This window comes from Phaseolus vulgaris, chromosome 1 (genome assembly GCF_000499845.2).
Source record: "Phaseolus vulgaris cultivar G19833 chromosome 1, P. vulgaris v2.0, whole genome shotgun sequence".
Taxonomy (NCBI): Eukaryota; Viridiplantae; Streptophyta; class Magnoliopsida; order Fabales; family Fabaceae; genus Phaseolus; species Phaseolus vulgaris.
In genome coordinates this window covers 19,909,640-19,981,728 of record NC_023759.2, presented here as the reverse complement: position 1 = coordinate 19,981,728, position 72,089 = coordinate 19,909,640, and the positions used below count along the sequence as shown (strand labels likewise).

Below are 72,089 nucleotides of genomic sequence, written 5' to 3'. Positions count from 1 at the left end.
ACTGGAGCGCGTTGTCCTCATTTTTTCAGCAAAAACTCAGCAAAGACTTTGAGAAACTCTAGAAACTTTGGTGTGGATGGAACCTCTATTCAAACGGGCCCCACGGTGGGCGCCAAATGATCCTGCCGACAACTCGAGCGTGGAGGAATTGCCTTGTCGCTTGCTTGACCCGCCTCTGGCAACTATGCTATCTGCAGGAACACTCTTAGAACCTTCTCCTTGGGAACTCCGAATGGAACCTGCAAACACACAGACGGCGCCTCTAGCGGCCGTTTGCACTCCGACGCTCAAGTTAGATCCCAAAATCACTAGAAAAATAATGTGTGTAAAAAACAGTGTGTGTGTATTTCTCTCTGATCCTCTTTTTATCCCCCTCTGTGTCTGTGCCTAACAGAATTCTGCTACGCTGTCCTCTGCGCGTGTCAGAATTCTGTTATGCTTTTGTACGAAAATGTACCACAGTCAGGGTCGTGGGTGTCTCGGTTTTCTGTCTGTACCTTTCACGACATGGAGTGCACCTTTATCTGGGCCGCGCCCCTCTCAGACAGTGACACGTGGAGGCATGCAACTCGCATCTAACCGTTCACGTGCCTCCACCTGAAGGGCTCTAGCGCATCTCTTGTGCACCTAAGTTATTCCCTTGCGGAGTAACTTAGTGTGTTTTTTCCATCTGGGTGAAATCGCACATTCCCAGGAGAACGCCAGGTGTGGCTGGACTAGGCACACTCACCAAGCATTGGTCTCTGTATACACGATTTCCCCTTCACGATGCCATGCATGTAATGGGTTGAGAGAGTAACCAATCACTGACCGGTTTGCTGACTCCCTCAGGCCACTCTCGTGCACGACTATACCGACGAGGAGCTCTTCTTTCTCCGAGGTATGATCATGCGAGGTCCATGCGTAACGATCTCGCTGGGAATATCAGTCCCAATTTAACTGCGTGTAACACGAAACCCCGATGACCATGCACCCGATGACTGATCGATACTCTATTGCTTCTCGCGTTCTCCCCCGGGTGTTTATCTTGGAACTGATCTGTCGGTGGCCACTCGGTTACTGACCACCGATAACCATACCGGGTGATCTCCTCCCTGATTTCTCTGCCACCTGATCCACGTGTCACCCTGCGAGTGGTCCACGTGGTTATCTGCTGCTGACGTCATCGACTACCGATGACCGACCGGATCAGATGCCATAACGAGATATTTATCCTTTGAACTCGAGAAATGCATTGATTTAACCACCACCATTACTCCACTATTTTGCATGGTGATTTTTCCTTCTTCAAATTTTGTATAAAATGAATAATTGTTTCTATCATACCCACTCCAACATATGACATCAAATTAGGGCTTAGATGCTAGCTAGTTTAATATATTAGAAATTGTATTCTCCTTTTGAACTTGTTGTTTGAACCACTTCAAGAAGCTTTTGTGGTTCTCATTAATCACCCACTTATTAGGCATTCATGGATTATTTCTCTTTACAATGTCTTTGTGAGTATTTTAGTAAGGAATGACTTCTTTAGTGTTATTTTATATATATAAATATGTTCGAAGAACTTCATCATCTGTCAATGTCATAAAATTTGTACTTTGAGTACTTTTACTAACACTTCTTTCATGGTAACGAAACCTAGGTACCCTTATAGCTTCAACTTATTATAAATATTCTTTACAAAACTCAATAACTACCTCTGTAATATATTTTTCAACAATTCATGCTTCAGGATTGATGTGAGTTGAATTAAGCATAGACACTTTTCAGCATATGAACACAACAATATATGTGAAGAAAGACAACAATTAAGAGTTGAAAACAAGGACAAACAATTAGGAACAAGTGGAGGAACTTAAGGAATCATCATTGAAGTACAAAGCCACCTAATAGATGAACCAAACTCAAGATTGAGTGCCATTCCACATTGAACCGAAAACATCACAAGGAATTTAAAACACAAATTCAGAACCAAAGAAAGCTACAAGTGCAGAATTGAAAGGAGAACACAAGAGTAATAAAAACAAACGATGGAAATTAAGAACAACACCTAAAAAGAGAAACTACCGATTGGAATTGCTAGAAACATGGAAATGCAGACAGAAGGAAGAAGGAACTTAATTGATGAAGACTTGAAGGAGATGGACACGTCACTTGGATGGTGAAAGCTCCAAGATGAGTGCTAGTTGCCGCCACTTGAAGCCCTCAAAAGCTCACAAGATAAGACATAGTGAAGGAGAATAAATCTCTCACAATTCTCTCTCAATTTGAGTAGAGTTTCCTTTCTTCATTTTCTCAATTCTGAATTTACAAGAGCATGGCCTCTCTATTTATAGTACAAGAGGGATGAAAATGAAAAGGCACAATTCAAAAACTAGACTATTCAAAATTGGAGCCAAAACAAGTCACATGAGAAGTGTGACTTGTTTTCCTACTTTGGCACCTCCTAAAACTATATCTACACCTACTCTTTTATGTCACATGGAAGGTGTGACTTTGTTTTGTACATTAGCACCCCTTATTTAATATCTACACCTCCCTTTTAAAGTTCTACTAAAAAATACACAAAAGAAATTACAAATAGAGACATCCAATGATGTTCATTTATTTAATGCTTGTGCCCTTGCTCTTATTATCTTCTGAGGCATGATGGATGATCATGTGTTGGATTCGGTGATATGAGTTGGATTGACACTAAACAAGATACACAACATTTAAGGAGGCTTAAGGAAAATTCAATGGAGGATAAAGCCATCCAAATGAAAAGCCCAAACTCATATGAACAATGAGTTCTTAACACAAACATATGGCAGAATTGAAAGGAAAGCAAGAACGACTTCAAGAACATGAATAGAAACACAATTGAATATATGTAATTGCTTAAAACTGAACAAAATTGAAAATAGAATTCATTCTACCGATTGAAATTAGCCAAGGAACACAATGAACCGATTGAAAGCTTAAGAACAACACATAAACGACAAAAATTGAAGAACACAACACAAGAGACTAAACTACCGATTGAAAACGAAAATGGAGATGAAAGGAAGGAAACTTAGATGGATGAAGACTGGTTGGAATGGAGTTGGAGATGAACACGCCACTTGGGGATGGAAGTTCCAAGATGAGTGTATGGAAGCCGCCACTTGTAGCCCTCCAAAAGCACACAAGATGAGACTAGGAAAGAGGAGATCAAATCTCACAAAGTTCTCTCTCAGATTGAGTAGAGTTTCTTTTCACCAATTATCAAATTCTGAATTTACAAAGAGAAAGCACCTTTATTTATAGCTATAGAGTGCTGAAATGAAAATGAAAGAAATTCAGATTTCCCTTCTAATCTAATTTAAATTTGGAGCCAATTTTGACTCACATGGGAGGTGTGACCTTTTTCTACTTTGGCACTTACTAAAAACTATACCTACACCTACTCTCTAAGTCACATGGACAACGTGACTTTATTTTGTACACTCAGACTCCATTATTTAATATCTACACCTCCCTTTTAAAGTTCTACTAAAAACTACATAATAAAAATTATAACTAGAGGCATCCTATGATGCTCATTTATTTAATGCTTGGCCTTGCCCCTCATGGGATGGACTTCGGCTTCTTGGGCTTGGACTTTGGGCTTGGGCCTCCATATTAAGAATACTAATAAGAAGAACTTCAAGTATTTTGGTCATTGACCATTCCTCCTATTAATAGCATCTTTTTTATTCTCATCATTGGGCCTCAGTGTGGGCTTGGGCTTGGGCCTCCATATTAAGAACACTAATAGGAAGAACTTCAAATATTGTGGTCATTGACCATTCTTCCTATTAATGGCTTCTTTATTTGCTTGTTGAGATGACCCTTCAAGTATAGCATCCTTGGTCATCTTTATGTATTTTTTTTATTCTCATCAAGGATGATATTGGTTATTTACATACCCTTTTAATATCTACATGTATTGCTCAATAGGATACATCCCACGTAAGAATATTGGACCACAAATTCTAATTTCTTTAATTAAATAAATAATCAAGTGAACCATAATATTAAAACATGATGTCGGACAATACATCTCCTATTGGCACAATATTACTACAACATCATTTTCTAACTAATCCAACTTCTTAGAGGCTAGAACTTCACTACATATTGCATAATCCTGTTACGACATATCTCACATTTTGATGGAGCTTACTCCATTCTTGACTCGATTTTCACCAAAGAATGGAAGTAAGAATGGCAAAAAAAGTATTTTTATGAAGGAGGAAGTATTTACAAGGTGCAAATGAAGAGTAGTTTCTTTTTCTCGGCACCCTAGGCAAGCTATTAACTCTAGCAAGGATTAGAATGAGACTAAGGAGAGTATTTGATTCTACAATTTGACAGAGATTCATTACTCAATATAAGTGTTCCGTCCGGTTGACTGGGACGTCTTCGTGCGCGACCTCAACCGTCAGCTAGGGACTCCTTCCCACTGGTTACCTGTGGATTCCTGCAAAAAGGAGGACAAAGAGGCGCCCTAGCGGCCGTTTGCACTCCGACGCTCAAGTCAGCCAGCAAGAAACACCAAAACTGTGCACCTCCGTCTCTGAGTACCGCGTATGGCACTCTGAAGGTGGTAAAAAGAACTGTCTTGTGTGTGTGTTTTCTCCCTCTGGCAAAGATCTTTCCCCAGTCCCTTGTACGTAACCTCAGGGCTCGAGCAAGCAACTAGAGAATTTTTGGTAAATTTGCCAAAAGTTTGAACCCCGTTCCCAACATTCTCAGTGCTATTTAAACTACCCAAGCATTTAAAGCGCCTTAAAGCGCCTTTAATCACAAATGTAACGCACTCAATCAGCGTGCATAATTAGAAACGTAGCACATTTAAGACGTTGAAACGCTTGGGAGCCATTATAGTACCTGAACGCTCGAAACGGAAACTGTATTGAATGACTTTAATTACCTAGCACCTGACTAAAGGGTGTTTCTATTCTGACCTGGCTGTCGTACACGTGGAGGGCCTCACGACGCCTTGACCCCATCTGGGGGCGTTTCTGCCCATCTGGGGATGTTTCTACGTGTGAGTCCTCCTGCCTGGGAGTGCTACTGCGCTAGGGGTGACTTTTTGGGTGCCAACTCATGCCCCCAATCATCTAGTCACTCACTTTGAGAGCGTATCTGCCTTCCTCTTGTACCCTGCACCCGGCTACCCTGGGCGTGACCTTCCTCTTGAGTCATATCTGTCCCAAAGGCGTCTCTGGGGCGGCAGGGGTACTTCACGAGTCAGGCTGCCCTACACTGGTGTTGTTACTATGGCCTTGAAGCCACCTTTCTCTCCTCTTTATTACTTGTTCCGTGGTCATCCAGGGTTTGGGGCCTTCCCACGGCGTCGCCCCCTCCATGGTCTTTCCTACCCATGGGTATTGGGGAGCAGCGCTGTGGTCACCTTGCCCTTGTGCCACTCCATCTTGGCGACACCCAGTTGGGCGACGCCCTATCTCGGTGATGCCCTGCTAGGCGACGCCTTACCTTGGCGACGCTTTACATTGACTTTGACCTTTACGTTGACATTGACCTTGACTTCGTCAACACCCGGGTACGGGACGGTACAATAAGTATGCATTTACGATTAGTGAAGGGCTTTATTTACAGCCATGGAGGAGGAGTGGAATGTGTAGGATAGCTTCCTTAACCCTATCTTTCATGAAAAGTTATTGTTCATGCCTTCTCAACCCTAGGTTTAGGGTTTGATTTCTACTTTACTGTTGACCCAAATTACAAGGTCAAAAAGGAAATTCCCTTTTTCAATATTATTTACATTTTCCAGGAGTAAATGAATATATTATGCAAGCAATATGAGTCTTTTGTGGTGGATCTTCACTTTGTATTCTTCTAGCCATTGCTCTTGTCAAGGGCCCCACACGTGTCTTGAAGGATAGTTGATGTGATTCCAATAGCCACATAGAACAAGATTCTTGACACTTTGAGGAATCACCTTGAGCTGGAAAATAAAGAGGCACTTTCTTAGAAGTTGGATCATGGTTCTAAGTCAAGAACTCACCAAAACAAGTACCAATTCCCAAACTCATTTGGATGAACCAAATATTGTCAAATTGAATCAACAAAGGAATTATAAAAGAGAAGACCGAACAGAATTAAAACACAAACAAATGTACCGAACAGAATTTAGAAAACCAAAACATAGGTGCTGGAAAATTAAGGACAGCCGAACCAAAAAATGCTCAAGAACACAAGACAACAAGAGTAATTGAAAGAGAAGAAAGGAAGGAGAAGAGAATGCTCATGAAGATGGAAGATAGGTTGGATGATCACGCCACTAGAAGTATGGATGCTCCTAGATGAGTGTGGAAGCCGCCACTTGAGGAAACCATGGTCCTTCAAGATAAGACTAGAGTAGAAGCTCAAAAGCTCTCCAAATGCTCACTCCAATTTTGAGTATAGTTTCTTTAGATGAATTCAAATCTGAATTTTACAAAGGAAGCACCTCTATTTATAGCCTAAGGTGCTGAAAAATAGGTGGGAAATTTCAAATAAACTCATTTGAAATTCCCACCAAAAACAAGTCACATGGGAGGTGTGACCTTTTTCTACTATGACACCTCCCAAAAACTACACCTACACCACTCTCCTAAGTCACATGGACAATGTGACTTTATTTTACATTTTCACACACCTTTATTTAATAACCAAACCTCCTAAAACTATACAAGAGTATTTCAAAGCTTGGCCTTGCCCCTCATGGGATGGACTTGGGCTCTTTGGGCTTTGGCCTTCTTGGGCTTGGGCTTGGGCTTTGGGCTTGGGCCTCATCTTTATTTTATTTCTTCTTTTAATTTTGAGAAGACTAGAAGGAAGAACTTCAAATGTGAGGGTGGATGTCCTCTTCCTCCATTAATAAAAGCCTCCTTTATTTGATTCTCATCATACTCCTCGAGTTGGAGAGAATTCGTCCACGAATTCTGAATCCCTGCATATAACAAAGTCAGTTTAGTTTTACAATTAAAAGTGGAAGAAAAATGTAAACATGACTTATCTTTTGTAAACAATGGGATTTCAGAAAAGGAGGTTCTATAAATCGACCAAGTTGGAAAAATTTGTTTGGGATTGATGATATCTTTTGGGAAAAGGCATCTTAAATGGTGAAAACCATTAGGAGGTATGAAATCATCCCTAACACTTTTTAACCAAGATGGTGTTGAAATAGAAACCTTGGGTAATGAAAAAGATAAGGAAGGAAAACACCTTGGAGGTGAAAGGAGAAGACTCATGTCAACTTGTTCTTCTTTGTCTTTTTTATTTTGACTTGTGGGAAGTGGGTGAGTTAGGTCTTGTGTTACCTTGTTTATCTTTAAGATTTGCTTTTGTGGACAATGAAGAGCTATGTGCCCAAAACCTAAACATTTAAAACATTTGATATTTGAAGTTTTGGTAGGTGACTTAGGAGTAGAAAGATTTGTAGTAGAAACTTTGTTTGGAAACATGGTTTGTTTGGAAAAATTGGAAGGACAATTTTGAGTAGACATTTTGTTGGCATCCTTCCTAGAAGAGTTGTAGAAATTATAATCATGAGTATTTTTGAAAGTTGTTTTCAAAAGATAGGATTCTACCTTGATGGCTTGGCGAAACACTTTCTTTAAAGAAGAGTACTCATTTAATTCTACAATTTCTCTAATATCTCTTCTCAAACCACGTACAAACCATTTTAGCTTTGACTCTTCATTAGCATGCATATTCATTTTAGTCAAAGTTGTTTCAAAATCTTTAATGTATTCTTCTACCATCCTATGTCCTTGAGGAAGCCTTTGGAACTTCAACAAGTGTTCCTTCCTAGAAGGAGGAACAAACCTCGCGCGCATACACTCTTTCAAAGCATTCCAAGAAACCACGGGAGGTTTCTTGCGATATATAATGTCCATTACAATTTTATGCCACCATTCTTTGGCATAGCCCAAAAAGGATAAAGAAACTATTCTAAGTTTTTGGTCATCTTGGACCTTATACACATGAAAATAATGATCAACCTTAGTCTCCCATTCTAAATACACATTAGGATCACTATCACCATTAAAACTAGGGACTTTTTTACAAGCAATGTTGAACACTTGGTGATATCTTTGGTCACGGTTATAGCTCTCTTCATGAGAATGATGGGGATGCCTCCTTCTTCTATGTTCTTCTTCACCAAGGACTGAAGCTTTGGAAGGAGAATGCTGTTTGTAAGATGCACCACTTGAATAGCCAGCCATTTTGCAAATAAAAAACAGCAAACACACAAAAACAGCAAACAAGTTAAGAAACAAAATTAGCAAAAACAGTGAGCTTGGCAATGAAACTGCCGAAGTGAAATGAGGCTGAAAAAAGAGATCACTCTCAAAGAAATAATGTTCTTGCACCAATCTGATCTTGAGGCCTTGGAATCCTCAAATGAAATATGTCAAAGCAAGCACACCAATCTTAAGAGCAAACCACCACAAAACCAAAGAAACAATAAAGACAAACAAGAAAAGGTATAAGCAAGGAAAGGTAATTGCAAAAGGAATACTATATGTAAGACAAACTCAAAGAATAAGAATGAAAGACAATCAAGAAAATAAAGAACTCAATGAGAAAAGTAGGCACACAAAAGAATACCTAAGGAAAAGCACTAGAGTAGATGAAGAAAACAAAAATATTAGCTACTGGAAAAAAAAAAATTTTATGCAAACTGTGTTTGATATTCACTGATTTAACTGGAACGTTGTAGAGCGAACTGGATTATGAAATTTATACCACAGAAACTTCAAGATGTTAACTCAATAATGGCACTGGAATCAATTAAAAACAGTAAGCCAATTGAGAGAAATAAATTTTTTAAAATCACTGCCAGATTACCGTATTTTTTTCGGCAGGAATGTACACTTTTTTTATTTTATTTATCATTTTTTGTGTACTTCATATTTTTGAATGATTCTTTTTTCTATTCTTTTCTAACACTTTGAATATCTCAAATCCAGAATTTCAGAATTTTACAGTACGTAAATCAGTTGCAATAAGGAAAAACAGTAAGCACTCTTTTCAGAAACAGAGGAAACCTAATAGGAATAAAAAAAACAGAATGATGAACTAGCAAAGACATAATAGAAAATGATGTATTGGAACTTGTATAGGTCTAGAATACAAGTATGAACTCAATTCTAAAAAGAAAATGCACAAAGGATCAACATCAATTCAGAAAATTATATGACACTAAAGCAAGAAACAATCAAAACAATAAAAGTACTACTAGAAGTAATGACATATATGGAATAACATGACGACAAAACTTGACATGATTCAAAAATTAAAAGACACAACACAAATTGTAACAAGTGAAAGGAAGCTTAAGGTAAACTCTAGGAAGGATAATGCCATTCCAAAAGAGCAACCTTACTCATAAGAATTATGAGTGCCATAAACCTTTCCACAAACACTTGGAGCAAAAGAAAAACAGCAAGAAAACTTAATTAAAATTCTAAAACAGAAACTTAAATTGCAAGAAATTAAAAAGAGCTCTTGAAATAAAGTGCACACAACTCAACAATTAAACAAGAATGAACCTAAGACTCATGATACCACATGATGTGATTCCAATAGCCACATAGAACAAGATTCTTGACACTTTGAGGAATCACCTTGAGCTGGAAAATAAAGAGGCACTTTCTTAGAAGTTGGATCATGGTTCTAAGTCAAGAACTCACCAAAACAAGTACCAATTCCCAAACTCATTTGGATGAACCAAATATTGTCAAATTGAATCAACAAAGGAATTATAAAAGAGAAGACCGAACAGAATTAAAACACAAACAAATGTACCGAACAGAATTTAGAAAACCAAAACATAGGTGCTGGAAAATTAAGGACAGCCGAACCAAAAAATGCTCAAGAACACAAGACAACAAGAGTAATTGAAAGAGAAGAAAGGAAGGAGAAGAGAATGCTCATGAAGATGGAAGATAGGTTGGATGATCACGCCACTAGAAGTATGGATGCTCCTAGATGAGTGTGGAAGCCGCCACTTGAGGAAACCATGGTCCTTCAAGATAAGACTAGAGTAGAAGCTCAAAAGCTCTCCAAATGCTCACTCCAATTTTGAGTATAGTTTCTTTAGATGAATTCAAATCTGAATTTTACAAAGGAAGCACCTCTATTTATAGCCTAAGGTGCTGAAAAATAGGTGGGAAATTTCAAATAAACTCATTTGAAATTCCCACCAAAAACAAGTCACATGGGAGGTGTGACCTTTTTCTACTATGACACCTCCCAAAAACTACACCTACACCACTCTCCTAAGTCACATGGACAATGTGACTTTATTTTACATTTTCACACACCTTTATTTAATAACCAAACCTCCTAAAACTATACAAGAGTATTTCAAAGCTTGGCCTTGCCCCTCATGGGATGGACTTGGGCTCTTTGGGCTTTGGCCTTCTTGGGCTTGGGCTTGGGCTTTGGGCTTGGGCCTCATCTTTATTTTATTTCTTCTTTTAATTTTGAGAAGACTAGAAGGAAGAACTTCAAATGTGAGGGTGGATGTCCTCTTCCTCCATTAATAAAAGCCTCCTTTATTTGATTCTCATCAATAGTCCTCCATCACATTCTTAAGCAGTATATCTCGAATACTGATAGTTGTCATTTTGCGATCAAATTAAAATGATTCTAGCGTAGATCATCAAACCAATGTTAGACCAACAAACGTCAAAGACATGATACTATAATTATGGTTAGATCACCCCAAGTCTTCTCCCAACGAATCCAATAGTGAAATCAGTAAATCATTATTTAGAATCTATCTGCAAGAAAAAATAGTTAGTAATAACAAAAAAAGATAAAGTAAAGATTATAAAACAATGAAAGGAAGTAGGTTGACTCTCAAGCTTTTCCACCAATGAATTCTCTATTAATTGATAAATATATCATTCATTCAACCATCTAAACAAAATGGAATTGACCAAACATGTGTCAGCCAAATACAATTAAATCTCATTAATGAAACATGCGTCCACTAATTTATTTAGTACCTTACTCGTCTTCATGCGTCTACTCATAAGGTATTTAATCTTGTACCTCTTGAATCATGCGCCCAAGAGATTGGTTAGAAAACTAAACAAGATTTTAATTAAAGAAAAAATTAATTATCAACATGCCTGCAAAAACAATTCCAAAAATAGTAATTAAACTCAGAAAAAGACCAGATATTTATCACAATAAGATAATGAAGAATGAAAATTTAATGCGAAATTAAAAGAGAATCAACCCAATGGAGTTTAGTCATTCAAGTGAGGCAAAATGAAAGAATTACAAAGAAGAAAAGAAACTAAGAAACACTTAATGCTCTGTTTTTTAATGCACTATGTCAAGCTCTAAAGTTTGATTCTTTTCTCCTTAAGACTTGTGTCCGTTTATAGGTTTTTCTACTCCAAGGATTTTGTGAAAATATTCTAATTCAAATTTTGTTAACGATTTCTCAGTTTTCATCTTTCCAAAAATTTTGGATTCTGTTTTCACGTTAACCACATCTTTGTTCTTCGTATCTATGCAGATTTGCATATTATTTGCTTCTAAATTTGTTTTTGAGATAATATATCTTTGTAGCAGATCGTCTACTCTGAAAACACATAAATAATAGTTAAAGGCCCGAGTAAACCCATTTAGATGAATCTTATTTTAAATAATTGATTTATTCATCATTGCTATCCAACTACAGGTAATAGTTGTTGCATCAAAATATGACAATCATAAGACTTTAAGCCAATTAATTTCATATCTTTCACGAATACAAGTCTCTTAAAATTAGAAGAGTAACCTAGTGGAACCTTCACACCTTGTAAAAACTCATAGAAACCTCTTTTCTCTTGTTTAAACAATGTATGACATGCTGGAGGCAAGTTTCTGCACTTACCATGAGACTATGAAGCTAATTGTTCTTTTATACCCATTACAACCATGTCAAAACAAGCATTGCCACCATCTTTTGTCTTTCCTTTAATATTAAGGAGTGTTCTGATAATAATATTAAACTAATTTTTCTTTACATGCATGACATTTATACAATGTATCACATCAAGCACCCTCCAATATGGAAGATCAAAGAAGATTGACATTTTCTTCCATATATTGCTTCATGTGGCTTTTTTTTCACTACAACAATTTTTACTCTAGGCAACACTAAAATAGACCACGAGTATAAAAATGTTATCTAAACATAGTAAAAGCCACAACTTTATTGGTGTGGCTTAAAGACTATAAGAAACCATGATTATAAAAGCGTTGATACTTTAAGCCACGACTATAAAAGCGTTTATACTTTAAACTAAGACTATAAAAACATTGATAATTTACGCCATAAGTATCTAGGTGTGGCCTTTTGGGTTAAAAAGACTGGAATAAAATATAAACAAAAATCAATTTCGCGAGAAAAGTGTTTCTTCTTCCCTCTCGTGACTAAAAACATTTGCACCTTTTCACCTCACATTATTCCTCATTTATCACATGGAAAACACTAGACATTCTCACTCACTTCAGGTACATTTTTGTCTATCCCTCATCTATCTAGCTCGCTAGCTCTTTCATCTATGTAATTTAGGGTTTTTTTTTGTGGTTCAATTTGATTGAATTTTGTATTGGTTAGGTTAGTTTTAATTTTTTATTATTTGTTTTGTTTCACTACTTTCATTTCATCTTTCAAGTTCATGTGTAGTCAATTTTGCATTGATTTGTATTATATCCTTACATAGTGAGTAACTTCCTTGAGTTTAATTTGAGGATGTAGGTTTCCTTTCATGGACTATAACTTGGGGATGAAGTTTTCCTTTCATGGTCCACATGATTTGGAGGAGAGAGTTCTCTTTATAGATATTTTAGGCAATCAAATCGATTCTTGTCACTGGAAACATAAGAGTGTGATCGCATGAACCTGAGTTAGGTTAAATGCAAGATATGATTAGAGTGTTAGAATGTATGGCTTTAAACTAGAGGGGGGGTGAATGGTTTAAAGATGTTTTTCGAAAACTTTTAAGCCTTGAATGAAATTGCTTTGAGAATATATTGATAAAGAATTCAGTTTTTCAAAACACAAAGCAAAAAGCACAGCACCAGAAAAACAATCGGTTGTTTATATCAACAGCAAAAAATTAAAACTGTTCTCGCCGGTTGACCGGATGCATCTTTGTGCATGGCTTGTCCTCGCGAGCTAGGGCACCTTCGTTCTGCTCCGTCTGTGAGTACCTGAAAAGAAGTGGACAAAGGGGCGCCCTCGCTGCCGTTTGCACTCCGACGATCAAGTCAGCTAGCGAGAAACATCAAAGGGACGCACCTCCGTATCGAAACACCGTGACTGGATGTTCTGAAGGTGGTCCAAAAACTGGGTAACTGAACAACTAGTGTTTTCTGCCCTAACTGCCTGTGCGTACAGTGGATGCGCCAACCAGACAACTAGGGTTTCTCTGTGTAAAACTGCGAGAATTAGGTCAAAACTCGGATCCTTGTCTCGAACGTCTAAAGCCCCTTTTAAACACCTCCAGCATTTAAAGCGTCTTAAAGCGCATTTAAAGCGTATAAAAACGTTCAACGCGTTTAAAACGTTTAAAGCATTTAAAGTGCTTTAAAGCGTTCAAAACGTAAACTAAATTAATGCGTACCTTAGCAAACTTTCAGGGAAATTGATATACCTTGATGTTTCAATGCTCTCTGCTATGTGTTCTTCTGACTTGATCGCTAATCTTCATGGAGGGCCTTACAGCATCGTAACCCAACTTAGGGATAATCCATCGTGTAAGTCCTCCTTCTTGGAGTGCATCTGCGCAAGGGGTGACTTTCTGGGTGCCAACTCATGCGCCCCAACCTCTAGTCACTCGCCCTGGGAGTGTATCTACCTTTCTCTCGCACCATGCATGATGGAGGAGGGCCAAGCTCACCACACCATGGAAGACAAGATCCAAGCCTAGACCATCTAGAGCCATGTGGGGAGCGTCTAGACTCAAGTATGGAGCGTCTAGCACAAGATGAGGGGCGGCTACAAAAGGAGCGTCTAGGAGGAAGCCTAGACCGTCTAGGACCTATCACTAGGTCCATGGCCACACATCTCCACGCACAATTGGGTCAAGCAACGGATGGGAGGGAGAAGAACTTGTATATGCTACATGGAGGCCCATTAGGGGTGGCTTAGTAGTTAGTGTAGTGTTAGAAAGCATAAACTTGTCTCCTTTTGTTTTTAACCTAGCTAGCTCACGTTTTCTAGAAGATTCTCCACTAGGAACGACCATGTGCTCCATGTGCCATGTGCCTCCACATTTCCATTTCATTTTGCTTGCATTTCATCTTCACTTAGCTTAGCATTTACGGCCTCCTTAGCCTATAAAAGGAGAAGCCCATAACTTGTATTTTCAAGATTAATGAGAGTAATGTTATGTTGCCCATATTGTGCCATACATTGCCTTTGCCTAGTTTCTAGGACCTAATCTTCTCTTCACCATCTACCAAGGGGGCTGGCCGAACCTCCCTCTTTCCATACAATACATGCACCTTCAAGGACACCACAACTCCTAGGAGGTCCTTGCCACTTTCACCATTAGCTTCCGCACCATATTCATCAACATCCAAGAAGAGCTCCATGAGAATGCCATCAATGCACGTGGTTCTCCCCTGGGCGTGGCCCTCTCATGGGTCGTATCTGATCCTGCCTGTTGACCGGAGCGCTGGAGAATGCCTCGTCAAAGGATCGACGTGCGCACCGCTTATCACCTTCGTTCCTCCTCTGGATCTACTTCAAGAACCTGCAAAGAAACGACACGGCGCCGCTGCGGCCGATCGCACTCCGACGCTCAAGTCAGTGACGGTATCACCAAATACTAAGAGCTAGAACCGTGCAAAAACTCTCTCTCACAACAGCTCTGTCTCTCGCAAGCGTAAAGTGTATGAACTGAACGTGCGTACCTCAGAAAGTCCGTTAAGAGCTCTTATATACCTGGTGATTTTCTCTCTCCTGGCAGTTACAGATTTGGACATGTGGCTCGTATCCAACTGCACACGTGCCATCATCTGGAGGCTCCCTGACTTGGCGCTGCTTCTACTCTCATTTTGACTAAGTTACGTATGCATGGTACTGCCCAGTGCATAGCAAACTTAAGAGTGCAATCTTTACTGAAACTGGCGAGTTAGGGCCTTCATACACCTTCCCTGTGGTCTCGCCGGCCGCCTTCATAATCTGCTTCTCCTTCATCTTCGGCGATGTGCTGGTTCTGGCGATCTCCGACTGCTTGGTCGCCTGAGTCTGCATCTGGCGACTTCATCCTCAGCCTGGCGATCGCCTATTCTGATAAGCTGGAGATCGAAACACGCCCACTTAACAATCGGCGACTACACGTGCCTCCCGACTTCCTTCCTAACTGCCAACCTGGCGCCTTGTCAACACGCCTATACTGTAGCAGGGTGCCACGTCATCATACCCGACCACCAGGGTGGTACACAAGCCCCCCAGTCTTTAAGCGAAGACTTGTCTAGCGAAAAGACTGAAAAAGCCTTCGTTAACACCGGTCTACGTGGCATTAACGCAGAATTCCAAGCGATAGTACTTTCTGCTGCTCTGACGCTCCACCAAACCCTTCGCGCATCGTTCGACACGTGGCTTTCATCAACGGCTATCTTCATCTGCCGTTAGCGCTTCCCAAAAACATTTCGAAAACCCTTAAACCCATTACGTTCCACTGTTCCATCACTCTCTTCTTGCTTGCAAAACGCTCTAACTTCCATCTGCGAAACTCTCGACGCTCTTCAAAGTTCCAGATCACCATCTTCCTTCCTCGTCTTCCTGATCACCGAAAGGTAATTACTTTCCTTCATCTGCTGGGTTTTCTTGCATTTTCACCGATTTGCATCATCCTGTAACTGCCTGGTGCATACGCTGTGGGTCGTTTCTCCATTTCTCTTCTGCGTAACTTAGGGCTTTGTTGATCGTCGCAACGAACTCACATTCGTTCGTCGTTTCACCTTCCTTCCATGACCGAGTCAGCCTCTGTAACCCCCTGATTGTTTTTCCTTTCTTCTACCTTTGCAATTGCTATCATGACTCGCACAAAGATCACCCCGAACCCCCCTCCATCAGCATGAAACCCTTCTTCACAAGCGCACGACCCAACCCAAGTTCGTGGCGCTTCCTCTTCGCAGGCTGAGAGGCCTGCATCTTCCCAAACTGCTCTGGCCCAGGCGACTCGACCAAACGCTGGAGGAGCCCCCGTGCCTCTGCCAGACTTCAAGCTACTATATCCTTGGGCCACCCCAACCCTTCTAAAGTAGACCTCGTCGGTGAACACTGCGGGAGCAGTTCTGCGGTTGACAAAGGGGGACGAGGCCTATCAATCGTTTCACAAGGAGCACGACGAGAGGATGATGGTGCTGCCTTGCCCCGCCGCTTTGCCAGTGTGCGCTGATGACAAAGTGAGTGCCGACGGGCCCTTTTGCTTCGTTTACACAACTTTCTTCAAGAAAGTCAAACTCAGATTTCCCCTCACCCGATTCGAGAGGGAACTCTTGACCGAGCTCAACATTGCTGCCGCCCAGCTTCACCCCAACAGCTGGGCGTTTGTTCGAGCCTCTCAAATAACGTGCGACCACCTGGGGCTGCCTGCGTCGGTGGACGTATTTCTGTTTCTTTTTGAGGCCAAGCACCCAGGAGACCGCCTGTGGGTCAGCCTGAATGCCATTGCTGGGAGATCCATTTTTACCATCTTCCAGCAATCATACAAAGATTGGAAGGGGAAGTTCATCCAGGTTCGCGCAAACGATGAAGACACTTCCCTCCTCGACGGTTTCCCCTTGTACTGGGTGGACAAGGGGAAAAAGGAGTCCAAGAGCTGCTTCAGGAGGCCCAGAAGTCCTGACAGCATGGGAGATTTGGACCGAGACCTCTGCTTATTCTGGAAGAGGGTGTCGGATGCCAACATAACATTCCTGACCCCCACCCTGATCTCCTTTGAATTCTTCGAGGACCAGCTAGAATTCCAAATAGGTTAGGGCGCTACACTCTTGTTTTGATATTGCTTCTGACACTGTTTCTGGGCGTCTTGTGCGATACGCGCAAGACTTTGGTTTTGCCTTTTCTGCATATACCTGTTTTGCTGTTTCATTGCCTCATGCACTTATCTTTTTCTTCTCTGAGCTAACCCATGCATTTTCGTTTCATGCAGATAATATGCTGGGTAAAAACATGCTCGCCGACTTGAAGGCGCTCGCCCGAAACCACGGGTTGGCGACCGGTTCTCAGACGGTTCCCAACTCGGCGGTCGAGAAGGCTATCGTTCATGGGCGATCACCGCCCAAGGAACCCACCCAGCGAAAGAAACTGGTCCTTAAGAGGCCAAAACGAAAAGCCCCCCAAGTCGTCCAAGAGGAGGAGGAAGAGGACGACAAGGTCACTGAGGATGGCCTCGTTACAAAGAGGAAAAGGGTGGCACCACCTTCACCACCTGCCCCACCCCCTCTTCCAGCTTCAACACCACCATCAACACCTGCTCCTCCTCCCTCATCGCCAACACCACCAGCCCCTTCACCACCAGTCCAAGCAACTCCGCTGGCCACTGCGCCACCAGCAGCTGAGGCTCAAGAGCCAAACTTTCTGGAGGACCCCCCAAGTGCCTCTACGCCTCACATCTCAGCTGGAGGGGGCCCCCCTTCAAACGCTTCCGCTGCAGAGAACGTTCCAACCGGGGATGAGGTTGCTCACACCTCTCCAATTCTAATTACCGAATCCCCGGTTGCGTCGCCACGCCAGGAAGCAAACATTGAAAATCCTGCTAAGGAAGGTGGCGGCGAGAACCCTCAACAAGCCCCCTTGGAGCCTCTCCAAGCTTCAAACCTTTCCCTTGAAGTTACAAGGATGTGGGAACCTCTGACTGCCAAACTCAAAACCATAGCAGAGGATATCCCATCAATCATAACAAGGGCTGTGGAGAGCTCCACCAGGAGGCTTCAAGACGACCTCTACCACCTCAAGACTGAACATAGCACTATGAAGGTTGAGGTGGAGAAGGTGTCATTCAGCCTAACGCTCGCGGAAATGGAACACTCCCGAGTAGAGGATGCCCTAAGTACCGAGCTTAGGCTGGCGCGCAAGGAAGCTGCCGACCTTCGCCGCAAAGTCCACGAACTTGCCCAAGAGAAAGTTGAACTAGAAAGCAAGATCGTGCCTCTGCGCACCAAGGCGAGCGACCTGGAGGCTCACATTCAAGCTGACGCCGCCAGGGTGCAAAAGCTGGAGCAGAGGTCGTTGACCGCGAGAAGCTACTTGGGCAAGTTGAAAAAGCGAGGGACGACGCCATGGCTGATCTCGCCGAGGCAAACAAGGAGAAAGGGAAGATGGCTGCCGAGTTGGCCCAAGCTCAAACAGAATCCAAGAAGGTTACTGACGACCTTCTTCATGCTCAAGAGACCAACAAACAACTCCAAAAACAGGTTGAAGAGCAGGGGCAGCAGAACAAGGAGCTCAAGGAACAGGTTGAGGGACTTCAAGGGCAGTTTGAAGAACTTAAGCTAAATTCTGCTCAGATTCTGACTGCTGGATTCGAAGCCGCTCGGGAGCAATTCGCATGCCTATTCCCTGATCTCGACCTTAGCATGGTGTCGTTAAACAACGAAGTAGTGGATGGAAAGGTCGTTCCTGCCGAAGACTCAACCAACTCCACCCCATCTGCTTCTTTATAAATTCACTTGTACTTGCCTTGTAAAAACTTTTGCATATGTGTTTTGAACAGATATTTATTTCAATCACTGAACTCGGATATTCTCTCACTTGACTTCTTTTAAGCGCTTTAGCCTTCTCTGTATGCTTACCTTTGTCGGATTTAACTTAGCGATTTTGCAAACGCGACCTTTGACGTAACCGCCTCGAGCCAATTCAAACTTAAGCAAAAATCACCTTAAGCAACTTGTACCCTTAAGGCAACTAACCTCGTTACAGAAATACCCTTCAAGCAACGAACTGTAACTTAATCATTGGCTCGAACGACGTTCCACTCGACCTGCTTTATCAGACAAGTCTTTCAACCTTCTCGCCGTCGTTTGAACTTTTCCCGATCGCCAAGACCCCTTGGTGACATCAGCTTTTTCTAGCTTCCTGCTTTGGCAATCGTTTCTTTATCTAGGGTAGAAACGCCCTTTGGAATCTCCCCTTGCCTTCCTGGACTTCAAAGCAAAAGACCGGCTGGCTAGGCGTTCTCCTCGAACCTACCTTAGCCACCTTTCAAGTTTCTTCCATCCTCTTCGCTATACCTGAACTCGTTCGAGACGAGAAGTATTTTACCTTGCCTATGCTCGCACGTAAGCGAGAAAGTCTTTTAACTCGCCTGAACTCGCTCATCGGCGAGAAGGACTTTCACTCGCCTGAACTTGCTCATCGGCGAGAAGGACTTTAAATGGCCTTAACTCGCTCAATGGCGAGAAGGACTTTGTCTGGTGCCTCAACTTACATCTCCCCCCCCCCTGGATGCACTGAGGACCTTTTCTTTCTCTCGCCTGCACTCACTCAACGGCGAGAAGGTCTTTAATGGGCCTTAGTTCGCACAACGGCGATAAGGACTTTATATGGTGCCTCAACTTGCCCAGGGCGTACATCTCCTCCCCCCTGGATGCACTGAGGACCTTTTCTTTCTCTCGCCTGCACTCGCTCAACTGCGAGGAGGTCTTTAATGGGCCTTAGTTCGCACAACGGCGATAAGGACTTTATATGGTGCCTCAACTTGCCCAGGGCGTACATCTCCTCCCCCCTGGATGCACTGAGGACCTTTCTCTTTCTCGCCTGCGCTCGCTCAACGGCGAGGAGGACTTCATCTTGCCTCAAAACGCGCGAGGGCGTTGAGGTCTTTCATCTGGTGCCTTCGATCGCCGAAAGACGATGAGGACTTTAAAACTTAACTGGTGCCTCCAATCGCCGAAAGACGATGAGGACTTTAAACTTTTTAGAAAGCACGCGATATATCTTTTCTTGCCTTAAGTCATGTACGAATGACAAGGTCTTTCTTCGAAACTTTCGAAAATAGCACATATGCAATCTGGAAACACCTTATACTTCGAAAACTCTTCTTTTATTGGGTGGCCTCGTTAAAAACCCTCCTTAGGGAAAAAAGAGTGCCCCCTTGAAACTGTTTTAACAGAGACATTGTAACATAACATTTGTGTTTGTCTTTACTTACAAAGCTCTCAACTATAGTACAACTTCAGATGTGTGGCGTTCCAGGTACGAGGGATCGCTCCTCCTTCCAGCGTCTCTAAGCGGTAGGCCCCGTTCCCGAGCGCCTCGGTTATTCTGAACGGTCCAGTCCACTTGGGTGACAGTTTATTCTCCATCTCGTACTGGTGGGCCTTCCTCAACACCAGATCGCCTTCTTTAAACTGCCTTGGCATCACCTTTGAGTTGTACCTTCGCTCGACCCTTCTCTTCACCGCCTCAGCCTTCAGCCTCGCCTCGTCCCTGACCTCATCTAGCAGATCCAGGTTCAGCCTTCTCTCTTCATTCGAGTCTTCCTCTACGAAGTTCTGGAATCTCGGCGAGCTCTCCTGGATCTCCACCGGAATCATGGCGTCGCACCCATAGACCAAGCTAAACGGGGTCTCATGGGTTCCTGACTGCTCGGTGGTGTGGTACGCCCAGACTATACGGGGCACCTCCTCAGCCCAACTTCCCTTGGCTTTCTCAAGCCTTCTCTTCAAACCTCTCAACAACACCCGATTAGCTGACTCCACCTGGCCATTCGTCTGAGGGTGCTCGACGGATGCAAACACTTGCTGAATTCCAACCCCTTCACAAAGCTTCTTCAACAAGTGGCTTGCAAACTGCGTCCCATTATCTGACACCAGGCGCTTAGGCACTCCAAACCGGCACACAATGTTCTTCCACACAAACCCTTCGATCTTGTGGGCGGTGATCTGGGCCACTGGTTCTGCTTCGATCCACTTAGTGAAATACTCAATCGCCACCACCAAGTACTTCATTTGCCTGATCGCCAGTGGGAAAGGTCCCAGGATGACGATTCCCCAAGTATGAAACGGCCAAGGGCTATAGATCGACTTCAACTCCTCGGGAGGTGCCTTGTGCCAATCGGCGTGCTGCTGGCATTGTTTACAGCACTGGGCATACCTCTTGCAATCTTCTCTCATGGATGGCCAATAGTAGCCTGCACGGAGAGTCCTCGCGGCCAGAGCTCGACCCCCGACGTGACTTCCACATATTCCTTCGTGGAGCTCTGCCATAATTCTCGTGCACTTCTCGCCGTGTATACATTCCAGGAGTGGGTGAGTGAACCCAAACCTGTACAAATCGCCATCAATCAACGTGTATTTGCTAGAATTTTTCTTTACCTTCCTGGCTTCTGTTGGATCCAGCGGGAGGAGACCATCCGCCAAGCACCGCTTGTATTGCGTTATCCAAGTGTCTGGCTCATGGGTGGCGCAGACCTGCATCACATCCACCTTCTCCCCTCGGCATGCTCTGATTCTCGGCGATCTCAGAGTTTCCTGCGTCAAAGACTTATGGCTTCTCGCTGCTCTCTCCGTCGACTTGCTTATCTGAAGGACCAGGTGATCTGCTACAAACGCCCTCGGCGTCTTCAGAGTTTCTTGAATCACCGTCCTCTGCCTACCCCCCTTGCCTGAGCTGGCGAGCTTAGCAAGCAAGTTAGCTCGGGCATTCTGTTCTCGGGGCACATGTACCACTTCAAAAGAGGCAAAGGAACTCTTCAATTCCTGCACATACGCCAAGTAAGCCGCCATTTGTGGATCTTTAGCCTGGAACTCGCCCGTTACTTGCCCTGTGACTAGCAGCGAGTCACTCTTAGCCATTAGCACCCTAGCTCCCATCTCCTTGGCCAGCAAAATCCCGGCGATCAGCGCCTCATACTCTGCTTGATTGTTGCTGGCTTTGAAGGCAAATCTCAACGATTGTTCGATCAGCACGCCGTTGGGTCCTTCTAATATGACTCCAGCACCGCTACCCTGCTGGTTCGACGATCCATCCACCGAGAGTACCCAACGGAAGTCATCTCCTTCAACCCGCGTCGCCTCTGATGAGAGCTCGACTACAAAATCCGCAAAGATTTGCCCCTTGATCGGGCCTCGGGGTTCATATTTAATGTCAAATTCTGACAACTCCACTGCCCACTTCACCATTCTTCCCGCAACGTCAGGTTTCTTCAAGACCTTCTGGATGGGCAGGTCAGTCATCACGAGTATTGTGAAGCTGTGGAAGTAGTGGCGCAACCTCCTCGCCGAAAACACCACAGCCAGCGCAGCCTTTTCCAGGGCCTGATATCTCGTTTCTGGGCCCTGCAGCACCTTGCTCACAAAATAAATAGGCTTCTGAGCCTGATCTTGATCCTGGGCGAGCACCGCACTCACCGCCCTCTCAGTCACAGCGAAGTACAACCTGAGAGGGATTCCCGCCAGTGGTTTGCACAGAACCGGTGGGCTCGCCAGGTATTCCTTCAGCTTGACGAAAGCTTCCTCGCATTCTTTCGTCCAAGCGAACTTGTTATTGCGCCGCAGACATTGAAAATAGGGATGCCCCTTCTCTCCGCTAGCTGACACGAAGCGAGATAGGGCCGCCATCCGACCTGTTAGCTGCTGGACTTCTTTGACCGTAGCCGGGCTTCTCATCGCCAAGATGGCGGCACACTTGTCCGGGTTAGCTTCTATTCCTCTTTCGGTCAATAGAAAGCCCAAAAATTTTCCAGCCTCCACGCCGAAAATGCATTTCTCCGGGTTGAGCTTCAACTTGAACTTGGCGATTGTCGTGAACAATTCTTCCAAGTCTGCGACGTGCTTGCTTTTCTCCTGCGAGGTCACGACCATGTCATCGACGTAAGCTTGCACGTTCTTTCCCAGCATCGGTGCAAGTACTCGATCCATCAACCGCTGGTACGTGGCCCCCGCGTTCTTCAGCCCAAACGGCATCACCTTATAGCAGTAGCACGACCTCTCCGTCATGAAGGCTGTTTTCCCTTCATCCATGGGATGCATCTTGATCTGATTATAGCCCGAGAAGGCATCCAGAAAGCTCAGCAGCTTGCACCCTGCAGCGCTATCCACCAGGGCATCAATGCTTGGTAAAGGATATGAATCCTTTGGGCAGGCTTTATTCAGATCGGTGAAATCAACGCACATGCGCCATTTCCCGTTGCTCTTCTTCACCAGCACGACATTCGCCAACCATTCGGGGTACTGGACTTCCCTGATGTGGCCTGCAGCGAGGAGTTTCTGGGTCTCGTCCCTGATCGCCTGCCTCCTCTCCTCGTTGAATTTCCTTCTCCTTTGTCGCACTGGCCTCACCATGTTGTCCATCGCCAGATGATGGCACAGAAAGTCGGGATCAATCCCGGGCATGTCCGAGGTGGACCATGCGAACGCGTCCAGATGCCGCTCAATCACCTTGGCGATCTGGTCTTGAAGATCGACTTCCAGAGATCTTCCCAGCTTGAAGATTTTCCCTCCGATCTCCTTTTCGAGCCACTGCTCGACGGGTTTGGGCCTGGATTCTCTGGCGATAACCGCCTTGGCGATTCCCAGTTCTCTCGCTTCCTCGGGGCGATTCCGCGCCTCTTCCTCCTCCGGGCCAGCATTCCTCTCTCCCAGCTTTGCGTCCACCATCTCTACATCCCTTCCGGCGGCCTCCTCTGTTACCGGCGGTCTGGGCTTCACACCGGGAGGTGGGGTGGTTGTAACATAGCTCACTGATCTTTTATTTTTCAGGCTATTCTCATAGCACCTTTTCGCTTCTTTCTGATCGGACTTTATCGTGATCACCACCCCTTCCATTGACGGCAGCTTCACCTTCATGTGCCTAGTCGATGGAATGGCGCCTATCCTGTTAAGAGTGGGCCTTCCCAACAGGATATTATACGCTGAGGGGGCGTTTACGATGAGGTACTTGATTTTCTCCGTCCTCGACCCAGCCTCATCTGTAAACGTGGTTCTGAGCTCAATGTACCCCCTGACCTCCACCTGGTCGCCAGCGAACCCATACAGGCATCCTCCATAGGGCCTTAGCTGGTCAAGGGGCAGTTCCAGCTGCGTGAAAGTCGGCCAGAACATCACGTCTGCCGAGCTTCCTTGTTCCACCAGAACTCTGTGGACCTTCCTCCCCGCCGTGATCAACGAAATAACAATGGGATCGTTGTCATGAGGCACAACGTCCCGAAGATCCTGCTTGGTGAACGTAATGTCCACTTCCGGCGAGTGATCTTCAAACATGTCTACTGACATCACCGATCGCGCATACTTCTTCCTCTGCGATGCGGTGCATCCACCACCTGAGAAACCCCCTGCAATGGTGTGGATTTCCCCATGGATAGGCATCTCGTGTTGTTGGGCTTCTCCAGCTGCTGGCTGGGAACTCGACGCTCCTCCAGTCCTCCTGTCTAGGAGATAGTCGTTTAGGAACCCGCTCTTAACCAGATCGTCGAGCTGGTATCCTAAAGATAAACACGAGTCCAGGTTGTGGCCAAAGCACTGGTGGAACTCGCACCAAACGTCCGGCTTTGACCCCAGCACCTTGTTGCCCACCTTCTCGGGCGCCTTCAACCTAGCAGATATGTTAGGGATAGCGATCAGGTCCGCTAGTCCCATGACGAATTTGTGCTTAGGCGGGCGATTGTACTCTCGGCGTGCTGGTTGTTGGCGTGCTGGCGGTTGGCGCGCTTGGCTTCTTCCCTTATTTCTCCTATCGTAAGGATAGCGAGTCCTTTGGTCTTTTCTGGCCGCTGCGGCCGTTTCCAGCACCCTCTGTGGCTGGATCCTGGTCTGGGCGCGTGGCCTAGCGGGAGCCACGCTGCCTCTCTTCTCGGCGACTTCACTCTCGTCGGCGATGTGGGCCACCGCAAGTCGCCTGACTTCAGCAAACGTCGCTGGATGAGCCCTGATCAAGGCCTCACAGAATGGCCCTGGCTGCACGCCCTTCTTGAAGGCATAGACCAACATTTCTTCATCCTTGGCTGGCGATCTGACCATCTGCGCTCCGAAGCGATTGAGGTAGTCTCTGAGGGACTCCCCATGGTACTGCCTTATATCAAACAGATCACAGGACACCCTGGGTGGTGCCTTATTCACAATATACTGCTCGACAAAGATTTTCGAGAATTGTTGAAAATTAGTTATGTGGCCATTAGGCAGGCTCACAAACCACTCCATCGTCGTTCCCTGGAGCGTGCTCACGAACATCTTACAGTACACGACGTCCGACCCTCCCGACAGCATCATCTGTGTGTGGAACGTGGTCAGATGAGCCTCTGGATCCTCCACGCCGGTAAAAACAGCTTTAACCGGAACCACGCTCGTGGGAATTGGCGTGTCGGTAATCGCCTGAACGAAAGGCATTGGGAACACACGAGGTGGCGTCGACGGTGCCACCTCTTCAGCAGAAGAACGTCCCTGCTGCTCCTGAAGAGCTCGACGCAGCTCCTCAGCTACCTTGCTGAGCTCCTCATTCCTGGCGCGAGAGGCGACCAGGTCCTCATGTATCCTTGTCTGCTCCACGCGCGAGGCTTCCACAGTCGCCTGCAACGAGCGCATCATTTCTGCCATCTGCGCCATGGTCATGGCGGCGTCGCCTTCAGCAGCGACAGGAGCCACGGGACTGGAACGATTGCTTCTCATCTTTCTCATTAACTTCGGCGAACCACAAGAATACAACAAACAACACTTTCACACGATCGAAACAGCGATCAATCGGAGAAAACTCAAGAAACTGCGCAAGAACCCAAGAACGCCGCAAACCTTCGCAGAAAACCACAAAAGAACTCGAACTTCCACCAGACAGATTGCGCGAAAGCAACAAAAGACCTCACTCCACCGATTGAAAGCAAAACAAACGGTACAAAACACGAACTCACCGAACGAAACTCAAAGAAACTGCACCCGACGGTTGCACCAGCACACAACCGCGCAGAAAACCTCGAAAACTTCCACGAGCTCACGCTGTGGATGGGAGCACGTTTTACACGGCCCCACGGTGGGCGCCTGATGATCCTGCCTGTTGACCGGAGCGCTGGAGAATGCCTCGTCAAAGGATCGACGTGCGCACCGCTTATCACCTTCATTCCTCCTCTGGATCTACTTCAAGAACCTGCAAAGAAACGACACGGCGCCGCTACGGCCGATCGCACTCCGACGCTCAAGTCAGTGACGGTATCACCAAATACTAAGAGCTAGAACCGTGCAAAAACTCTCTCTCACAACAGCTCTGTCTCTCGCAAGCGTAAAGTGTATGAACTGAACGTGCGTACCTCAGAAAGTCCGTTAAGAGCTCTTATATACCTGGTGATTTTCTCTCTCCTGGCAGTTACAGATTTGGACACGTGGCTCGTATCCAACTGCACACGTGCCATCATCTGGAGGCTCCCTGACTTGGCGCTGCTTCTACTCTCATTCTGACTAAGTTACGTATGCATGGTACTGCCCAGTGCATAGCAAACTTAAGAGTGCAATCTTTACTGAAACTGGCGAGTTAGGGCCTTCATACACCTTCCCTGTGGTCTCGCCGGCCGCCTTCATAATCTGCTTCTCCTTCATCTTCGGCGATGTGCTGGTTCTGGCGATCTCCGACTGCTTGGTCGCCTGAGTCTGCATCTGGCGACTTCATCCTCAGCCTGGCGATCGCCTATTCTGATAAGCTGGAGATCGGAACACGCCAACTTAACAATCGGCGACTACACGTGCCTCCCGACTTCCTTCCTAACTGCCAACCTGGCGCCTTGTCAACACGCCTATACTGTAGCAGGGTGCCACGTCATCATACCCGACCACCAGGGTGGTAAAGTATCTGTCCTAGGGTCTCCCAACGGTGGCATGGGTACTTCACGAGTCAGGCTACCCCCTACTGGTACTAGAACTATGGCCTTGAAGCGACCTTTCTCTTCTCTTCATTACTGTTCTGAGGTACTGAGGCCTCTCACGGTGTCACCCCCTCCACGGTCTTTCCTTCCCATGGGTATCGGGGGTGGCACCGTCGATGCCTTAACCTTGGCGACGCCTACACCAGGCGACGCCTCATCCTGACGACGCCTCATCTTGGCGACGCCTCACCTGACGACGCCTCACCTTGGCAACGCCTTCAGCGGTCAACCTGTTGACTTTTTTCCCTTGGGCCCCCTTGAGGGGCCTTAACATATGTTGACTTTGACTTTGACTTTGGTCAACGTCCGGGGACGGGACGATACACAAGCCCCCCAGTCTTGAGCTGACACTTGTTTCAGCAAAAGGACTAAGGCCTCGCCCTCGCATCCACGTGGCATTCCTGCTGACGTGACACTTCTTTGTACATTTGACGTGACGCTTTCTGAGCGTCGGACGCGATATTCTCTGTGTTGAGGATGTGACACTTTATGTTATGCTTTAATCTCTTAACACGTGGCTTGATCGCACGGCCATCACTTAGTGCCTCTCGCGCTCCTCAAGTTAACGTTACATCTTTCAAAAACGCGCGCTCCTAACCACTGTTTCATTCACTCTTCGCATTCTCTCCATTATTCATCTTCCCAAACTCTCTCTACAACCTTCGTTCTCTCTCGCGCTTTCGATCTTCAAATACCCAGACACTTAAAAGGTATGATTTTTCTCGTTCAATGGCTCTCCCTTTAACTTTCGTAATGATATAACTGCCTGGGCCTGTTTATTTCTTCTGCATTTCTGTGTTCTTCCCCTTTCCTCTGCTTTCTTCATTCTTTCCTCTTTTCTGGATTTCTGGGTAGGGTTTTTCTAGGGTTTCTCTTCCCCTTTCTGCCTTAACCTCATTCGCTGAGCCCTTCCTCTTATTTATTCTTCAGCTCTTCTCATCAAACTATGGCGCGTACAAAAATGACGTCCAACCCCGCACCCCCAAAAATTAACTACAGGGCCCTTTACCCTTGGGCCCCTGACGAGCTGCTCGACGAGTACTCGAGCCTGGTCTCCTCAAAAGCCTGAAGGGATCACGTAGGAGAGTCGAGCACCTACGACCATCGTACCTTCGTGAAAAGGAACGACGAAGACATATCAGTGCTCCCTTGTACTCTAGGGGAGCCTGTATGTGGGGACGAACGGGCCAATAATGGAGTCCCCTTCTTTTACTTCTATCAGGTGGTCTTCAAACGCATAGGGATGCGCCTACCCTTCTCTAGGTTTGAAAGAGAACTTCTGACCGAAATCAACGTCGCCCCAGCCCAGCTACACCCTAACGGCTGGCCCTTCGTCAAGGCTTTTGACATTTTGTGCGGGTTCTTCGGACACGCCCCCTCCGTCGAGATCTTTCTCCATTTCTTCGAGGTGAAGAAGTAGGGGAAGAGCCTCTGGGTAAGCCTTAGCGGCATATCTAGAAGGGTTCTCCTGACTCTATTCCAACAGTCCTTCAAGGGGTGGAAGGGCAAATTCTTCAAGGTGTGTTGTTCTGACTTCGACCCCACCGCCCTTGATGGTTTCCCCCTATATTGGGTGAAGGAAGTGAAGCACACGAAACCCATATCTCTTGACGAGCTGCCCTCGACTGATCGAGAGGCTTGCCAAATACTGGCCAGCGCGGGGGCCTTCAACACCTCCACCTTAATAATTCTTGAACACAACGCCGAGGCCCTCGCAAAATACATAAGTATGAGAGCCTCCCTCATAGCCGTCTATTCACTGCCCTTGCTTGTTCTTTCTTTGTGTATGACTTATCTGCTTTCTTTGTATAGTTCTTAACTTGTGCCTGACCCCTACTGCTTTATCTTCTTGGTGCAGGTTCAAAAATGGACAAGCAACGCAGGTTGAGGCTTGCTCAAATTCTGAAGTCCAAGGGCAGGGCTTCCTCACAAGGGGTTGGAGATTCCACACCTCCAACTTCTACGACCGCCCCTGCTTCCCCCAACTCTTGCCCTCAACACCTTCCAACGCCATCAACTCCACCAACACAACTCTCTCCCGATCAACCTCCAAACTCACCCCCTCCCGTCGCGGCCATGCCCCTTGCGCTGGTCGAAGCTGCTACTTCATCAGCCCCCCTTGACAAAGGGAAAGGGGTAGTGGTGGTGCCCTCCGACGATGATGAAGACTCTGCTGAGGGGCAAGTCTTCAAGCGACAAAGGACAACCCAGCATGCCCCTCAGACAGTCGCCTCTGCCACTTCCTCCTCACATGGGGCTGACTCTCTTAGGGAGAACCCTCCAAGTGCCAACTCACCCCCTTAACCAATGGCCTTGGAGGGTGGGACTGGGCCCGAGCCCACTTCTGTTCCACCACCTGCCCCAGAACTCCCCCTCCCAATGAAAGATTCGCTGAGGGGTTTCCTGGGTCGGACGTCCCCGCGCGGCCAGGCTGAAGGGCCCCAGAAGAAAAGCCTTTATTATTACATGGGTGCCTTCATGTCTTGTGTCCACACCTAGCATACGCAGGCCAGGGCCAAAGCTGTCGAGTCCTCTGCTTTCCAAATGCTGGAGAAAGAGGTCGCCTCTCTGAAAGAGGAAAAGAAGAGGTTGGCCACCCACTGGAGGCGTCAAGAGGATGCCTACAAGACTTCTCTGAGGGTGGCGCAGAAGGCGAAGGAGGAGGACAATAAGCGGCTGCATGAGGTGTCGCAAGCCAATGCTGAGCTCCTCAATCAGGTGGTGCCCCTCCGAGTAAAAATCGTCGATCTTGAGGAGGCAGCCAAGACCTCTAAGGCGCAGAAGAAACATGAGAACCAGTGCATTGATCGGGAGCAAACATTGGGGAAAACCGAAGCTGCGCTCGAGGAAAAGACTAGTGAATGCTCCCGGCTAGCCGCTGAGAAGGCCACCCTCCAAGCCAAAGTCCAAGAGTTGATGGCTGCTTTGGCCTCCAAAAAACAAGAGATGACCACTCGGGCAGCAAACTTCAAGGCTGCAGAGGAAAAGATGAACGAAGAGGCTGCCACTGGGTTCGCCGATGGGTTCGCAGAGGCTCTTGCCCAAGCGGCCTGTGCCAACCCTGGCATCGACGTCTCTGGGTGCAGCCCTCTGAATGAAGTGGTTGACGGAAAAATTGTGCCTTTGGAGGCCTCTGAGGAATAGCCTCTTTCTGTAATAGCAACAAACATTATTTGTACTTATCTGTAATTATAACTCTTGATTTTGCTTGAATGCTTATTCAAACTTGTCTTTACATACTTGTGTACTTTTAGATTCTCTTTCTTTTTCATCCGCTCCTGCTTTCTTTACTATCTGGAATGCGTTATCACCCCTACATTTCTTCAACGCTTTGATTATGACTCTTTTAGGTAGCATGCGACCTTCTCTCTTACTCTTCCCTTCTGAGTCGCGATGCATACTCTCCCCCGATCTTTCACTTAGACTCCACTTGGCCTTCGTATCTGCGAGGGATCTTCTTCATGAAGGCGTCGCCTGCCTCGTCGTTGCCCAAAGGCAAAGGAGGATTTGATCTCTTCTATGGCCTCAACATCACTCAAAGGCGTAGAGGGCGTATTTGTTCATCTAGGGCCTCGACATCGCTCGAGGGCGAGGGAGGACTTTATCTGTTCATCTCTGGTGCCTCAACGTCGCTCGAAAGCGAGGAGGACTTATCTGTTCTATGGCCTCAACATCGCTCAAGGGCGTGGAGGGCTTATCTCACCTGCACTGGGTGTCCTCAGTGTGTCCAAACACCTGGGGCAAAAATTCGCACTCCGGTGCCCACGCCCATGGAGAGGCCTGTACAACAGCGCCGTATCGTCCATGGAGTGTCTAAAACACCAAGGCAACTTAGCCCTTCTCTCTTTGCGCTTGGGGCCCACACCTGAGGAGAGGCCTACTACAGCAGCGCTGTGTCGTCCTCAGGGTGTCTAAAAACACCAAGGCGAAGCGTCTAAACGCTAGGCACCGGGGCTAGCTATTCATACCTGAGGAGGGGGCGTCCCGAAGGAATCCCTTAACCCCTGCCTAGGGACTAGGTACCCAGATTTTAACTTCTATCAAGCATATGACACCGAGGCTAGCTATTCATACTTGAGGAGGGGGCGTCCCGAAGGAATCCCTTAACCCTTGCTCAAGGACTAGGCTCCCGGATTTTAACTTCTATCAAACATCTAACACTGGGGCTAGTTATTCACACCTGAGGAAGGGGTGTCCCGAAGGAATCCCTTAACCCCTGCTCAAGGACTAGGCTCCCAGATTTCAACTCATACTAAACATACCTGTTATCTTTGATCCCTGAACACGAGTATGTACTCCCTTTACTTGCTTTGATTTTTTCGTTAGCTCCCTTATCTGGCAATGTCTCAACTTGGCGACGCCTACGCCTGGCGACGCCTTATCTTGACGACGCCTTTTCTTGGCGGATGCTTGTCTGGGCGACGACTTATTTTGGCGACGCCTCTTCTTGGTGACTCCTTGCCTGGGCAACGCCTTATCTTGGCGACGCCTTTTCTCGGCGACTCCTTGTCTTTGTCTTTTGTTTCTTAATCTTTGCTCTTATATCGTGTGGGAGGGAAAAACTGAAACAAAGTTTTACTTGAATTTCCCTTTTTACTGGGGTGACCTCATTAAAAAACCCCCGAAAAGGTAAAAGAGCGTCCCCTTTACAGCTGTGTATTTCATACTGACTTGTAACTAAAGAGGGCTCTAAAACTACACGTGCTTCCCTAAGCATCGCCCTTTGTACTAGAGGGGCGCTCCCATACCCAAACACCCCCCTCTTCATCTTTAAACTATTCTCATAGCACCTTCGGGCTTCTTCCTGGTCAGACTTGATCACAATCACCTTGCCCCTCAGATCTGGAAACTTCATCTTCATATGGCAAGTGGAGGACACTGCCCTTAGCCTATTCAGTGTTGGTCTGCCCAACAGGATGTTGTAGGCCGAATTGGCGTTTACAACTAAGTACCGAATGCTCTCGGTACGTGACGCCGCTTCGTCGGTAAACGTTGTCCTCAGTTCTAGATAGCCACGTACCTCAACTGGGTTGTCTGCGAATCCATACAGGCATCCGGTGTAGGGTCTCAATAAATCAGGGGATAACTGTAACTTGTTGTAGGTCGACCAAAACATGACATTAGCGGAGCTGCCCTGGTCGACGAGAACCCTATGTACTTTCCTTCCAGCTGTGATGACCGAAATGACCACGGGGTCATTGTCATGCGGGACGACATCCCGTAGGTCAGCCCTTGTGAAAACGAGGTCTGACTCCCATGGGTCATCCGAAAATTCCTCAACACCCAAGCTTACTGACCTCACATATTTCTTACGCTGGGAGGCAGTGGGCCCTCCTCCAGAAAAGCCACCAGAAATTGTGTGTACTTCTCCATGGATCAGTATGTCGTGTGCTTGATTCTCCTCAGGCACTGTTAGGGCTGTGGTCTCAGTGGACCCAGCAAGGTAATCTTTTAGGAACCCGTTTTTCACGAGCTCATCCAACTGGTAGCCCAGCGCCAAGCAGTTGTTGATGTGGTGCCCAAACGCCTCATGGAACGCGCACCACAACTCTTTGCGAGGTCCCAACACCTTATCAGACTTCGCTGGTGGCTTAAGCCTGTCAGCTATGTTGAGCACAACAATGAGGTCTTTTAGTTCCACCACAAAGTTGTGCCTCAGCGGTCTATTCCCTTCCCTTGCTGGCCGTTCCCTTCCACTCGACCCCTGGGCTGGGGCCTCCTTCCCTCGTAGGGGCGCGATAGTTCTGCTTCTCGTATACCTCACCCTCAGAGGCGATGTGTTCTACTGCACGACGCCTTATTTCAGCAAAAGTTTTGGGGCGGTTGCGGATGATTGACTCGCAGAAAGGCCCAGGGCACACCCCCTTTCTGAACGCATACACAATCATTGGTTCCTCTGTGGTGCCAACCTTCACCACCTGCGCCCCAAAACGATTTATGTACTCCTTCAAGGTCTCACCTTGATATTGCTTCAAGTCAAACAGGTTGTACAAAACAGGCGGTGGAGCCCTGTTGGCTAGATACTGCTCTCTGAACAACTGTGAAAGCTGTGCGAAAGACGTGATATGGCCTTCTAGGAGGCTGATGAACCAGTCCATGGCCATCCCTATCAAGGTGCTCATGAAGAGCTTGCACCTTACGACATCGGAGCCTCCAACCAGCATCATCTGCGTGTGGAACACACTGAGATGCGCCTCAGGGTCCTCCATCCCTGTGAACGTTACCTTGGGCCCCGTGAATGTGTTGGGGATCCTCGTCTCCAGAATCGTCTGTGAGAACGGCGTCGAGAATTCTCTCTGTGGAGTGACAAGCTCAGGCTCGTCTACGTCGCGCCATCCGCGGCGCAACTCCTCGTTTGTGCGGTGGAGCTCATCATTTCTCGTTTGAGATGCCATGAGCTCCGCTTGCATGCGCTCTTGCTCCACTCTTGAGGCTGCCATTGCCTCTTGCAATTCCTGCATCATACCCATGAGCTGCTGCATGGTCATCTCTTCACTCCTATCGCGTGCGGGTCTCATTTTTTATGGAGACCTTCCCGACTGTCGTGCAACTTGGGAACTGGAACTCGTGGACTGTACTTGTGATGGGACTGAAGTTTTAAATCGGCCCCACGGTGGGCGGCAAATGTTCCCGTCGGTTGACCGGATGCGTCTTTGTGCGTGGCTTGTCCTCGCGAGCTAGGGCACCTTCGTTATGCTCCTTTTGTGAGTACCTGAAAAGAAGTGGACAAAGGGGCGCCCTCACGGCCGTTTGCACTCCGACGATCAAGTCAGCTAGCGAGAAACATCAAAGGGACGCACCTCCGTATCGGAACACCGTGACTGGATGTTCTGAAGGTGGTCCAAAAACTGGGTAACTGAACAACTAGTGTTTTCTGCCCTAACTGCCTGTGCGTACGGTGGGTGCGCCAACCAGACAACTAGGGTTTCTCTGTGTAAAACTGCGAGAATTAGGTCAAAACTCGGATCCTTCTCTCAAACGTCTAAAGCCCCTTTTAAACACCTCCAGCATTTAAAGCGTATAAAAACGTTCAACACGTTTAAAGCGTTTAAGGCATTTAAAACATTTAAAGTGCTTTAAAGCGTTCAAAACGTAAACTAAATTAATGCGTACCTTAGCAAACTTTCAGGGAAACTGATATACCTTGATGTTTCAATGCTCTCTGCTATGTGTTCTTCTGACTTGATCGCTACTCTTCGTGGAGTGCCTTACAACATCGTAACCCAACTTAGGGATAATCCATCGTGTAAGTCCTCCTTCTTGGAGTGCATCTGCGCAAGGGGTGACTTTCTGGGTTCCAACTCATGCGCCCCAACCTATAGTCATTCGCCCTGGAGGTGTATCTACCTTTCTCTCGCACCATGCACGTGGTTCTCCCCTGGGTGTGGCTCTCTCATGGGTCGTATCTGTCCCAGGGTCTCCAAGCGGTGGCATGGGTACTTCACGAATCAGGCTACCCCCTACTGGTACTAGAACTATGGCCTTGAAGCCACCTTTCTCTTCTCTTCATTACTGTTCTGAGGTACTGATGCCTCTCACGGTGTCACCCCCTCCACGGTCTTTCCTTCCCATGGGTATCGGGGGGTGGCACCGTCGATGCCTTAACCTTGGCGACGCCTACACCAGGCGAAGCCTCACCTAGGCCACTACAAGAAAATAATAATTTAGTCACCAAATTCAGCGACCGAAAGTGAGTGGTCGCAATTTGCGACCAAAATAGCCACTAAATACCTTCAGCATCAAATTTGCAACCAAAATAGCGACCAAATGAATTGTTAATGATGTTCGTAAGTTTGGCGACCGACTCAGCGACGGAAAATGAGAGTGACAAAACCATCGGTCTCTCAAGTGGTGGCTGTTTCGAATAAACTGGAAAAAATATATCTGCGACCGAATTAGCGACCAAACAATGTTTATTTTTTAGCCACAGATTTTATTTCGGTCGCTAAATGTAATTACTTATTTCAGTCACCGAATCAGCTACCAAATATGTTTATTTTTTAGTCACCGATTTTATTTCGGTCGCTAAATGTAATTACTTATTTCAGCCACCGAATCCGCCACCAAATATGTTTATTTTTTACCCACCGATTTTCTTTCGGTCGCTAAATGTAATTGTTTATTTTTGTCACCAAATCAGTCACCGAATATGTTTATTTTTAGCCACCGATTTTTTTTCGGTCGCTAAATATAATTGTTTGTTTTTATCACCAAAACAACCACCAAATATGTTTTTATTTAGTCACCGATTTTCTTTCTGTCGGTAATAATAATAATAATAATAATTTCTCTCTTGGTCCTCTCTTACGTTTCTGTTTCACACACTCAAACCATATTCCAAACCCCAATTTATGTCTTCATTTTCCTTCTCGTCCCCCAAACCTTTTTGTGCACATTCTTCTTCTCTGCCGATTCCATGACCGCAGGCGCTATGGCGACGGCTGCCGGAACGGCGGTGACTCTGTACCTTTTATTCAGGTGAAGGAAGAAGGCCGAAGAGGAATGGTCGAGAGCGCGGACCTTGAGGGCGAAGCCAGCGAATCTGTTCGAATCGATCGTGACGTTGTAGGAGACGCTGAGGTTCACTTACTCCGAGACTATTGGGAAATGGCCAATCGCAGATTTGGCCTTCGGTATCAATTCCTTCATGCGCAAATAGGTCGACTCAATTTTGGGTTTGAAACTGGAAACACTTGCAGGGTGATGCAGTTGCGAGTGTGTATAGTGGAAGCGGTTGTGTGGAGTTGAAGGGCCCTGAAGTTGTTGCTGACTTAGAGAAACTATTGAGGTTGTTGACTCTGTGCATGCTTTTCTCCAAGAAACTGTTTCCCCAGTTTTTCGATTCTGTTGGATTCTCGCAGGACCATGTCCTTCTCCACAGCCCCAAAGTTGAGGTAGGTACCTTCTCTTATAATTTTGTCTTCTTTTAGGTTCTCGATGTAGAACTTAAGTAGCTGAATACATATGTTATTGTTACTTCAATATCTGCTTCATTAGTTTTAAGCTGTAGCATAGGTTTCAATTTTATATGCTTGGTTTTATTGTATTTAAAATTAGATTACTAACACTAAATTTGCATTAGTGTAAACTAATAAATATATGACAATGTTGTAGGAATTGTTTTTTTACTATATTCCATATATTTTCTCAATTAGTAGGGCTAATTTACAGGGCAAAAGAAGAGAGTAATTTACAGGGAAAAACTATAGATTGGTTTCAGGGTAGGCATCCTATAAAGCTAGATCCTGCTGACAGGAATCATTGTATGGTCTAAGAGCATAGCAGAGTACCGATATATCAAGTAGAATTAGAAGACAACATCTTCAATTACGAACTACAAACTATTTGATCAATATCTTGCCCAAAATTCATGAGAATGATTAAACCACAGTGCAAAGCTAATTAAACGAGTTTAAATTTCATCCATGGCTAAAGTAATGTTTTATTTGTTATGATCTAATTACAAGTTAGCACACCATTCTGGATGATAGCGGAAAATAGATCCATAGAAGAAAACCAGAAGAAGCAAGCGAAAGAAACATGCAAATATATTAATACCAAACATCATATTATGTCAATTTCTATATGGAAAACACACTATTTTTTCCTTATTTCCTACCTAGCTGATTCGGCCCTTTGTTCATGGAAATCAAAGGTATTGACGTGTCCTGAAGGAACAACTGCTTTTGCAAGTGAGGTGGTCAAAGATCCGCTACCAGTTCCAGATTCAAGAACCACACAACCAGGAACAACCTCCAAGTACGTGATAACAAAACTAATATCAATTGGACTTTCACATAGGTTTGCCCCTAAGCTTCCAAGTTTCCCTAGCTTGACTTTGCATTTCCTCATTCCTACTTTGATGTTGCTGTTCTACTTCGCACATGGTTTCAAGCTCCTTCATGCATTATTACCTGTCAATTCTCTGTGCTAGTTGATAACTTGCTGGCCCCCTTTGCAGATACAATGCTGGGACAAGATAGGATGGCTGAGCTACGCGCCATAGCTAGGTCCCATAAACTTGCGGCGGGCTCTCAAACGATCCCGAATTCTGTTGCGGAGATCGCCGCCGCCCAGGGCCAATCCCCACCAGTTGGTACACCCGCTGCTGCCGCTCTTCCAGCCCCCCAACGCAAAAAACTACCTCTTAAGAAAGCCAAAAGGAAAGCCCCAGGGCAGTATCTAACGAAGAGGCAGATGAAAGCACCGAGGACGGGCTAATCAGCAAAAGGAAAAGGGTGGCGGTGACCGAGCCCCCAGCAATTGAGAGCGCCGCTCCAAACTTCATCGAGAACCCCCCAGCGCCTCCACACCATTCGAGTCCATTGGGGATGTTCTCGTTTCAAACGCTTCAATTGCTGAGGCCGCTCCTGAGCAACTTGCTGATACGCAAGCCTCCTCACAGGCTGTCGAGAAGCTGCCTGCCTCACCACCACGCCTCGAAGCTCCCCCCGCCGTCCAACCTTGCGAGGGTGGTGGTGAACACCAACCTTCGCCTCCACCAGCAACCTCAGGCTTCCCAGCCGCTCTTCAAGATGCTTTGAAGTCCTTCACCGTGCGCCTAAGTGCCATGGTTGACGATTGTCTTCCCCAAATCGTCAGCGAAGGGCTCAAAGACTCCTTGGAGAAGTTTGAGCTCGACAATCGGGTCAACCAGGAGATGGCAAGCACCGCGAAAGCTGAAGCCGAAAAGACCAAGTGCGATATGATGATGCAAGGCTTGGAGTTTTCACGAGTTGAAAACGCCCTCAAGGACAAGCTCCAGAGCGTGTGACAAGACAACAAAGAGCTGCGCAAGAAGCTTCACGACAAACTCCAAGACGCCGTCGAGCTGGAGAGCAAGATCGTCCCTCTGATGGAAAAGATTGCCGCGCTGGAGGAGGCAAAGAAGACTGACGCTCAGAAGATGGCCAACCTGGAGAAGAGGTCAATCGAGAGAGAGACCCTTCTAGGAAAGGTTGAGCAAGATCGGGATAAGGCCTCCCAGGAACTTAGTGAAACTGCTGCTGAGCTTGCTCGAGTTCGCGAGGAGAACAGCGGGCTCAAGAAGAAGGCCGACGAGCTCGAGCTTGAAGTCACCCAGGTTCGTGAAGAGAACAGTGGGTTCAAGACGAAGATCGACGAGCTTCAGCTTGAGGCTGCCCAGGTTCTAACTTCCGGCTTTGGCGCTGCTTTGGAGCAGTTTGCTTGCAAATATCCTGACCTCGATCTTTCTGAGTTCTCAGTGTACAACGAGGTGGTGGACGGCAAGATCGTGCCCCCGATTGACTTATCTCCTTGAAAACTCTTATGCTTTACCTTGTTTTGTAATAATTTTCATTTTGTTCGAACTGTTCGATGCTCATGTGCACATATATGCATATATATATATATATATATATATATAATCTTCTAATTTATCTGCTGCGCAATCAACTGGTTTAACTAACATAATTGGCGAAACTTACTCAACTGCATGAACTCAACAATACTTGAACTTAACACTCCACATACCGCTTCTAACTCGAGCAAATTGCTAAACTTATAACAAACTTAGCGAGTTGTTAACTCAAAGTAAATTTGAGCAGCTATCAACTCTTCGGCAATGGCATTCAATAAAACTTGTGAACTTAAGGTAACAAACCTTAACATAAAATCACTTACTAGGCAGCAGGTTTTAACTCAAACTAGTATTAAAATACAGTTTACTTAATCTGCCAAGTGAAGTGCCCCCTACTTCTGTCAACGCCTGGAACTCTTCTGATCTGGCACTCGCCGTACAACCCCTTCACTGTCTCAACCTTCACGCCATAGGGTTTCGACGATGTTACTTTTCTTCTTTGCATAACTTGATAATTGTTCCCTCATCTGGGGGCAAAGGCGCCTTTCAGATCCTTCTCTACCTCCCTGAGGTTTAGAACAATGATCTGGATAGTGAGGTGTTCTCTTCGAACCTACCTCTATTATCCTTTATCTTCTTCCACCCTTCACGCCGTACCTGAACTCGTTCAAGACGAGAAGGATTTTATCTATCTTCACACCGCCCGCAAGCATGGAAGCTTTATCTGGTCTTACTGGGTCAATATTGATGTTTCTCTTAAAGGGGAAAAGGCGTTTTCCATCGACCTTCCCTTCCCGCCGTTTAAGGTCACGAACACCCCTGACCTTTCAGTTTCATCTTGCCTGAACTCACTCTGAGGTGAGAAGGACTTTCTCTGGTGCCTCAACTTGCCCAGGGTGTACATCTCCTCCCCCTGGATGCACTGAGGACTTTTAATCTTGCCTTCACTCGCTCAAAGGCGAGGAGGACTTCTTCTCTTTCTCGCCTGCACTCGCTCAAGGGCGAGGAGGACTTCTTCTCTTTCTCGCCTGCGCTCGCTCAAGGGCGAGGAAGAATTCTTCTTTTTCTCGCCTGCACTCGCTCAAGGGCGAGGAGGACTTCTTCTTTTGCCTCAAAATGCACGATAGCATTGAGGGCTTTTTGCACTACTGGTACCTCCGATCGCCGAAAGATGATGAGGTCTCTAAAACTTTTAACTACTGCCACGAATCGCCGAAAAATGACGGGGACTTCAAAACCTTTAACTATTGCCACCGATCGTCGAAAAACGATGGGGACTTTAAAACTTTTAACTATTGAAGCATGCAATATGACTTTAATGTTGCCCTAGATCACGTACGAGTGATAAGGTCTTTTTTCTAAAACTTTCAAAGCAATAAGCATGCAAACTTAGAACCTTTAAACTTCAAAAACTCTTCTTTATTGAGTGGCCTCATTAAAAACCCTCCTTAGGGAAAAAAGAGTGCCCCCTTGAAATTGTTTTAACAAAAACTATTCCAATCTCTTCATGTTCGTCTTTACTTACAAGGCTTTAACTGTAATACAACTTGAGATGTGTGGCGTTCCAAGTGCGAGGAATCGCCCCTCCTTCTAACGTCTCCAAGCGGCAGGCGCCATTCCCGAGCACCTCGGTTATTCTGAACGGTCCCGTCCACTTAGGCGATAACTTGTTCTGCATCTCATACTAATGGGCCTTCCTCATTACTAGATCGCCACTTCTAAACTTCCTTGACATTACCTTAAAGTTGTACCTTCGCTCAATTCTTCTCTTTACTGCTTCGGCCTTCACTCTCGCCTCCTCCCTGACCTCATCCAGCAAATCCAGATTCACTCTTCTTTCTTCGTTCGAGTCTTCCGCCACAAAGTTCTGGAATCTCGGCGAGCTTTCCTGGATTTCGACTAGAATCATCGCATGACATCCATAAACCAAACTAAACGGGGTCTCGTGGGTTCCTGACTGCTCAGTGGTATGGTATGCCCAAACTATGCGGGGTACCTCTTCAGCCCACGATCCCTTAGCTTTTTCTAATCTTCTCTTTAAACCTCTCAGCAACACCCGATTGGCAGACTCCACTTGGCCATTCGTCTGTGGGTGCTCGACGGATGCAAACACCTGTTGTATTCCCACCTCTTCGCACAGCTTTTTCAAGAGGTGACTTGCAAATGAGTCCCATTGTCTGACACCAGGCGTTTAGGCACACCAAACCAGCACACTATGTTCTTCCATACAAAGTTGTCGATCTTGTGTGCGGTGATTTGGGCCACTGGCTCCGCTTCGATCCACTTGGTGAAGTATTCAATCGCCACTACCAAGTACTTCATCTGCCTGACCGCCAGTGGGAAGGGTCCCAGAATGTCAATTCCCCAAGTATGAAACGGCCAGGGGCTGTAAATTGACTTCAGCTCTTCTGGGGTTGCCTTGTGCCAATCAGCGTGCTGCTGGCATTGCTTGCAACGCTGGGCGTATCTCTTGCAATCTTCTCTCATCGTGGGCCAGTAATAGCATGCACGGATAGTCCCTGTCACCAGCGATCGACCTCCAATGTGGCTCCCACAAATTCCCTCATGGAGCTCAACCATAATCCTCGTGCACTTCTCTCCGTGTATACATACAAGAAGAGGGTGTGTAAATCCAAACCTGTATAGCTCGCCGTCAATAAGGGTAAACCTGACCCTCGGCACCCTCAAAGTTTCCTACGTTAGGGATCTATGACTTCTCGCCGGTCTTCCCATTGATCTACAAACATGGAGAACTTGGTGGTCTGCCACAAATGCTCGAGGCGCTTTCAAAGTTTCTTGAATGACAGTCCTCTGCCTGCCCCCCTTGCCCGAATTGGCGAGCTTGGCTAGCAAGTCAGCTCGGGCATTCTGCTCTTTTGGCACGTGCACCACTTCAAATGAAGTGAAAGATCTCCTTAGCTCTTGCACGTACTCCAAGTAGGCTGCCATTTGTGGGTCCTTGGCTTGGAACTCGCTTGTCGCTTGTTCGGTGACCAACAGCGAATCGCTCTTGGCCTTCAGCACTCTCGCCCCCATTTCCTTAGCCAGCAGGATTCCGGCGATCAAAGCCTCATACTCTGCTTGGTTGTTGCTTGCTTTGAAAGCAAACCTCAATGATTCCTCTATCAACACTCCGTTGGGCCCTTCCAAAATGACCCCAGCCCTGCTGCCCAGCTAGTTGGATGACCCATCAACTGAGAGTACCCAGCGAAAGTCACCCTCGGCGTTCTGTGCCACCTCAAAGGATAACTCGACCACGAAATCGGCGAAAACTTGCCCTTTGATCGATCCCCGGGGTTCATATCTGATGTCGAACTCCGAAAGCTCAACTGCCCACTTCACCATCCTTCCAGCCACATCGGGCTTCTTCAAAACCTTCTGGATTGGCAGATCAGTCATTACCAGTACCGTGAAGCTCTGGAAGTAATGGCGCAATCTCCTCACCGTGAATACAACCGCCAATAATGCCTTTTCTAGTGCCTGGTATCTTACCTTCGGGCCTTGCAGCACCTTGCTAACGAAATATATAGGCCTTTGGATCTGATCCTGATCTTGCACTAGCACTGCGCTCATCGCCCTCTCTCAGTTATGGCAAAGTACAGCCTGAGCGGTGTTATGAGTTGGGGCTTGCACAGAACTGGAGGGCTCGCCAAATATTCCTTGAGCTTTACGAAGGCCTCCTCACACTCCTTTGTCCAAACAAACCTGTTGTTCCTTTTCAAACATTGGAAGTATGGGTGGCCCTTCTCTCCGCTTGCCGATACTAATCGGGACAGGGCGGTCATCCGCCCCGTGAGTTGCTGCACTTCCTTCACATTGGCGGAGCTCCTCATTGCCAAAATGGCGGCGCACTTCTCGGGGTTAGGCTCAATTCCCCTCTCTGACAGGAGAAACCCCAGAAATTTCCCTGCTTCTACACCAAAAACGCACTTTTCAGGATTCAGTTTTAGCTTATACCTGGCTATCGTGATGAACAACTCTTCCAAGTCTGTGACGTGCTTGTCTTTCTCCAGGGATGTCACGACCATGTCGTCGATGTATGCCTGCACATTCCTTCCGAGCATGGGTGCGAGCACCTTGTCCATCAGCCTTTGGTATGTGGCCCCTGCATTCTTCAACCCGAAGGGCATTACCCTGTAGCAATAACATGACCTTTCCGTCATGAAAGCAGTCTTCTCTTCTTCCATGGGGTGCATTTTGATTTGGTTGTACCCCGAGAAGGCATCCAAAAAACTGAGCAGCTTGCACCCTGATGCACTGTCTACCAGGGCGTCTATGCTTGGCAAAGGGTAAGAGTCCTTCGGGCAGGCCTTGTTCAGGTCTGTAAAGTCAACGCACATCCGCCATTTTCCGCTGCTCTTCTTGACCAGGACAACATTAGCGAGCCATTCTGGATATTGGATTTCCCTGATGTGGCCTGCTGCAAGGAGTTTCTGTGTCTCTTCTTTGATCGCCTATCTCTTCTCCTCATTGAACTTTCTTCTTCTTTGGCGGATGGGCCTGACTTGGTGGTCCATTGCCAAACGATGGCACAAGAAATCGAGGTCGATTCCCGACATATCTGAAGCAGCCCACGCAAACGCATCCAAGTGTTTACTTATTACCTCGGCGATTTGGTCTTGCGTCTTGCTATCCAGGGCCCTTCCCAACTTAAACACCTTGCCGTTGATCTCCTTCTCGAGCCATTCCTCTACTGGATGAGGTTTCCTTTCGCTGGCGATCAGCGCTCTCGCGATACCGGTTTCTCTGGCAATCTCCGAGCAGTTTCTTTCTCCCTTCCCGCTCTCCGGCCTCGCCTCTACACTCCCCATCGGCACATCGCCCTCGCCGACCACCTCTAACGCCGAATCCGAAACTCGCCAGGGTTCGCGCTCCGGCCTCACGCCAGGGGGAGGTGTTGTGGTTACGTGGCACACAGACCTCTTGCTCTTAAGGCTGTTTTCGTAACACTTCTTTGCCTCCTTCTGGTCGGAGCAAATAGCGATGATCATGCCCTCCATAGACGGCAGCTTGACCTTCATGTGCCTTGTCGAAGGCACAGCTCCTGTTCTGTTGAGCGTTGGCCTTCCCAGCAGTATGTTGTACGCTGACGGGGCGTTTACAACAAGATACCTGATCTTCTCCGTTCGTGAGGCCAAGCCGTCAGTGAAGGTCGTCCTCAGCTCGATATACCCCCTCACCTCCACTTGGTCAGCGACAAAACCGTACAAGCAGCCCCCATATGGTCTTAGTTAATCAGGGGACAGTTGTAACTTCTCAAAAGTTGGCCAAAATATCACATCTGCTGAGATTCCTTGGTCGACCAGCACCCGGTGGACGGTCCTTCCCGCCGTGACAAGCGAGATCACAATAGGGTCGTTGTCGTGAGGCACCACGTCCCTGAGGTCCCCCTTAGTGAACGTGATGTCCACGTCGGGCGAGTGATCCTCAAAGATTTCCACTGACATTACCGACCTCGCGTACCTCTTTCGTTGCGACGCTGTGCACCCCCCGCCGGAGAATCCGCCAGCTATGGTGTGGATCTCGCCGTGAATGGGCACCTCGTGCTGTTGCCCTCCGCTGCTCGCCGGTTGAGACCCTGACGCTTGGTCCGCTTGCTTCTCTAGCAAGTAATCCTTCAGGAAACCACATTTGACCAGCTCGGCGAGCTGGTGTCCCAGAGCCAAACACGAGTTGATAGAGTGGCCAAAACTCTTGTGGAACTCGCACCATGCGTCTGGCTTTGGCCCCAAAATCTTCTCCGTCGTTTTCTCAGGCACTTTGAGCCTGGCAGCAATGTTTGGGATGGCGATCAAATCAGCCAAACCCATTACAAACTCATACCTTGGGGGGCGATTACTCTCCCTGGGGCGCCCTGGTCCCTTGCTCTTATTTTTCTTAGGGTCGTAAGGATGGCGCGTCCTTTGATCCCTCTTTCCCGCCGCCGCCTCCATTACCCTCTGCGGTTGTACCCGTGCTTGGGCGCGCGATTTAGTTGGGGCCAGGTTTCCCCTCTTCTCGGTGACCTCGCTCTCGACGGCGATGTGAGCCACAGCACGTCGCCGGATTTCAGCAAACGTGGTGGGGTGGCTCCTGATGAGCGACTCACTAAAAGGCCCAGGTAACACGCCCTTTTTGAAGGCGTGCACGAACATCTCTTCGTCCTTTCCTAGCAAACGAACTATCCGAGCTCCGAATCTGTTCAGGAAATCCTTCAGGGACTCCCCTTGGTACTGCCTTATATCAAACAAGTCGTAAGACACCAAAGGTGGCGCTTTGTTCACTATGTACTGCTCAACAAACATCTTGGAAAACTGAAGGCCCAGGTAACACGCCTTTTTTCAAGGCGTGCACGAACATCTCTTCGTCCTATGCCAGTCCAACGCCATTCCGCTCAAAGTGCTCATGAACACCTTACAATACACCGCATCTAAGCCCCCTGAGAGCATCATCTGAGTATGAAACGCTGTGAGATGGGCTTCAGGGTCCTCCACCCCAGTGAAAGACGCTTTCACTGCCACAGTGTTAGCCGGGACCACCGAGTCCATGATCTCTTGGGAAAATGGCATAGGAAAGCTGCGTGGTGGGGATGGGAGTGCAGATCTGTCCCCAGCTGCACGCTCCTCCCGCTCCTGAAGGGCTTTGCGCAGCTCTTCGTTGATCCTGTTGAGCTCTTCGTTCCTTGCTTGCGAGGCCACCAGCGCCTCGTGCATCCTTTTCTGTTCAGAACACGATGCAACCACGTTCTCCTGCAGCGTCCTCGTCATGTCCATCACTTGCGTCATAGACACAGCATCTTCGTCTGTTGATGGCGCAACTGAACTGGAGCATGTTGTCCTCATCCTTCCTCAGCAAACTCAGCAGCTCAAAGAACTCCAAACAAACGGTGAAAACTCCAGGAAACAACATTACATAATACCTCATCTTTGTATTTGCCAATGGAGAAATGGATCAGGACTTGTTTATTAACAATTATTTCTCCTACTTCACTAAGCCATTGTAATTTGTAGGGCTTTGTATGAGAGATAGTAGGCAATCCAAGCTTATCTACTACTCTTGTACTAGCCACATTTGCACAACTACCCCCATCCACTATCAAGGAACAAATGTTGTTTTGAATAAGACATCTTGTATGGAAAATATTTTCCCTTTGACTTTCATCAAAAGGTTGTGAAACTTGTCCAAGAAGTCTTCTCACAACTAACAAGTCCCCTTCAAGTGGACATTCACTCTCTTCCTCACTAGATGCATGAGAATGCAATGAATGCTTAGGAGAATCCGAATCATGCTCACTAACTACAATGCCCTCATGCATGTACATACTTCGTTTGGAAGGACAATTTGCAGCTATATGACCATAACCCATACATTTAAAGCATTTAGTATTGGATGTTCTAGTGGGAGACTTAGGTCTAGAAGTAGATGGTTTAGTTTCCTTGGGTTTGAAAGAAGAATCTTTGGAAGGATGTTTAGAAAAAGAATTTTTGTTTCTCCAAGACTTGGAGTAGTATCCATCATTGGAAGCATTTTTGAAAGAGTTTTTCTTAGCAAGTTGGGCTTCCACCTTCATTGCAAGATGAACTAAAGAGCCCAATGATGAATACTCTTGTAACTCAACAATGTCTTGAATATCCTTCCTTAGACCACTCACAAACCTAGCAATCATAGCTTCCTCACTTTCTTCTAATTCAATTTTAAGCACAAGCGTCTCAAGCTCCTTATAATATTCATCCACATTTAGCGTGCCTTGTTGAAACCGTTGGAGTCTCAACATGAGGTCTTTCCTAAAATGTGGGGGCACAAACCTAGCGCGCATATGATCCTTTAAAGAGTTCCAAGAGTCCACGGGAGGACCCTTGTGATAGATAATGTCCCTTACAATTCCATGCCACCATTTCATGGCATAATCACTAAACTCTAGGGTGGCTAGCTTAAGCTTATGCTCATCTTGGATCTCATGGATCTCAAATATTTGTTCACACTTAGCCTCCCAATCCAAATATACATTAGGATCACTAGAGCCATTAAAACAAGGAAGTTTGACCGAAGGAAGCCTAGACTTTGCATCATGATAGAAGCCATTGCTGTAGTGAGTTCTTTCCCCTTGGTGATGATGTCTTTGTCCATGGACTTGGGGTGGAGTTCTCCTTCTCCTATGCTCATCTTCATGGCCAAAATCATTGGAAGAAGCTCTTGTTGAAGGTCTATGATGCTCATCATGAATTGAAGGAGATGGTCTAGCTTGTTGCACCTCCATCTTTTGCAATTTCTCCTCCAAGCGTCTAATGGTTCTTTGAGCTTCATGTAATTCACCAAGGATTGAAGCTTTGGAAGGAGAATTCTGCTTGTATGATGCATCACTTAAAAATCCAGCCATTTTGGAAATAAAAAACAACAAACACACAAAAACAGCAAACAAGTTAAAAAACAAAAATTAGCAAAAACAGTGAGTGTTTTAAGCAAAAATGCCGAAGTGAATTGAGGCAGAAAAATAGGTCACTCTCAAAGAAAAATAGGCATACAAAAGAATACTTAAGGAAAAAGCACTAGAGTAGATGAAGAAAACAAAAAATTAGCTACTGGAAAAAAAAAATTAATGCAAACTGTGCTTGATATTCACTGATTTAACTGGAATGATGTAGAGCGAACTGGATTATGAAATTTAAACCATAGAAACTTCAAGATGTTAACTCAATAATGGCACTGGAATCAATTAAAAAAAGTAAGCCAATTATTTGAGATAAATTGTTTAAAATCGCTGCCAGATTACCGTATTCTTTTCGGCAGAATTGTACACTTTTTTTATTTTATTTATCATTTTTTGTGTACTTTGAATTTTTGAATGATTATTTTTTCTACTCTTTTATAACACTTTGAATATCACAAATCCATAATTTCAGAATTTTCCAGTGAGTAAATCAATTGCAATAAGGAAAAACAGTAAGCACTTTTTTTCAGAAACAGAGGAATCCTAATAGGAATAAAAAACAGAATTATGAACTAGCAAAGACATAATGGAAAATGATGTATTGGAACTTGTATAGGTCTAGAATACAAGTATGAACTCAATTCTAAAAAGAAAATGCACAAAGGATCAATATCAATTCAGAAAATTATATGACACTAAAGCAAGAAACAATAAAAAACAATAAAAGTACTACTAGAAGTAATGACAATTATGGAATAACATGACTAAGACAAAACTTGGCATGATTCAAAAAGGAAAATACTCAAACATATGATAGGCAAAAGAACTAAAAAAAAAACAGCAAGTAAACTCAAAGTAAGCCTAAAACAGAAACTTAAATTGCAAGAAATTAAAAGAGCTCTTGAAATAAAGTGCTACACAACTCAACAATTAAATAAGAACACACCTAAACTCTTGATACCACATGATGTGATTCCACTAGCACAATTAGAATGATTCTTGACATTCTTAGGAATCATCTTGAGTTGGTTAAGAGAAATGGATCAAGGTTTTATGAACAAGAACTCACCAAAACTAGTGCCAAAACACAAACTCATATAGAAGATCCAATTATTGTCAAATTGAACCGAACAAAAAGGCACAAAAGCTAAGCAAACTGAATTTGAATGCTGGAAATTAAATTGAACCGAACAAAAAGCTGGAAAATGAAGAAGAAAGATGAAGAACAGCAAAGCATAATGAAAGAACCGAAGCAACACAAAAATAAGCTGAAACTGCCGAACCAAAATCAACAAGGAAACAAGCTAAGACAAGGAAATAACAAAAGAAGAAAGGAAGGAGAAGAGAGTGCTCATGAAGATGGAAGAATGGTTGGATGATCACGCCACTAGAAGGATGATTGCTCCTAGATGAGTGTGTTGCCGCCACTTGAGGACACCATGGATCCTTCAAAATGAGACTAGAGAAGAAGGCTCAAAAGCTCTCCAAAGATCACTCAAAATTTGAGTATAGTTTCTTTTCTCTAAAATTCAAATCTGAAATTTACAAAGGAAGAACCTCTATTTATAGCCTAAGGTGCTGAAAATGCAAGCTAAACAATTTCAAATTTCCCCCCTAAAACAAACTAGAACCGGCGCCTATTTACAAGGCATGAGGAAGGTGTGACCTCTTCCTTCACTTTGGCACCTCCTATTCTACTCTTACACCTATCTACTAATACACCCCCCTTCCTAAAGCTCCTAACTAAAGCCTAAAAGATGCTATAACAAAAGAGGTTTCTAATGTTTCCCTCTAAGCACCTTCAACCAAAGAAATTACAAAAAGAGAAAATAAATGTCCCCTAGCTCCTAAAGCTTTGAACATGCTTCTTGTAAGCCTTTGAGGTGGGCTTTGACCTCCATGGGCGTCCTCCATTTGTGCCTCTACCTCTTCTTGATCTTGTTGATTGGCCTCTATGTCCTCTTGAGCTTGATCTTCATCATTAAGTTTTGTGGTGCTTTTGGCTTTGAGATAGAGTGCTTTTGCTTTGACATCTTTCATTTGAGGTTACTAAGGCCTCAAGAGAAGATTGGTTGAGGGAAGTATTCTTTCTTGGAGTGATTTGAGTGTCTTTTAATTTTTGTTCCAGCACTATATTTGTTCCATTTTCTAACCTTGTTTTTCTTGCACTAGTTTGTTCTTTTTGTGTTTGCTGTTTTGATTTTGCAATGGATACCTTATCAAGTTCAGCACCTTCTAAACGTCATTCCCCTCCAAAAGCATACTTCATTGATGAATTACAAGAAGTTAAAACAATATTTGCACAACAAGATGAGGAATTGAGACAAATGGAGGCAAGGCTTCAAATTTTAGAAGTAAAACACATGGAGAAAAGATTAACAAAACTTAAATTGAAGCATGAAAGATCCTCACATTCCATCCATGGAAGACATCATTCTCCTAGACGTTCTTCCAAGGATTCTTCCCATGCTCACGATCATGGTGAAGATTATGGAAGAAGGAGGCATCACCATCATTCTCATGGAGAGAGCTATAACCGTGAACAAAGACATCACCAAGAAGCAAAGCCTCAACTTTCTTTTGTAAAAGTACCTAGCTTTAGTGGTGATAGTGATCCTAATGTGTATTTAGATCGGGAAACTAAGGTTGACCATATTTTTCATGTGTATAAGGTCCAAGATGACCATAAACTTGGGATAGTTTCTTTATCCATTTTGGACTATGCCAAAGAATGGTGGTATGACATTGTAATGGACATTATATATAGCAAGAGACCTCCCGTGGTTTCTTGGAATGATTTGAAAGAATGTATGCGCGCGAGGTTTGTTCCTCCTTCTAGGAAGGAACACTTGTTGAAGTTCCAAAGGCTTCCTCAAGGACATAGGACGGTAGATGCATACTTTAAAGATTTTGAAACAACTTTGACTAAAATGAATATGCATGCTAATGAAGAGTCAAAGATAAAGTGGTTTGTACGTGGTTTAAAAATAGATATTAGAGATTTTGTAGAATTAAATGAGTACTCTTCTTTAAAGAAAGTGGTTCACCTAGCCATCAAGGTGGAATCATAGCTTTTGAAAACAACTTTAAAAAATACTCATGGTTTCTACAAATCTTCTAGGAAGGATGCACAAATTTCTCCTTCTAATTTTTCCAAACAAACCACTTCTCCGACAAAAGTTTCTACAAATTCTTCTAATCTCCTAAGTCACCTACCAAAACTTCAAAAATAAAATGTTTTAAATGTTTAGGTTTTGGGCACATAGCTCTTCTTTGTCCATAAAAACAAACCTTAAAGATAAACAAGGAAAAACAAGACCTAACTCACCCACCTACCACAAGTAAAAATGACAAAAACAAAGAAGGCCAAGTTGACATGGGTCTTATCCTTTCACATCCAAGGTGTTTTCCTTCCTTATCTTTTTCATTACCAAAGGTTCTTACTTCACCACAATCTTGGTTAAAAAATGTTAGGGATGATTTTTTCATACCTCCTAATATCATCATTCCCAAACAATTTTTTCCAACTTGGTCTGTTTATAGGACCTCCTTTTCTGAACTCCCATTGCTTACAAATTCTAAGTCATGTTTTCCTTTTTCTTATTCAACTGTTAATTGTAAAAGTAATCTGACTTTGTTATATGCAGGGATTCAGAATTTGTGGTCGAATTCTCTCCAACTCGAGGAGTATGATAGAGATCAAATAAGAGAGGATTTTACTAATGGAGGAAGAGGTCAGTCACCCAAACATTTGAAGTTCTTCCTTCTAATCTTCTAAAAAGTTAAAGAAGAATTAAAATAAAGAGAGGACCAAGCCTAAAGCCAAAAGAAGACTACAAGCTTTCAAGAATGGGTTTCAATTAATATCTCTCTTTATAGTTTCTTTTGTATAAATTTGTAAATAATATCAAATAGTGTTTAGGTAGGTGCTAAGAGGGAAACCTAAAGATACCTCTTGTGTAAAGCATCTTTAGATATTAACTTTAGAAAATTCTAGAAGATATCCCTTCCTCTTTCACTTTAGGCGCTAGAAGTGGGAGAGTTACAAGGGAACTTTAGTTAGCTTCTTTTGTAAGCCTCTTGTACCTACATGACCGGTCCTTCTCCTATATAAGGAGGGCTTGAGTCCTTCTAAATACAGATTTGATATTTTGACTAAAGAAATTCTCCCAAATTGGTGAGTGATTGAGAGACTTGTGTCTTCTCTTCTTCTAGTCTCATCTTGAGTGCATCTTGGAACCTCACGTGGCGGCATCTACACTCATCTTGGAGCCTTACATTCTTCAAGTGTCGTGTTCATCTCCAAGAACTCCAACCACATAAGCTCCCTATTTCATTTCATCTTCTTCATCCATTTTCCCTTCATTCCAAATTACCCATTTTTGTTCTACTTGTTTGTTTTCACTTTCAATCGGTGCAATCTCTTCCTTATGATGTCCTCTTTCATTTTCTGCACTTATATTCAATTTTAATCGGTGAAAATTGGTTGTTCTTGCTGTTTTTGTCACGTCCTCCATGGGTATAATTGCTATATGTTGTGTTCTTGAGTTTCTATCCATGGGTTTGTTGTTCAAAATGAGTTTCTATGCGAGTTTGGCTTGGTTACTTGTGTTTTGGTGAGTTCTTGAATGTTAAGAACATTGATCCAATTTCTAAAAAGTGCCTAATCATATTCCAACTCAAGTTGAATCCATAACATGTCCTTAGAATATCCCTATCATGTTATTGGAATCATATCAGAATTCCACTAAGCAATCAACCCTAGATCACTTATAACACAACCAAGAAAGTGACCTTGATCCCCTCAGGACACACACTTCTTTTGGCCAACACACCAACACTAAGAATGCTGATCTTGATCCCCTCAAGAACACACAACACTTCTCAGCAAACACACAAAGGTTTCGTTCAACAGATACAAGGATTACACTTGTTACAGAAGCAAATCTGAAATCAATACAAGAGAAAATCCTAGCTCACACTCTTTGATCAATCTCGATCTCTAAGCAATATCAACTTTTCAAAAACTCAAAATCAGTGAAAATCTCAAATCTGTTTTTCTGTATATATCAAAGTTTGTTGTTTGTTATCAAATCTTAACAAACTATTAATTGCCTTTAAGGATTGGTCAAAGCATTAATAACTGGAGCGTAAACAGTTAGAAAATCATTTAATGCTTAGTCAAAGCACAAAACAGTTTTTTTGTTATGGTACCAAAACAAACAATCGGTTGTTTCCACGAATCAATCAGTTGTTTTGGTTTTGACAACTCAACCATTTGAAAAATAGTTTTCAACCTTTTCTAAAAACACCTAAGTATAAAACAATCGGTTGTTTTTCACTTAGTTTGAAAAACACTTTTCTTTTTAAAAGATTGAGAATGCCTATGCTTTGGATTCAATGAAGAGTGGATTACAAAACTCAATCTACCTCAGATCCTATCTAAGACAACTCAGCAACAACAAGCACAACCTTCAACATCCTTCAAAGGGTTTTGGATTCTTCAAATCTTGAACACCACTTCGTTCAATAATCTCCCCCTATTTGATGAAGACAAATCCCTAGTGCTTGTGTTTGACCTGATTGAATCTAAAGCAGTACCTGCAAAAGAAGAACATATATACCATCTAATGCTTCTTACAGCAGCAGGTTAGATTTTCACACATTGAAAGCATAAGTGATAAATCCTGATAAACAATCGGTTGTTTACTGGAAACAATCAGTTGTTTCTATCAGCAGCAGTAGAAAACAGATTTATATCAGAGAGTTTAACAGAGTTAAACAGCTTCAGATAAGGATACACAAGACCAAATTATTCTCCCCCTATTTGTCTTCACAAATAGACTTTAACAGTAACAAAACAGATTTAGGAGAGATTATTAAGATCAAGGATACCTAACTCATTTCTTAGGAAGAAAAACCTCTCTTTTGGTAGTGGTTTCATGAAGATGTCAGCTAACTGCAGTTTGATCTCCACAAACTTCACTTCACAGTTCCCATTGTTTACATGATCCCTGATGAAATGATGCCTTATCTCAATATGTTTGGTCCTTGAGTGCTGAATCTGATTTTTGGTAAGATTGATGGCACTTGTGTTATCACACATCAAAGGGACTTTGTTGATCTTCAACCAAAGTCTGCAATTTGTTGTTTGAGCCACAAAATATGTGCACAACAGCTTCCAACAACAATATACTCAGCCTCAGCATTAGAGAGAGTAATACAAGCTTGCTTCTTGCTATGCCATGAGATTAGGCTTGAGCCAAGAAGGTGGCAAGTGCCACTTGTGCTCTTTCTATCTAGCTTGCAACCTACAATGTCAGAATCTGAATAACCAATTAAATGAATTGGAGAGTGAGAAGGATACCATAACCCAACAAATGATGTTCTTTTGAGATATTTCAGAATTCTTTTTGCAGCTTTGAAGTGTGACTCTTTAGGATTTACTTGATATCTAGCACATAGACACACCGCAAACATGATGTCCGGCCTACTAGCTGTTATATAAAGCAAAGAGCCAATCAATCCTCTGTATTTGGTTTGATCTACACTCTTTCCAGCAGTATCAGCATCCATGTAGCAGCTTGATGGCATTGGAGTGCTTGCTTCTTTGCAACTCTCCATTTCAAATTTCTTGAGAATCTCCTTGCAATACTTTAATTGACATAGAAAGAGACCATACTTTAAGTTTTCTATTCTCAAGCTTTGTTTCTTCTTCATGTTCATGTTTTAGTTTACTTGTTCTTCAATTCCATTCGGTATCTTCAGCTGTATTTTCAATTCTGTTCGGTTGTTTCTTTTAATTGGCTGTATTCAATTGTGTTTTCTTCCATTCTTGTTGTTTGATTCGATTTGGCAAAACATGGACTTCCATGTGAGCTTTGCGTCGGTGCAAAGTCTTGGTGAGTTCTTGAATTAGAACCTTGATCCAATTCTAATTAAAGTGCCAATTCATGACCAACTCAAGTTGTTCCTAAGAATGTCAAAGAATCATGTATTCTTGCTATTGCATTCACATCATGTGGTATCTAGAGTTTAGGTTTTGTGTTGCTTATTTTTGAGTTGTGTTGCACTTTATTTTCAAGAGCTCTTTATTTCAAGTTGTTTACCATTCTGTTTTAGGCTTTATTTTGAGTTTCCTTGCTTTTTTTCTTTTGTTACACCAAGTGTTTGTGAAAAGGATTATGGCACTCATTGTTCATATGAGTTTGGCTGCTCTTTTGGAATGGCATTCTCCTTCCTTGAGCTGACCTTAAGCTTCCTTTCACTTGTTGTTATATCTTGTGATATGTCTTTTAATTTTGTAATCATGTCAAGTTTTGTCTTAGTCATCTTATTCCATAATTGTCATCACTTCTTGTAGTACTTTTATTGCTTTGTTTGTTTCTTGCTTTGGTTTACTTTCTGTTTCTGAGTTTATTGCTTGATCCTTTGTGCATTTTCATTTTTAGACTTGAGTTCATGATTGTATTCTAGACCTAAACAAGTTCCTATACACAATTTCCATTATGTCTTTGCTAGTTCATCATACTGTTTTTCATTCCTAAATAGGTTACTCTGTTTTAAACGTGCTACTGTTTTCAATTTACTGCAATTAATTGGTTCACTGGAAATTTGTGAAAATTTGGATTTATATTCTTCAAAGTATTACAAAAGCATAGCAAAAAGAAGTACTCAAAAATTCCAAGTACACAAAAAATGATAAATAAAATACGAAAAGTGTACAATTCTGCCGAAAAAAATACGGTAATCTGGCAACAATTTTGAAAAATTTATTTCTCTCATTTGGCTTACTGTTTTTAACTCATTCCAGTGCCATTATTGAGTTGAGACATTGTCGTTTGTGTGGTTAATTTTTCATATTCCAGTTCGCTTTCAATCATTCCAGTTAAATCTGTAAACACAGCACAGTTTGTATAAAAAGATATTTTCCAGTAGCTTGTTTTTTGTTTCTTAAATCTACTCTAGTACTTTTCTCTAGGACTCTTTTGGTGTGCCTTCTTTCTTCATTAAGTTCTTTATTTTCTTGCTTGTCTTTCATTCATTACTCTTTGATTTTGTCTTACATATAGTATTCCTTTTGCAATTACCTTTCTTTGCTTATACCTTTTCTTGTTTGTCATTCTTTCTTCTTTGGTTTTGTGGTGAAGTACTTTCAAGATTGTGTGCTCTTGCTTTGGCATTTTTCACTTGAGGATTACTAAGGCCTTAAGATAAGCTTGGTGCAGAGAGCATTCTTTCTTTGAGAGTGAATTTCAGTGACCACTTCACTTCGGTTTTGGTTCCCATCTCTTTTAGCTGACTTTGTTTCCTAACATTTGTTTGCTGTTTCTCTTTGATAAAATGGCTCCATATTCTAGTGAGGAATCTTGCAAGCAGAATTCACCTTCTAAAGCTTCTCTTCGTGGTGAATTACTGGAAGCTCAACGCCATATTAGAAGATTGGAGGAAAGGTTGCAAAAACTGGACATGCAACAAGCTGGACCGTCTCATGCTCACCATGCAGCGCACCATTCACATAGACATTCGTCTAGGGGTTCATCCAATGCCTTTGTCCGTGAAGAAGTGCGAAGAAGAAGGGAGCCAACTCATTCCTTTCATGGCTATGATCCTAGAGGGAGAGACCATCGTGACAATGGCTATTATCGAGAGGCTAAAGCTAGACTTCCTTTGGTCAAGCTTCCAAGCTTCAATGGAGATAGTGATCCTAACATCTATCTAGATTGGGAGGCCAAGTGTGAGCCGATTTTTGACTTACATGGGGTCCAAGATGAGCATAAGTATAAGTTAGCTACTTTAGAATTTTGTGATTATGCCATGCAATGGTGGCATGGACTTGTAAAGGACATTATGTTTCACAAGGGTCCTCCCGTGGACTCTTGGAACTCTCTTAAGTTTCAAAATGCGCGCTAGATTTGTACCGCCCCACTTTAGGAAAGACCTTATGTTGAAACTCCAACGGTTTCAATAAGGCACGCTAAGTGTGGACGCTTATTATAAAGAATTAGAAACACTTTTATGTAAGTTAGAGATACGTGAGGACGAAGAAGCTTTGATTGCTAGGTTTGTTAGTGGGCTAAGGAAGGAAATCCAAGATATTGTGGAATTACAAGAGTATTCATCATTTGGGTCTTTAATTCATCTAGCAATGAAGGTGGAAGCCCAACTTGCTAAGAAAAACTCTTTTAAAAATCCCCCAAATGATGGTTACTACTCCAAATCTTGGAAGAACAAAAAGTCTTTTTCAAAATTTCCTTCCCAAGATTCTTCTTTCAAACCCAAGGAATCAAAGCCATCTACTTCTAGGCCTAAATCCCCAACAAAAACGTCTAATAAAAAATGCTTTAAATGTTTAGGATATGGTCATATAGCTGCGAATTTCCCCTCTAAAAGAAGTATGTACATGCATGATGGCATTGTAGTTAGTGAACATGATTTCGATTCTCCTAAACATGTTTCCTTTTCTAGGCAATCAAGTGGGGATGAGAGTGAGAGTCCACTAGAAGGTGATTTGTTAGTTGTGAGAAGACTACTTGGCCAAGTTTCTCAACCTTTTGACGAAACTCAGAGGGAAAATATTTTCCATACAAGGTGTCTTATTCAAAACAACATTTGCTCCTTAATAGTGGATGGGGGTAGTTGTGCCAATGTGGCTAGTACAAGAGTGGTAGATAAGCTTGGCTTGCCTACTATCTCTCAAACCAAGCCCTATAAGTTACAATGGCTTAGTGAAGTGGGTGAAATAGTTGTGAATAGACAAGTCCTCATCCATTTCTCTATTGGCAAGTACAAAGATGAGGTCTTGTGTGAAGTTGTGCCCATGGAAGCCACACAGGTGCTTTTAGGAAGGCCTTGGCAATTTGATCGAAATATTTTACATGATGGCTTTACAAACAAAATTTCTTTTGATTTCCATGGTCACAAGATTACTCTCAAATCTCTCTCACCTAGAGAAGTCCATGAGGACCAAATAGTCATGAAAAAAAAGAGGGAGAGTGAAAAAGAAAAAATTCCTAAGCCTACACTTCTTGTGTCTAGGCATGAGGTCCAAAGGGAAATAGTGTCTCACAATCCTATTTTCTTAGCTATCCTTAGACCTCTTAAGTTAGAAACACTTGTTGATAGTCCTCATTGTTTGGAAGATTTGGTAAAGGAGTTTAATGATGTTTTTCAAGATCCTCCCAAAGGCCTTCCACCTTTGAGAGGAATTGAGCATCAAATTGATCTAATCCCGGGATCTTCTTTACCCAATCGTCCAGCATATAGGACCAATCCAAGTGAAACCAAGGAAATTCGCCAACAAGTTGAAGCTTTAATAGAAAAAGGTTGGGTTCAAGATAGCATGAGCCTTTGTGCTATGCCTATCATCCTTGTCCCTAAGAAATATGGTTCATGGATGATGTGTTCGGATTGTGGGGCTATCAATAACATTACAATTAAGTATAGGCATCCCATACCTAGACTTGATGATTTGTTGGATGAATTACATGGTTCCAAAATTTTTTCAAAGATTGATCTTAAAAGCGGCTACAATCAAATCCGTATCAAACTGGGTGATGAATGGAAGACGGCTTTTAAGACCAACTTTGGTTTATATGAGTGGTTAGTTATGCCTTTTGGCTTAACTAATGCACCAAGCACTTTCATGCACCTCATGCATCATGTGTTGAGACCTTTCATTGGTAAGTTTGTTGTTGTTTATTTTGATGATATTCTCATTTATAGCTTATCTTTGAAAGACCATAGAGTGCATGTTAGAGAAGTTTTAGAAACCCTTAGGAAGGAACAATTGTATGCTAATCTTGCTAAATGAATGTTTGCTCTTGACCATATAGAATTCCTAGGGTTTGTTGTAAGTAGCAAAGGGGTCCATGTGGACCAAGCTAAGGTGGTGGCCATTCAAAATTGGCCTACACCTTCAAACATGAATGAAGTCCGAAGTTTTCATGGACTTGCGTCTTTCTATAGACGCTTTGTACCTAACTTTGGTACAATAGTCGCACCTCTCAATGACATAGTGAAAAAGGATGTGGTTTTTCAATGGGGAGAAGCACAACAAAACGCTTTTGAGCTTTTAAAAGAAAAATTGACTAATGCTCCCATATTAGCCCTTCCTAATTTCACTAAGACCTTTGAGATAGAGTGTGACGCTTCCAACATAGGCATTAGGGCTGTCCTCCTTCAAGAGGGCCACCCCATAGCTTACTTTAGTGAGAAATTGAAAGGAAGTCATCTCAACTATTCCACTTATGATAAGGAGTTATATGCCCTTGCTAGAGCTTTGTATACTTGGCAACATTATCTTTTTCCTAAAGAGTTTGTGATCCATAGTGATCATGAATCTCTTAAATATTTGAAAAGCCAAAACAAACTCAACAAAAGGTGTACCGTCCCATATCCGGGCGTTGACAAAGTCAAGGTCAAAGTCAACATAAGGCCTCGCCTAGGTGAAGAGACGCCAAGTGCCAGCGTTGCCAAGAGGAAGCGTCGCCAAGGTAAGGTGTCGCCCAGGTGAAGGCATCGCCCAGTTAAGGCGTCGCCCAACTAGGGCGTCGCCAAGGTCAAATTTCACAAAGGCAAGGCAATCACAGTGTGGCTCCCCGATACCCATGGGTAGGAAAGACCATGGAGGGAGCGACGCCGTGGGAAGGCCTCAAATCCCGATAATCCGGGGTAGTAATAAAGAGAAGAGAAAGGTGGCTTCAAGGTCATAGTAATAGCACCAGTGTAGAGCAACCTGACTCGTGAAGTGCCCCTGCCGCCCCAGAGACGCCCTTGGGAAAGATACGACTCATGAGGAGGGTCACGCCCAGGGTAGCCAGGTGCAGGGTACGAGAGGAAGGCAGATACGCTCTCAAAGTGAGTGACTAGATGTTTGGGGGCATGAGTTGGCACCCAAAAAGTCACCCCTTACGCAGTTGCACTCCCAAGTAGGAGGACTCACACGAAGAAATGCCCCCAGATGGAGTCACGGTGATGTGAGGCCCTCCGCGTGTACAGCAGCCAGGTCAAAATAGAAACGCCATTTTGTCAGGTACAAGGTAATTAAGGTTATTTAATACAGTTTCCGTTTCGAGTGTTTAAGGTACTATAAATGCTCCCAAGCAGTTTAAACGTCTTAAATGCGCTGAACATTTCATAATTCAATGCGCTTTAAGACGCTTTAAATGCTAATTGGAGGGCTCGTGTGTGCAAAGCAGCATTTCTAGCTTGGGCACGCCAGTCGAGGGCCACGGCCAAGAAGGCTCCCAAGTAGAAGGGCATTCCCACCCTCCTGTCGGAGCCTTCTGGCATTGATCCCCCATTGAAGCCCCTCATCAGATGCATAATTGGAGGAGGGATGGCAATAAGGTCTGGGGCGGCAGCGACGGAGGCAGTAGCGGCAGAGACCTCTGCCGATGGTGGAGGCAGAGCAGATTCGGCCCCGTCGCCTGTTTCCTCTTGGACCATTGTGGGAGGAAGAGATGTAGCACTTGGAGGGTTGTCCCTGAAGGAGTTCCCTCCCTGGGGCGATGCCGTCGGTAGAACAGGAACCCTCGCAGCTTTCCTCCTCTTGAAGGACACCACACCATCAGAGTCCTCATCATCGGAAAGGATCTCCAGAACCCTTTTTCCCTTGTCAAGGGGGGTTGGAGCCGGTGATGAAGCCACAGCTAATGGGACAACGACGATGGGCGGAGGAGAGTCGGGTGTTTGAAGTGGTTGGGGGCTATGTGGGGGTGGTGAAGATGAGCCTAGGGGGGTTTCGATAGTGGTTGGTGGTGGTAAGGGCAAGGTTAATGAGAGGTTTGGGTCAGCAGTAGGGGTGGAGCAGGCGCCAGCCTTGGCGGCACGAGCAGCCTTCATCGCTTTCGCCAAGACCATCCTCTTGGAATCATCCATCACCGATCCTATATTCAGACAAACCAAATAGCATAAATTAAGGCTAATATGAGACATAAGGCACTCAACACAGAAGAAAACAGGTGGAAGAGGCCAATAGAGCAAGCATGATGTAGTAAAGTACAGATAACAGAAAGTAATAAGAGAGGAGTCTCCCTACCAAAGTAGGTGGTCAGGGAATGGGCGTTGTACTCGCACGCGATGAGCTTCAGCGTGTCGAAAACGATCCCCAGGCCAGCCAAGGCCTTGCACACCTCCCTATCAGCAAGGGACAGCTCATCCAGGGCCTTGGCCTTGAGCAGCTTGGGATGCTCTGTCCAATACAGAGGGAAGTCGTCCAAGGCTGCGGGGTCGTGCTTGGCGCAGCACACCCTGAAGAATTTTCCCTTCTAGCTTTTGTACGAGTTCTGGAAGAGGGAAAGAAGAATCCTGCCAGTGATCCCGGAAAAGCTTACCCAGAAGCTTTTCCCCTGCTTCTTCACCTCGAAGAAGTGTAAGAAGACGTCCACAGAAGGGAGGACGCCTAGATACCCGCAAAGAATCTGAAAAGCCCGAACGAAGGCCCAGCTATTGGGATGTAACTGGGCCGGGGCCGTATTGATTTCTGTAAGGAGTTCCCTCTCGAAGGGTGTGAACGGAAGGCGTACCCCGATGCGTTTAAATACCGTTTGATACATGAAGAAGAAGGGGTTCCCTTTCCTGGGCCTGTCGTCCACACACACAGGTTCCCCTGGCCTGCCGGGACGGACAAAAATGTGGGCATCATGGGTGCGACAGAAAGCATTGAAATTGTACAAACAGGGGTCACCGCGATGATCCTCCAAGTCCTGAAAGGTCGTCAGGGTGGTGCATTCATTTAAAAGGTCGTCAGGGGCCCATGTGTAGAGGGCCTTATAGTCGGTCTTGGGGGGAGAACTGGACCTGGGTTTCGGGCGCACCATGATGCGAATAAATAACTGGAAAAAGAAGAAAGGAAAAGGGTTTTAACAAGCGATGCCAAGGCAGAAAAGGGAACAAAACCCTAGAAAAATGCCACCCACGCGAGGAAACCCAGAAAGGAGGATAAGAGAACGGAGAAGAACGGAGGAGCGGAAGAACACCGAAATGCAGAAACATAAACAGTCCCAGGCAGTTCAATACACAACGATGCAATGCGACGAAGAAGAAGAGTCATGGAGATGGAAAAATCATACCTTTGATGTCGAAGTGTGGAAGGAAGGGAAGCGCGAAGGAAAGAGCAGAGATTGCAGAGAAAGGGCTCGAATGCGATGAACAGTGCAGAAATGCAGAGAGAATGGATGAAATAGTGGTTTGAGCGCAAGGTTTTGGGTAACTTGAACGTTACATTTGCAACCCAAGAGGCGCTAATTGGGGACCGTGTGATTTTGCCGCGTGTCAAAGGATTAAGCGCCCAAGAGGAGCGCAAGGGACTCTAGAGGCTGGTCGTGTGATGAGCCACGTGGCACGCGATTAAGCATGGCCCCAAAAGGTGTTACTTTCCCCGCTTCAGAGAATGTCCAATCAGCCATTAAGGGCACCCCCATGGTTCAAAGAATGTCACGTCAATAGTTCGAGAAGTGTTACGTCAGCAAAGAATGACACGTCACCAGGGTGACACGTGGGTGGCGTGGGCGAGACCTTAGGCTTTGCGCTGAAGACAAGTCTTCAGCTTAAGACTAGGGGGCTTGTGTACCGTCCCGTATCCGGGCGTTGACAAAGTCAAGGTCAAAGTCAACGTCAGGGGTCAAAGTCAACATAAGGCGTCGCCTAGGTGAAGAGACGCCAAGTGCCAGCGTCGCCAAGGTAAGGTGTCGCCCAGGTGAAGACATCGCCCAGTTAAGGCGTCGCCCAACTAGGGCGTCGCCAAGGTCAAATTTCACAAAGGCAAGGCAATCACAGTGTGGCTCCCCGATACCCATGGGTAGGAAAGACCATGGAGGGAGCGACGCCGTGAGAAGGCCTCAAATCCCGATAATCCGGGGTAGTAATAAAGAGAAGAGAAAGGTGGCTTCAAGGCCATAGTAATAGCGCCAGTGTAGAGCAACCTGACTCGTGAAGTGCCCCTGCCGCCCCAGAGATGCCCTTGGGAAAGATATGACTCATGAGGAGGGTCACGGCCAGGGTAGCCAAGTGCAGGGTACGAGAGGAAGGCAGATACGCTCTCAAAGTGAGTGACTAGATGTTTGGGGGCATGAGTTGGCACCCAAAAAGTCACCCCTTGCGCAGTTGCACTCCCAAGTAGGAGGACTCACACGAAGAAATGCCCTCAGATGGGGTCACGGCGCTGTTAGGCCCTCCGCGTGTACAGTAGCCAGGTTAGAATAGAAACGCCATTTTGTCAGGTACAAGGTAATTAAGGTTATTTAATACAGTTTCCATTTCGAGTGTTTAAGGTACTATAAATGCTCCCAAGCGGTTTAAACGTCTTAAATGCGCTGAACGTTTCATAATTCAATGCGCTTTAAGACACTTTAAATGCTAGAGTAGTTTAAATAGCGCCTCGAATGTTGGGAACGGGGTTCGGACTTTTGGCAAATTTTCCAGAAACACTCTAGTTGCTTGCTCGAGCCTTGAGGTTACGCATAAGGGACTAAGGAAAGATTTTTGCCAGAACGAGAAAATATACACTAGACACAGTTCCTTTTTACCACCTTCAGAGTGCCATACACGGTGCTCCGATACGGAGGTGCAGGATTTTTGGTGTTTCTTGCTGGCTGACTTGAGCGTCGGAGTGCAAACGGCCGCTAGGGCGCCCTTTTGTCCTTCTTTGCAGGAATCCACAGGTAACCAGTGGGAAGGAGTCCCTAGCTGACGGTTGAGGTCGCGCACAAAGACGTCCCAGGTCAACCGGACGGAACAAAAGGCATGCTAAGTGGGTGGAATTCCTTGAGCAATTTCCTTATGTGATCAAGCACAAGCAAGGCAAAGTAAACATTGTGGCCGATGCACTTTCTCGAAGATATACTTTGCTCAATCTTTTAGGCTTTCAATTTCTTGGCTTTGATCACATCAAGGATCTTTATCATGATGACCTTGATTTTTCTCAAATCTATTAAGAGTGTCTCAGGGGAGGACACAAAGATTTTTTTATACAAGATGGATTTCTTTTTAAGGGAAAACGTCTTTGTGTTCCTCAAGGATCTATTAGATTATCTCTTGTTAGAGAGGCACATGAGGGAGGCTTAATGGGTCACTTTGGGGTTGCTAAAACTTTGGATGTGTTGCATGATCATTTTTATTGGCCTCATATGCATAAACATGTTCATAGTTGGTGTGATAAATGCATAGCTTGCCGCAAGGCTAAATCTAGGATGCACCCCCATGGTTTATATACCCCTCTTCTTATCCCTTCAATGCCTTGGGTAGACATATCTATGGATTTCATCTTAAGCTTACCCAAGACATCAAAGGGAAAGGATTCCATTTTTGTGGTAGTGGATCATTTTTCAAAGATAGCTCACTTTATTCCTTGCCACAAAGTGGATGATGCATGTCATATAGCAAACCTCTTCTTTCAAGAAGTGGTTCGTTTGCATGGGATCCCTAGAACTATTGTGTCTGATAAAGACCCAAAGTTCTTGAGTCACTTTTGGAAGACCTTGTGGGGCAAGCTTGGAACTAAGCTTTTATTTTCTACCACTTGCCACCCACAAACTGATGGTCAAACCGAGGTGGTCAATCGAACATTGGGCCAACTATTGAGATGCTTCATTTCCGGGAATCCTAGAGTGTGGGAGAATTTACTACCTCATGTTGAATTTGCTTATAACTGTGTAGTAAATTCAACCACCTCTCATTCTCCTTTTGAGGTTGTTTATGGGTTTAATCCCTTAACACCTCTTGATCTTCTTCCTATTCCGAATCTTGGAGATGTCTTGTGCAAAGATGGTGATGAAAAGGCTTCTTTTGTAAAAACTTTGCATAAAGACATCAAGATGAGAATTGAGAAGAAGGTTGGCAAGTATGCTGAACTTGCAAATAAGAGGAGAAAATCATTGTTGTTTGATGAGGGAGATTGGGTTTGGCTTCACTTGAGGAAGGATCGTTTTCCTACTCAAAGGAAGTCCAAACTGATGCCTCGTGGGGATGGACCTTTCCAAGTCCTCAAGAGGATTAATGACAATGCTTATGAGTTAGATATGCCTGATACATTCTTAGGTAGTCATACTTTTAATGTCAGCGATCTAACTCCTTTTTCTGTAGGTCTCCAGAATTCGTGGACGAATTCTCTCCAACTCGGGGAGTATGATGGAGATCAAGGCCAAGGAAAAATAGAAGCCAACCAACAAGGACAAGAAGAGGAAGAGGATCAAGAGGTAGATGTGCAAGACGTCATTCATCCTCCTCAAAGGCTTACAAGAAGCATGTTCAAGGCCTTAGTAAATAATGGACAATTGTTTTCTTTATTTGTAATAGCTTTGGTAGATGGTGCTTAAGAGGGAAACATAAGAAACCTCTTTTGTAAAAGCATCCTTAGTTGTAGTTTAGAAATATTAAAAGCTTAGGGGGGGTGTGAACTTAGTAAGGGATGCTAGGGGGGAGTGTAGATATGAGTTAGGAGGTGCCAAACTAGGAAGGAAAGTCACACTTCCTTCATGCACTAGTTGGCGCCGAAAGTTACATGTCATTAGGGGCACATTTGCATTTGATTAGCTTTGCATTTCAGCACCTTATAGGCTATAAATAGAGGTGTTTGGCTTGTACAAATCAGATTTGGAATTTGAAGTAAGAAAACTCTACTCAATTTGAGAGAGAAATTGGAAGAGCTTTGGTGCCTTCATCAAGTCTTATCTTGGGTGTCTATGGTGAACCTCAAGTGGAGGCAACACACTAATCTTGGAGTATCCACACTCTAAGTGGCGTGATCACTCACCTACTCTTCCATCTCCATAAGTTTTCTATTCTCAAGCTTTGTTTCTTCTTCATGTTCATGTTTTAGTTTACTTGTTCTTCAATTCCATTCGGTATCTTCAGCTGTATTTTCAATTTTGTTCGGTTGTTTCTTTTAATTGGCTGTATTCAATTGTGTTTTCTTCCATTCTTGTTGTTTGATTCAATTTGACAAAACATGGACTTCCATGTGAGCTTTGGTTCGGTGCAAAGTCTTGGTGAGTTCTTGAATTAGAACCTTGATCCAATTCTAATTAAAGTGCCAATTCATGACCAACTCAAGTTGTTCCTAAGAATGTCAAAGAATCATGTATTCTTGCTCTTGCATTTACATCAAGCCTCACAGCCTCCAACCTTGCAACAAGGGTAAAGGTTTCACCATAATCTATGCCCTCCTCTTGATTGTAGCCTTTGGCAACTAGCCTTGCTTTGTTTCTTGTGATCACACCATCTTCATCCAACTTGTTCCTGAAAACCCACTTCGAACCTATAATGTTCATTTCATCTATTCTAGGGACAAGAAACCATACCTCAATCCTTGCAAACTAACTCAACTCTTCATGCATAGCTTCAACCCACTTCTCATCCTTTAGAGCTTCATCAATTGACTTTGGTTCAATTTGTGAGACGAAATTTGTGTGCCTGCAGAAGTTTGAGATGGAGCTTCGTGTGGAGACACCTTCCTTTATCTGCCCTATGATGCTGTTCCGGCCGGTTGACCTGGGACGTCTTTGTGCGCAACCTTGCCCGTCAGCTAGGGGCACCTTCCCTCTGGCTACCTGTGGATACCTGCAAAGAAGGACAAAAGGGCACCCTAGCAGCCGTTTGCACTCCGACGCTCAAGTCAGCTAGTAAGAAACACCAAAAACTCTGCACCTCCGTATCGGAGCACCGTGAATGGCACTCTGAAGGTGGTAAAAAGAACTATGTGTTGTGTATCTTTTCTCCCTCTGGCAAACAACCTTTCTCTAGTCCCTTGTGCGTAGCCTCAAGACTCGAGCAAGCAACTAGAGTTTATTCTGGGAAAATCTGCCAAAAGTTCGAACCCCGTTTCCCACGTTCAAGGTTCTATTTAAACTACTCTAGCATTTAAAGCGTCTTAAAGCGCATTTAAGGTTAAAACGTTCAACGCCTTTAAGACGTTTAAACCGCTTGGAGCATTTAAAGTACCTTAAACGCTCGAAATGTAAACTTTATTAAATAGCTTTAATTACCTTATACTTGACAAATTGATGTTTCTATTCTGACTTGGCTGCTATTACACGTGGAGGGCCTCACAGCACCGTGACCCCACTTGGGGGCATTTCCTCGTGCGAGTCCTCCTCCCTGGGAGTGCATCTGCGCAAGGGGTGACTTTTTGGGTGCCAACTCATGCCCCCAAACCTCTAGTCACTCGCTTTGAGAGCGTATCTACCTTCCTCTCGTACCCTGCACCTGGCTACCCCTGGGCGTGACCCTTCTCATGAGTCGTAACTATCCCAAGGGCTTCTCTGGGGCGACATAGGCACTTCACGAGTCAGATTGCTCTCCACTGGCGCTAGTACTATGGCCTTGAAGCCACCACTCTCTTCCCTTTATTGCTACCCCGAGTTATCGGGGTTTGAGGCCTTCCCATGGCGTCACTCCCTCCATGGTCTTTCCTACCCATGGGTATCGGGGAGCAACACTGTGGTTGCCTTCCTCTTGTGACATTTTACCTTGGCGACGCCCTACCTTGGCGACGCTTCCTCTTGGCGACGCCTTGCCTTGGCGATGCTTGTACGTGGCGTCGCCTCACCTAGGCGACGCCTTATGTTGACTTTGACCTTGACGCTGACTTTGACCTTGACTTTGTCAACGCCCGGGTACGGGACGGTACAAATGCTTTCCACTGACAGATCTCTAGGAATCCTCCACTCTTTGGGCAACTCACTCTGTTGCAAAATTTCAATTGGTTGTTTCTGTGAATCAACCGGTAGTTTTTCTGCACAGATTTCCAGCTTCTCCAAACTGATGCTTTGTTCATCCTCTTCAACTCTGGTCTTCAGGATTTGGATGTTTCTGTGATCTACCTCATCAAAGACAACGTGAACTGATTCTTCTACAGTCATCAACCTCTTATTGTAGATTCTATATGCATGACTTGTGAGAGAGTACCCTATGAAGATGCCAAGATCCGCTTTCTCATCAAACTTCCCCAAGTTTTCCTTTCCATTGTTGAGAACGAAACAACTGCAGCCAAAAACTCTGAGATGGTTGATGTTAGGCTTCCTTCCAATGAAGAGTTCAAATGGAGTCTTCTTCAGAATAGGCCTAATAAGCACTCTATTCATCACATAACAAGAAGTGCTCACTGCATCCGCCCAAAAGTACTTAGGAAGAGATGATTCACTAAGCATTGTCCTTGCTAACTCTTCAAGAGACCTGTTCTTCCTCTCTACCACACCATTTTGTTGTGGAGTTCTTGGAGCAGAGAAGTTGTGTAGAATCCCCATCTTCTCACAGAACTTGCTGAACTTCTCATTTTGGAATTCTCCCCCATGATCACTTCTAATACAGCCTATGTTGCAGTTCTTTGTATTTTGCAACCTTCTTTCTAGCTTCTTGAATGCATAAAAGGCATCACTCTTTGATTCCAAGAAAAGAGTCCAAGTGAACCTAAAAAAGTCATCAACAATAACAAGAGCATAATAATTTCCACCAAGGCTCATAGTTCTTGATGGTCCAAAAAGATCCATGTGAAGAAGCTCAAGGGGTTTTGTACCGACCCGTCCTCGGGCGTTGACCAAAGTCGAACATACGATGAGACCCACCAAGGGGTTCCAATGAGGAAAGTTAGTGTTGACCACCTTGGGCGTCGCTAGGCATGGGCGTCGCCAGGTATGGGCGTCGCCAGCGTTGGGCGTCGGCAGGTTTAGGCGTCGCCTACCTTAAAGGCGTGACCCGTTGTCCTGAGAGCGTGCGTTGGTCCAGATGGTGCCACCCCCCGATACCCACGGGTAGGGAAGACCGTGGAGGGGCGGCACAGTAAGAGGCCACGGTACGGGCGTGGAAGCCTCAGGCCTCGGTACCTCAGAACAGTAATGAAGAGAAGAGAAAGGTGGCTTCAAGGCCATATTCCCAGTACCAGCAGGGAGTGACCTAACTCGTGAAGTACCCATGCATGAGGTGTAGGGACGTGGCAATCCACGCCACCTTTGGAGAATTGCTGGGACAGACACGTGCATGGTGCGAGAGGATAGCTGAGATACTCCCAGGGCGAGTGACTAGAGGATGGGGCGCATGAGTTGGCACCCAGGTAGTCATCCCCTGCGCCGGATGCACTTCAAGGAGGGAAGACTTACGCGTTGGGATTTCCCTAACTTGGGTTACAACGTCGTAAGTCCTTCCACGTGGAGTTGCGCTTAAGTCATAAGTGACACGTGGCAGTAGCACTGAAACCCAAGGTATATAAGCTTTTCTGAAAGCTTAGTAAGGTACGTTCTGACATTCTACGCATTGCACACACTCAAATCATTTGCTAGCTTACACCTTGTACGCACGAGTGATTTGAACACCAGAGAGAAGTTAGTTAGAAAACGGTTACGCACCTTCAGAACACCTGAGTCATAGTGTTTCGATACGGAGGTGCACGGTGTTTACTACCTTACTGACTTGAGCGTCGGAGTGCAAACGGCCGCGAGGGCGCCCTTTGTTCTCTCTGTTTCAGATACTCACGGCGACGAAGGGTGGTGATCTGGAACAAAGACGAAGGAGTCCTTGATACGCGAGTCTTAGCTGCGCACAAAGCACGATCTGGTCAACCGGTAGGAACAGGTTTTAAAGAAGAAACAACATCTTTTATTTTAAAAGAACTTTTCACTTGTTTCCCTTTTTGACAAGCTTCACAAATATGCTCCTTCTCAAACTTGAGCTTTGGTAGCCCAATCACAAGATCCCTTGAAATTAGCTTGTTCAAGTGATTCATGTGAATATGAGCAATTCTTCTATGCCAAAGCCAAGACTTAACTTGCTTGGATAGAAGACAACCAATTGAACATGGTGAAGAGATATCTAGAATATACACATTATTGACTCTTTTACCTACCAACATTACCTCTTTGGTGTTGGGTAGACATATTTCACATGTGTTTGACTTGAACATCACTTGATATCCCTTGTCACATAGTTGGCTAATGCTCAGCAGATTGTGCTTTAGACCTTCTACATAGAGCACATCATGGATGACCAAGATGTCTTTGTCTCCTATGGATCCTCTCCCAAGAATCCTTCCTTTGTTGTTGTCCCCATAGGTGACATGCCCTTCTTGCTTAAAGGAGATGCTTAGGAACTTTGATTTGTCCCCTGTCATGTGCTTGGAACATCCACTGTCCAAGTACCATTGTTGCTTGCTCTCCTCCAAGATTTCCTACAAAGAAGATTTTCAAGTACAAAGATTTGGTCCCCTTATGAATGTGGGTCCATTTTGTTTACATTCATCAATTGAATCTTTATTGCACATAGGAATCCACTTCATAAAGCCCTTAGGAACAACATATTTTCTGATTTTACAGAACCTCACAGAATGGCCTCTTTTCATGCAATAGAAGCATGTAACAATCGGTTGTTTCGATGGTCCAATCGGTTGTTTTTCTGGCATTTTCGAAAATGATTTTGAAAATCTATCTTGTTTGTTTTGTGGGTTAAAACCCAATCCAGCTTTTCCAAAAACATAGTTTTGAGATGCCAAGACATTCTCAAAGTTGGATTGACCTTTAGAAAGCTTATCCATAGTTTTAACAAGATAGTGGACCTTCTTTTCAAGATTTCCGCAATTTCACAAACAAAAGTATCACACTTGCAAGAGGAGTTTTTGTAAACGATTTCAAGGTTTTCAAAATCTGTTTTTGAATTTTCTAATTCCTCTTCCAGTGATTTTACTATGTTTTCAAGCCACCTATTCATTCCCTTTAACCGATTGTTCAAGAGGGCCAATTGGTTGGCTTCTTCATGCGTTTCTTGAAAGGCTTGAAGTAATTGACTATAATTTTTAGAGTTTGAGGAGTTAGATGAACTTACACTACTTGAGTCATCCTCATTTCTGGCCATGAAGCAAAGGTTGAGCCTTTTCTTGTTTTGCCTTCTTTTCCTTCTGGCTTGAGTCTTTGCCCTTGCCTCCTTTGGTTCATTGTTTCCGTGAGCAGCCTTGAGTGTGTCCCACATCTCTTTAGCAGTTTTGCATTTTGATACCCTGAAAAACTCATTAGTATCTAGTGCATAAGCTATTATGTTTTGAGCAGTACAATCAAGCTTGGCCATTTTACATTCATCATTGGTCCATTGAGACCAAGGTTTTGCAATGAAAGAACCATTCTTTTTAATTTTTGGAATGTAAGGACCATTCTCAATTGAATCCCAAATTCCTTGATCAATAGATTCCACAAAGATTTTCATTCTGGCTTCCCAATACTTGTAATTCAATCCACAGAATAAAGGTGGTTTGTAGATTGAAGCACCTTCCTCAAAAGATTGTTTTCCAGCCATAGAAAAAAGATTTTTGGATCAACTTGCATAACTTTCAAGAACCAAGCTCTTGATGTCAATTGTTAGAATGTATGGCTTTAAACTAGAGGAGGGTGAATGGTTTAAAGATGTTTTTCAAAAACTTTTAAGCCTTGAATGAAATTGCTTCGAGAATATCTTGATAAAGAATTCAGTTTTTCAAAACACAAAGCAAAAAGCACAGCACCTGAAAAATAATCGGTTGTTTATACAGGCAGCAAAAAATTAAAACTGAATTTAAAGAGTTAAGGGATAGAGAAAATGCACACAGAGATTTATACTGGTTCACTCTAAACCTAGAGCTACATCCAGTCTTCTCAGAAACCACTGAGCAATTCCACTAAGCAATCAACCCTAGATCACTTACAACACAACCAAGAAAGTGACCTTGATCCCCTCAAGACACACACTTCTCTTAGCCAACACACCAACACTAAGAATGATGATCTTGATCCCCTCAAGAACACACAACACTTCTCAGCAAACACACAAAGGTTTCATTCAACAGATACAAGGATTACACTTGTTACAGAAGCAAATCTGAAATCAATACAAAAGAAAATCCTAGCTCACACTCTTTGATCAATCTCAATCACTAACCAATCTCAACTTTTCAAAAACTCAAAATCAGTGAAAAACTCAAATATGTTTTTCTGTATATATCAAAGTTTGTTGTTTGTTATCAAATCTTAAAAAACTATTAATTGCCTTTAAAGATTGGTGAAAGCATTAATTACTGGAGCGTAAACAGTTAGAAAATCATTTAATGCTTAGTCAAAGCACAAAACAGTTTTTCTGTTATGGTACCAAAAAAACAATCGATTGTTTCCACGAATCAATCGGTTGTTTTGGTTTTGATAGCTCAACCATTTGAAAACAGTTTTCAACCTTTTCTAAAAACACCTAATGATGGAGATCAAGCCCAAGAGAACATGGAGGCCACTCATCAAGCTCAAGAAGAGGTGGAGGCACAAATGGAGGACGCCCATGGAGGTCAAAGTCCACCTCAAAGGATTACAAGAAGCATGTTCAAAGCCTTGGGAGCTAGAGGACATTTATTTTCTCTTTTTGTAGTGTCTTTAGTTGAAGGTGCTTAGAGGGAAACCTTAGAAACCTCTTTTGTTATAGCATCTTTTTAGGTTTTAGTTAGGAACTTTAGGGGGGGTGTATTAGTAGATAGGTGTAGGAGTAGAATAGGGGGTGCCAAAGTGAAGGAAGGGATCACACCTTCCTTGCTTGGCAATTAGCGCCGGTTCTAGATAGCTTTTGGAGGGAATTTTGAATTGTTTAGCTTTCAATTTTCAGCACCTTAGGCTATAAATAGAGGTGCCTTCCTTGTAAATTTCAGATTTGAATTTTATCTAAAGAAACTATACTCAAAATTGGAGTGAGCATTTGGAGAGCTTTGAGCTTCTTCTCTAGTCTTATCTTGAAGGACCATGGTTTCCTCAAGTGGCGGCTTCCACACTCATCTAGGAGCATCCATTCTTCTAGTGGCGTGATCATCCAACCATTCCTCCATCTTCATGAGCATTCTCTTCTCCTTCCTTTCTTCTTCTTCAATTTGTTCATGTTGTCTTGTGTTTTGAGTTGTTGTTGTTTCGGTTCTTCTAATTTTCCAGCACCTATAGTTTGTTTGTTCCTTAATTCTGTTCGGTAGTTTTGATTTTAATTCAATTCTGTTCGGTTTCTTCTTTTTTTAATTCTCCTTTGTTGATTCAATTTGACAATATTTGGTTCATCCAAATGAGTTTGAGAATTGGTACTTGTTTTGGTGAGTTCTTGATTTTAGAACCATGATCCAACTTCTAAGAAAGTGCCTCTATATTTTCCAGCTCAAGGTGATTCCTCAAAGTGTCAAGAATCTTGTTCTATGTGGCTATTGGAATCACATCATGTGGTATCATGAGTCTTAGGTTCATTCTTGTTAATTGTTGAGTTGTGTGCACTTTAATTTCAAGAGCTCTTTATTTTCTTGCAATTTAAGTTTCTGTTTTAGACTTTTAATTGAGTATTCTTGCTGTTTTTCTTTTGCTCCAAGTGTTTGTGGAAAGGTTTATGGCACTCATAATTCTTATGAGTATGGTTGCTCTTTTGGAATGGCATTATCCTTCCTAGAGTATACCTTAAGCTTCCTTTCACTTGTTACAATTTGTGTTGTGTCTTTTAATTTTTGAATCATGTC

The 72,089-nt window shown here is 44.4% G+C and overlaps 2 protein-coding genes across 2 annotated transcripts; one reads left to right on the top strand and one right to left on the bottom strand.

Annotated features, from left to right (window-relative positions):
* Positions 1–31,774: 31,774 nt before the first annotated feature.
* LOC137815649 (uncharacterized) lies at positions 31,775–33,403 on the bottom strand. Its single transcript, XM_068618763.1, has 3 exons — positions 32,650–33,403; positions 31,906–32,489; positions 31,775–31,789 (listed from the first exon to the last, which is right to left on the bottom strand). The coding sequence occupies exons 1-3, from the start codon at positions 33,401–33,403 to the stop codon at positions 31,775–31,777; spliced, it is 1,353 nt and encodes a 450-aa protein (XP_068474864.1).
* Positions 33,404–55,760: 22,357 nt separating this feature from the next.
* LOC137815648 (uncharacterized) lies at positions 55,761–58,725 on the top strand. The gene is made up of 4 exons (XM_068618762.1): positions 55,761–56,411; positions 56,538–57,102; positions 57,448–57,895; positions 58,698–58,725. Exons 1-4 carry the CDS (start codon positions 55,761–55,763, stop codon positions 58,723–58,725), a joined length of 1,692 nt encoding a protein of 563 aa, XP_068474863.1.
* Positions 58,726–72,089: the final 13,364 nt, after the last annotated feature.

What these genes read in the sequence shown, in the direction of transcription:
- LOC137815649 (XM_068618763.1), bottom strand. Translation starts at nt 33,403, where the DNA reads ATGAGACCCGCACGCGATAGGAGTGAAGAGATGACCATGCAGCAGCTC. An exon ending in AGAACACATCGCCTCTGAGG is followed by an intron (nt 32,490 to 32,649) that starts GTGAGGTATACG and finishes TGCTCAACATAG; the next exon opens with CTGACAGGCTTAAGCCACCA.
- LOC137815648 (XM_068618762.1), top strand. Translation starts at nt 55,761, where the DNA reads ATGAAGGTGGAAGCCCAACTTGCTAAGAAAAACTCTTTTAAAAATCCC. An exon ending in TTTGTTGGATGAATTACATG is followed by an intron (nt 57,103 to 57,447) that starts GTTCCAAAATTT and finishes TTGACCATATAG; the next exon opens with AATTCCTAGGGTTTGTTGTA. An exon ending in TATGCCCTTGCTAGAGCTTT is followed by an intron (nt 57,896 to 58,697) that starts GTATACTTGGCA and finishes CGAGTGTTTAAG; the next exon opens with GTACTATAAATGCTCCCAAG.